The 67,431-nt window shown below is 41.2% G+C and overlaps 1 protein-coding gene and 1 long non-coding RNA gene across 3 annotated transcripts; one reads left to right on the top strand and one right to left on the bottom strand.

Annotated features, from left to right (window-relative positions):
- Nucleotides 1–36,190: 36,190 nt before the first annotated feature.
- On the bottom strand, nt 36,191–46,514 carry LOC133108527 (uncharacterized). Its single transcript, XR_009704665.1, has 2 exons — nt 46,370–46,514; nt 36,191–38,360 (listed from the first exon to the last, which is right to left on the bottom strand). It is a non-coding gene; the product is annotated as an uncharacterized LOC133108527 (long non-coding RNA).
- On the top strand, nt 45,729–63,252 carry znf830 (zinc finger protein 830). 2 transcript variants are annotated; one of them, XM_061218098.1, is made up of 11 exons: nt 45,729–45,836; nt 47,666–47,902; nt 48,297–48,396; nt 51,192–51,303; nt 53,852–53,879; nt 54,065–54,285; nt 55,108–55,201; nt 56,738–56,801; nt 59,184–59,264; nt 61,311–61,387; nt 62,515–63,252. In XM_061218098.1, the coding sequence occupies exons 2-11, from the start codon at nt 47,772–47,774 to the stop codon at nt 62,687–62,689; spliced, it is 1,083 nt and encodes a 360-aa protein (XP_061074082.1). In that variant the 5' UTR covers nt 45,729–45,836; nt 47,666–47,771; the 3' UTR covers nt 62,690–63,252. The 2 variants fall into 2 exon arrangements, with proteins under 2 accessions (XP_061074082.1, XP_061074074.1); XM_061218090.1 differs by having other exon boundaries at nt 53,849–53,879.
- Nucleotides 63,253–67,431: the final 4,179 nt, after the last annotated feature.

Genomic DNA, 67,431 nt, shown 5'->3' with positions numbered 1-67,431 from the left:
CAAGGCAAGTTAGTCTTATCTGCATTTGTGTTCACAACCCTGAGTATGCTGGAACATGCTTAAGTCAGGAACAACCCTTGTGTGGAAGCATGTGCTATCAATAAACTTTATGCCCCTCATTTACATTTATCACGCAGTGTGTGTGAGTGTATTAATGCACATCGATATGTATGTACAGTGTGGTGAAAAGTATTTTCCCCCATCCTGATTTCCTCTATTATTGCATATTTGTCTTACTGAATGGTTTCAGATCAATTAGACAAAATTTAATATCAGATAAAGGGAAACTGAGTAAACTCATTTTTTCATTATTATTTACTTAATGTTACGAAAAAAAAGTAATTGCTCCCTTAGTTATTCAATCAAACAATTAATCACATTTAATTGATAATTAGATTCATATTCTTGATTGGCCTGTTTAATCTAAGCCTCATATTGAACCTTATCATCAGAAGTACTGTAGTCACTACAAAGTTTCCACAAGCACACGATAAACATGGTCAAAGAAAATAAAAGCTGTTGTGGAAAGTGTCACAAGTCCATTTCTGAGGCTCTGGGACTTCGGAAATATCAGGACTGTAGAAAACATGAACCCAGTCGCAGTAATCCAACAGGCAGAGTTTGTTCAGAGTTTTTATTTTGTTGCGGCCAGTCAAACAGGCGAGAGTCAATTGCCAGCAAACAGATTCAACAGGGATAAGGCAGTTCATATATCAGGGATAATCCAAAACGTAATCATGGTCACAAGCGAAGGGTCGATGACAGGCAGGCTAAACAGACAAAAACGGAATCCAGAAACAAGTCGATGTATACAATCAGGTGTGCATGAAAACCAGGAAGTGAAAACAGATGAAATGAATGAATGGGGAGACAGACAGACTGTGGAAAGCACAGAGGGTAACAATAAATGGAAACACTAACAACTTAGAAAAACCTAGAAAATGAAAAAAACACGGAACCTGACATCCAAACCACAGTGAGAACCATTATCTGCAAATGGAGAACAGCTGGAACAATGTGGTGAATATAGCAGTGGCTGGTCTGCCAAAAACCTATCCAAGGGTCCAGCCGCAACTCCTCCATGAAGTCATAAAAGCTCTCAGAAAAGCATCCAAAGAACTACAGCCATGACTCTGCAATTAGAAAGAGACTGGGCAAAATGAGATACAAAAAAACAACTGGATGATCCCTAATACTTTTGAGATGACGTCCTATGTACAGATGAGTCAAAAATGTAACTTTTTGGATGTCCCATTATGTCTGGCCCAAGGAACAGTAATCATCATACCAACAAACATAGTGGTACCATGATGATGTGGGGATGCTTTGCTGCCTCAGGACCTGAACGACTTGCTATTGTTGAAGGAACTGCTCTGTACCAGAAAATTCTCAAGGAGAATGTCCGGTCATCTCTCCCTGAGCTGCAGCTAAAGAGTAATTTGGTTATGCATTATGCAGCAAGACAATGATCCAGAACACAAAAGCAAGTCTATAACTGAGTGGCTGAAAATAATCAAAATGTATGTTTTGGAGTGGCTTAGACAAAGTACTGACTTGAACCCAATAGAAATGTTGTGGAAGGACCTGAAACAAGCAGTTCATGCTCGAAAACCGACCAATTTGTCTGAATTAAAGCAGTTCTGCAAAGAAAAGTGGGCATCCATAACAACATGAAAGACTAATATGAAATTATCGTTAGCATTTGATTGAGGTTATTGCTGCAGGTGGTGCAATCAGTTATTAAGTTTAAGAGGGCAATTATTTTTCACATGGGTGATATGGGGGCGGCACGGATGGTGCAGTGGGTAGCACTGCTGCCTCACAGCAAGGAGGTCCTGGGTTCGAATCCCTGTCGGCTGGGGCCTCTCTGTGCGGAGTTTGCATGTTCTCCCCGTGTCTGCGTGGGTTTCCTCCGGGTACTCTGGTTTCCTCCCACAGTCCAAAGACATGCACGTTAGGCTGATTGGAGAGTCTAAATTGCCCATAGGTATGAGTGTGTGAGTGAATGGTGTGTGTGCCCTGCGATAGACTGGCGACCTGAACAGGGTGTATTCCTGCCTTTCGTCCCAATGTATGCTGGGATAGGCTCCAGCCCCCCTGCGACCCTGATCAGGATAAGCGGGTTCAGATAATGGATGGATGGATGGATGGATGGATGGATGGATGGGTGATATGGGGCGGCACGGATGGTGCAGTGGGTAGCACTGTCGCCTCACAGCAAGGAGGTCCTGGGTTCGAATCCCCGTCGGCCGAGGCCTCTCTGTGCGGAGTTTGCATGTTCTCCCCGTGTCGCGTGGGTTTCCTCCGGCTACTTCGGTTTCCTCCCACAGTCCAAAGACATGCAGGTTAGGCTGATTGGAGAGTCTAAATTGCCCATAGGTATGAGTGTGTGTGTGTGTGTGTGTGTGAGTGAATGGTGTGTGTGCCCTGCGATGGACTGGCGACCTGTCCAGGGTGTATTCCTGCCTTTCGACCAATGTATGCTGGGATAGGCTTCAGCTCCCCTGCTACCCTGTTCAGGATAAGCGGGTTAATATAATGGATGGATGGATGGATGGATGGATGGATGGATGGATGGGTGATATGGTATTTCATAACTTTTTTCATTAAATAAATAACATACAAGAAATTTAGATCGCTGAGCAATCAGGAAAAAAGCCTTCCCAATGCTCTGCAATTCCAATTTCAATATAAGTTCCATTTATATTGCAGACTATGACTCACCACAGGAGAACTTTGCCTTGTAAATATGTAGCTATGTTGGGACACTGAGATGGGTAAATTATGCTAGACTGTTAAATTGAAATCCATCTTGAAAGTATGTTCATGTCCAGATTAAATAACCGGGATATATGAACACATAAAGAGTTATCAGCAAAAACGTGTTTTCCAAGATGGCAAACCTACCAGACAAAAAGTAAGTAAAGGTCACAAAACATATACAGGAGTCTTATGCACCCTAGACTTTATTATATATATGTTTATTTTGTATGTGTGTTAGTATAAAAGAAGACATTTGAGATTAAATTTTACAGAGACATCTTTGTATTTCATTTTAAAAAGTAACATATTACTGTAAGCAATTTCCTAAAAAGTTGATCAAGGCTGTCTGAGGTGAGAAGCAAGGAGCCAAACAAAGTCTGCAGAAGTGTGGCAAGTTCTCCAACATCGAACAACCTCCCTGCTGATTGTCTTAGCCAAGGCTGTCCTTCAGTTCTTAGAGAAGTGATACAGTTTTAATGCTGAAGGATGGGCACAAAAAAAAACTATTCTGCCAAATTACTAAAATGTAATGTAAAATGTATAGTACAGTTATTTAGGACCTTTCATTGAATTATTTTTGAAAGAATCTTATCTGTACAGAATGTTATACAGGTGCCAAAGACTTTTGCACAGTACTGTAGATGTTGCACAACTTCAGTAAATGCACATCTCTGATGTGCAACGACTAGTTCCAGGGCTTTGCGGTTTCTGAGATTCCGCCTCCACAAAATTTGAGTGCCAATTTATGTCACACCTCTTTTTCAATTGGCCATATGACTATTACATTGACCTCTGACCTATATAGTTGTCATTTCAGTAAGGTGACATTTGAGTCAAGCTTCAAGTTGATACTTTGTTCGTCCCGATCTGATCTATGGTTTTATCAGCAAAAAATGTGTTTTTGTCCAGTATGGCGGCCATCTTGGAAAAGTAGGTCAAGGTCACAAAACAAATAAATGTTGCACAGATTTTGCAAGTAAACATACATCTCTGATATACAAGGACTAGTTCCAGGGCCTTGCGGTTTCTGAGACTCTGCTGCCACAAAATTAACTGAAGAGGAAAAAAATAAAAATAAAAATAAAATAAAAAATTTGAGAGTAGTTTTGGACGAGTTGGTAGACATGGAGTCTGATGAAACATATCATTCCTGTGGGAAATCAATGTAGAAAGAAACCCAACAACTGGTATAAGCCATCCTTGATATGAAGGGGAGTATCAATACATACAATGTAACCAATGCATGTTCCTACTTGTGGGATTTATATCAAAGACAAACTGAAAAGCATATGATCCACAAAAACTGTTCATTGGATTTTGAGTACACTGATCATGCACACATTGCATGTGAAAGCCCAGAAATGAGAAATATACCATAGACTGGGCCACGCCTTAGACCTGGGAAATGCGGACCTGTCTGACCGTAACATTGCAATAAGTTAAACCAAATGGAAATGAGCTGCTTGCACTTGACTGACATACACATGGTAACACTGGGAAGCCGTTTGCCATGTCTGTGGCTCGCAGATCACAGTTGCTGTCTCTCCCTTTCTGCACTTTCCCTTGTGCATTGGTAAAAAATTTCTTGGATTAAACTTTTCCTTCTCCAGCACGGTTTTCCCTCATATGCATTAAAATGATTCAGGAGAAACAACCCTTGAAGTGATCCATCCATATCTGCTGCATATCTGACAACAGTATAATGGTTTGAGGCTCATTTGATACCTTGGACCCTTGATGACTTAAGGCCATTTATTCAAGAAATGTATTCAGCATAATTTACAGCTGAATCTAGTCGCACCCCCCAAAATCCCATAGAGATCCATTCAAATGCAAAGAGTTTTAGTATCACTTATAGGACAACCTGAAAATAAGATATCCAGACTCTGATGTTGATAGGTCACGGACATCAGGAAGTCATGGCATGCAAAGGATATGCAACCAAGTATAAAAAAAGACAATTTAATCTATGATTATATTAATTTGTCCAATTCTTTTTGAGCCCCGAAAATTGGGGGGACAATGTATAAGAGGGCTGTAATTCCATTAATATTTACTTCCAACTATTGGTAGACAGCTAAAATAACAATAACTTTGTCAATTTATGGACCTGACTGTATGTATAACACTTTTGTCACATTTTCAATTTCCCACAACATATAATTGAACTTGGGACATCTTAACCTGGGGTAAGACCAGTGACCTGTATGGGGTAACCTGCACATGAAAAACATTGGGCCAGATTTGCTAAGCCTTTTGAAATGATTTTCAGGCACACATATTGAATCTGGAAGTGCAGTATTCGTGGCACCTAGGAGTCATCAAAAGGTGCGCTTCTCTCATTAATGCAGATGCATTTAAGGGTGGATTGCAGAAATAAAGGGCGGAGATATTATAAGTGTGGCTGATTATGCATTTGGTTGAATTGACTAAAGTTCACAAAATTAATGGGTGGTGATTTTGTGCATGAAATTTATCCACGTCTAAAGAGCAGGCAGAAACTGAGGCGCAAGCAAGGCAGAGGCACAGGTGTATGCTCCGAAGATGTATTTTTTTCATTTCAATCACTTCCCACTGGCTCGCATGAGGTTAATTTAATAAATTATTTAGCAAATATTTTCTGACAAACACCCAGCCTTAATTATTGTTTGGCTGCAATCATTAATGAATATTTATTATTAATAGTCTGTTCGACTACTTCGGCGGCACGGATGGTGCAGTGAGTACATTACATTACATTATTGGCATTTGGCAGACGCTCTTATCCAGAGCGACGTACAGTTGATTAGACTAAGCAGGAGACAATCCTCCCCTGGAGCAATGCAGGGTTTAAGGGCCTTGCTCAAGGGCCCAACGGCTGTGCGGATCTTATTGTAGCTACACTGGGATTAGAACCACCAACCTTGCGTGTCCCAGTCATTTACCTTAACCACTACGCACGCTACAGGCTGCCCCGGTAGCACTGCTGCCTCACAGCAAGGAGGTCCTGGGTTCAAATCCCTGTCGGCCGGGGCCTCTCTGTGTGGAGTTTGCATGTTCTCCCCGTGTCGCGCGGGTACTTCGGTTTCCTCCCACAGTCCAAAGACATGCAGGTTAGGCTGATTGGAGAGTCTAAATTGCCCATAGGTATGAGTGTATGAGTGTGTATGTGAATGGTGTGTGTGCCCTGCGATGGACTGGCGACCTGTCCAGGGTGTATTCCTGCCTTTTGCCCAATGTATGCTCGGATAGGCTCCAGCCCCCCTGCGACCCTGTTCTGGATAAGTGGGTTACGCTAATGAATGAGTGAATTAATGTTTGACTACTTCTTCCTCTGGGGGTTGAAATAGTATGATTCTTGTTGCAAAGATTATTTTAGAGCATCTTGCCTAGCTCTGTGTCTCTGTCTTGCACCTTGGTTTACACCGGCTCTATAGAGGCAGGGAAATATCATGTGCAATTTGAGGCTTGTTAATTGCGTGAACTTTAGTAAATTCACTGGAATAGATAATCAGCCACACTTATAATACCTCCGGCCTTTATTTGCACGATCCACCCTTAAATGCATATGCATTACGGACAGAAGGGCATGTTGCGATGACTCAAGTAAATGGTAAATGGTTGGAATTTATATAGCGCCTTTATCCAAAGTGCTTTACAGTTCATGCTCATTCATCTATTCATACACACACAAACGGTGATTGGCTGCCATGCAAGGCACCAACCAGCTCGTCAGGAACATTTGGGGGTCAGGTATCTTGCTCAGAGACACTTTGACACACCCGGGGCGGGATTGAACTGGCAACCCTTAGACTGCCAGACGACTACTCTTACCTCCTGAGCCAATGTCGCCCCAGTAGATTACATGCATACTGCGGTTCTAGCCCCGTGTGATACATACAACGCATGTTTCCTGGGCTGAATGTGTCATGTGTACCTGAAAAGGCATAGTAAATCTGGCCCATAGTATGTACTCTATGATTCTGTGGACACATGCCAATTTTGGCACGTCTCAGCCAGTAGGTGGCGCTATACAAAGCAAATAAGTATGGGGTATCCAACAGTGATTAACTTAACCTCAAGTAACAGCATCAGCAACCCTTTAGTTCCCTGATATTCCCTCTCTTATGTCAAGGGCCCGGACAGAAGGACCAATAGCAGACTCAATGATCAAGTGAAATGGCAGGCTTTAATGTGGAACAGTAAGATAAGGCAGGCAGGGGTCAAAGGCAGGCGAAACAGGTACAGTGTGGATAAACAAGTTTGTAGTCGTTATAACAGGCAAAGTCCAAAAATAGCAAGGCAGTCCAAACAGGCAGTGGTACAGAACTTAATAAACAAGTTTGTAGTCGTTATAACCGGCAGGTCTATAGGACAGGGAAAAAGAGGCTAGAACTACAGAGAACAAGTATAGAAGCAAGGAAACAAAAACAAAATAGCAAAGAGAGACAGACACAGTCTGTGGGGTCGGGGACTGGTGGAGAGCCAAGAGCGACAGGGTAATCCCTTTAAAGCGAACGTGTTCGCCACAAAACTCCAAGAGGTATACGAAACAGAAAATGTCTGGAGACAACTCCGACCAAAATAAAAGGAACAGCCCAAAAACCGGCTACCAGAAAATAAAGCAACCCTTGAAAACCAGGGAGAACAACCCAACAAAAAGGAGTGCTAAAAGTGAGCAACGCAAAACCCCGGACCTGGGACCAAATAAAATAACAACCTAGTATAAAAGACTCGGCGAGAAAACAAAGAACCTTGAGTCGCAGCTCAGGAAAAACACAAACCAAAAATACAGATACCGGGGACAACGTTTCTTTTTAAATGAGACAGAAAAAACCAGAACCTGCACGATACCTGAGTCTTACCGCGTGCATACCGGCTTGGTATCAGAGCGAACAGTGAACACCAAAGCGCCGACGGAATGCCAGCAAGCGCTTTAAATACCCACCGGAGGTAGGTTCCCCTGGCACTAATGAGGGCCAGGTGAAAATAATAATAAGCCCCTGGTGGCCACACCCGGTGCTACCTCCCAACCCTGACACAGTCAGGTTTTTGTGCAACACTGACAAAAGACAATGAGAAACAGGTGAGACAATTGACAGGAAGGAAATACATAAATGGTGGATGGCGGAGACACATAATAGGGAGGAAGGGAAAACAAAGATTGGAGCAAGAGCACAGAAAGAACATAGAAAACATGAAAAATGGGACCGAATGTGACAGAGTGGGTGGAATCAGGGGACGCTGGAGAAACATGGAACACAGGGGTGACAGGTGAGGCCCAGGCAACAAGAGTGGCTTAGGGAGCTTGGGTAGCTCTGAAGAGCCTGGAGTGGCTCGGGTACTTCAGGAGGGTCTGGAGTGGCTCAGTCACACTGGAGAGACTGAGGTGGCTCAGGGATGCTGGAGAGACAGAGGTAACTGGGAGGGGCCGGACGGACTAGGATGGCTCGGAGGCACCGGAGAGACTGAAGTAGCTCAGAGGTGATGGAGAGGTTGGGGTGACTCGGAGGTGCTAAAGAGCCTAGGGTAGCTTGGACACACAGAAGAGACCAGAATGGCTTGGAGGTGCTGGAGAGACTGAGGTAGTTTGGAGTCACTGGATTCCAAAAGCCCATGGGGCTTCAGGCGATGCATCAAGTTTGATATATATGACGCATGTTTCATGGGGTTCTCCCCGTGTCTGCGTGGGTTTCCTCCGGGTACTCCGGTTTCCTCCCACAGTCCAAAGACATGCACGTTAGGCTGATTGGAGAGTCTAAATTGCCCGTAGGTATGAGTGTGTGAGTGAATGGTGTGTGTGCCCTGAGATAGACTGGCGACCTGTCCAGGGTGTATTCCTGCCTTTCGCCCAATGTATGCTGGGATAGGCTCCAGCCCCCCTGCGACCCTGATCAGGATAAGCGGGTTCAGATAATGGATGGATGGATGGATGTTTCATGGGCAGAACGCATCATGTGTATTATAATCGTCAAAGAATATGCCTCCCTGTTCCCTGCCGTCGTCGTCCCGCGCCGCTGTGACTCATACACACGCAGTGCTCTTGTGCTACATATTGACTCCAACACACCATTTTCTGATATTACATTACATTACATTATTGGCTTTTGGCAGAAGCTCTTATCCAGAGCGACGTACAACAAAGTGCATACCCATAACCAGGGATAAGTTCGCTGAAAGACCCTAGAGGTAAGTACAATTTCAACTGCTACCTGTACAACAAAGATAAGGACAAGGGCCTTTTTTTTTTTTTTTTTTTTTTTTTTTTTTTTAACAAACAAACAAACAGAGCAAAAGTCACCAAAGTTAACTATCCAAACACTGCTTACCTAACCAACTAAAAATACCGATACACAAAGCAGTCACAGAGACAACAATTAAGGTTCACAGGGAGGTAGGGAGGGATGGGGAGAGGTGCTGCTTGAAGAGGTGTGTCTTCAGCTTGCGCTTGAACGTGGGGAGAGATTCTATAGTTCTGACCTCAACGGGGAGTTCGTTCCACCACCGTGGAGCCACGGTGATATAATGCATGTGGAGATAGAGGACACATAGCAAGACAATGCAGACGTCTTCACAACAAAGAAACAAAATGAGTTGTTTGTTTTGCATGAGGAATCAGTGGGCACATGGCAAGAAAATGTGTTTTGCTATGTTTGTCACCTACTCCAAACAACAAATTACAAGCAGGTGGAGAGTCTTGGCTTTAGCACTCCCAGGAATGACAATGCTACAATGTGCCACCTATATCTGGAGTAATTTAAAGCCACACCAAGGAATCTGCAATGTCCATTGGGTCCATGCTCAAGATTTTATTGCAGGGAACCCGGGTCCAACCAACAGTGCATACATAAACAAGTTCCAGCTATATATACAAAAACCACAAAGATACTGAATTCCTGAAATAACAGAACCCAGTTCTAGCAAATTATTATGAAGAAAGTGTCTGGGCATTGTTGGAGTTGACTTTCAAAGCCACTTAATGCTGTCTAACTCCATCCATCCATTATCTGAACCCGCTTATCCTGATCAGGGTCGCAGGGGGGCTGGAGCCTATCCCAGCATACATTGGGCGAAAGGCAGGAATACACCCTGGACAGGTCGCCAGTCTATCTCAGGGCACACACACCATTCACTCACACCCTCATACCTACGGGCAATTTAGACTCTCCAATCAGCCTAACGTGCATGTCTTTGGACTGTGGGAGGAAACCGGAGTACCCGGAGGAAACCCACGCAGACACGGGGAGAACATGCAAACTCCACACAGAGAGGCCCCGGCCGACGGGGATTCGAACCCAGGACCTCCTTGCTGTGAGGCGGCAGTGCTACCCACTGCACCATCCGTGCCGCCATTGCTGTCTAACTATTTAAATTAAATTTTTACATTTTAAATGACATTGTAAGGCATTCCTCTTCGCTCAAATCTCTTGCTGCTGACTATTGTTATAATTGTAGCTAGTATAGTTATTTAGCAGATGACACCCAGCTAGTAGTGGTGATTACAGGGAAAGCAGAGGCAATGCCAGGCAGTGTTCAGAGTAACACCAGTAGAATGAGGTGTTGATGGTTAAGATTCTCTGTGTGATAGGAGAGGAATCTAAGGCAGGACAGTGATATGATGCTTTATTGCAAATAAGCATCAAATGGGGTATTGTCAGAAATCAATCTTTGATGCCAATATGTCTGCTGGTCACACATTCCCTGGATCTTATCAGTATTAAAATAAGTTGGTACAATGGTAGAATAGCGGCCGGGAGTGAGAGATCAGGAGCTACTTGAGTGAACAGACATGCTAATTCAGACACAGCAGTAAGGTCAGACTGTGACGGCCTGACTGATAGGTGTCATAAATCTGTCTGCATCCTCCTATGATGTGTTTTGAACATTTCTATGAACATTTCATAGTAATGGGATAAAAAGTAATCACAGCACAGGGTTCAGTCTGGGTTCAGTCTGACTGCTAAATCCAGAATACATTTAATGTATTTCTGACAACTGCCATTCCTGTAAATAAATACAATTTTCATAAAGTTTTGGAGAACTTCCTGTTTTTCTTACACATTTTATTAAACGATTAGCTCAGCTATTAGGAGAAGATAATACCCTATAGCAACGCTGGTCCTGGAGAGCCGCAGGGTGCGCTGGCTTTTGTTTTCAACCTAAAACCCAAGAACCAGGTCCAGTGAGTTAACTGTGTGATCAACTGCTTTAATTGTTCAATTAACTGCTGAGTAACAACGAAAGCCAGCACACCCTGTGGCTCTCCAGAACCAGTGTTAGCCACCCCTGCTCTATAGCATCATATGTCCTGGATTTACCTGAAAAGGTGTATCCTGAGTACAAGCTTATAACAAATACTAAATACTAATAACAAATATATCAAACAAGGTTAATGGGATAACTGATTATGGTTAGTTGATGCTCTGCCAATCAGGATGTTAAATAATTGCATTTAAAAGAATAGGCCAATAACCAATTAATAGGCTGTTTTATTTGGTATACCTACACGTTTAATCTTAGCCTATTATCCGTATGGGATGTTGGCAGGGGATTAAAAAAATAAATTATTCATTGCCAATGGGCCACAGCTGTAGAGACCACGTAGCTTCCTATGATTTCACAGGACACTTCCGCGATGTCCACCCCGGCATGACATATAGTTTCGGTTTAGCCAATACTGTAACGGCGGGAGCAATACACTTTCACAGTATAAGAGCTACAATCGCATTATCTGGCCTCTTTGCCTCTTTGCCTCTTTATGCCCTCCTCCTTTGCCCTTTTTACCTCTTCACCCTCTTGTCTCTTTGGTCTGGCTCCTGCAACTGCTGTGCCCTGCTCCTGACACTTGGACAGAGCGCACCACTAGGCCTCAACTAGCTTACCTTGCGGTAACTTAAAGTGGCCTTTTGAAACTGGTTTATGCGAATCGCTACATCAGCTTACCACTAGGAACTACAGCAAATAAACTTTTCCACATGGAAAAAGGAGCAGTGGACATCTTTCAGAACCAAACGGATCAGATGACATCACGCAACACAGGGGAACACCCTGTTTGTGTACCTTCTCAGGGCATCAATTCACAGATCCATCACCACTTCTGCAAGGACAGCAGCTCAGCATTCCTGGAGCCAGCAATGTGGGTAGAATCAGTAAGACTAAATGAACATTCCAGGCATAGCCAGTGTTTAGTTCAGTTTTAACTGATATTGTGAATATGTACTTTTGTATTTGTCTTTATTTTATCATTTGAATGCATTCTATTATGCATACAGTCTTTTGCATATGTAAAGTTAAACTATGCAAGTAGTCTCTCTCGTCTCACAGCTAACACTCTAACACTCCCACCCAAAACTCTAGGTAACTACCCAAGCTAGCTACTTTTACCTTTCTTTTGTTCAAGGGACATGCGTGCTTAAGTGCAATTGCGCACATGCACACACACCTACTGTCGTGTCTAGGAAACGACAGAGTCAAAATCTTCAATTTGTCGAAAAACATCTTCGCGAGGGAAAAGACGACACCAGGCAGCAAGATCTTCAGGAAAATCAGACTTTATTAGCACACGTGCATAAAGCCGGATCAGCTCTCCAGAACTGAACCCCGACTGGCATTTGTAGACCCATTTTATACACAGTTACTCCACCTACAACTCCTCCTCAAACCTCATTCTGGCAAATCACCCACACTTTTCTTATCGTAACTCCTCCCAACGCTCCTCCCACAACGTCATTGTGGCAAATTGCCAACGGTCCTTATGCTCTGCCAACTCTGTACAAAGTTCAGGGCATTCTGCCAACTACGTGTCCTCACTTCACCCCGCACCTGCTCTTGGCAAACTACCAGACCTCAGAAAGTTCTGGATGCCCTCCCTCTAACACGTCATCCATACACGTCACTCTGTATCTTTCGCTTTTATAAGACAAACTAAGCAGCAGTAATCATTGAAAATATACAGACAAACTAAACATTTCATTAATATTCACTTCTAATATACTTTTCTAATATACAGACATACTAAACATTTGATTAATTATTCTCTTCTAAGGGAATAAATGTACGTAGCATTCTTTGCTCTCATTTCAACAGTTTTCACTGTGGTTTCTTGCGTTTTCATAAGCTCAGCTATAATTAATGTTCTAGGTCAAATAGATACACTCCTGGCATAAAACATCGAGAGTCCTGGAGAAATCAGCTGTACAGTCATATCCGTGTCCTTGACAGTTTGGTCTACACAGTTCAAGACGGGGCCCCCCCCGCCAGCTGGCTGGGCTCACTGTGTAATCCTAGCACAATTTAGCAGTTAATCAGTTTGAAACTATACAGGGTACATATCATACTTTAATACAGATATATTGATAAACTTTTAGCACACATCGTCGAGAGTTTTGGAGGAACCAGCCTGCTCACTAAGGCGGAGTCTGATTTTGACTTGTGATTGGTTATCATGCTTTTAGGAGGGAGATCTTTCGTTCTGTGAATTTTCCCCTACACTACCATACCTTATCCTACATAACTTCCTGTTAGCTCATCACCCCATTTATGTTCTGTGTTTGTATGTCTGTTTAATTCATTTATTTTATTAAACCCGGTGTCTGTTTTGGTGTCACATGAACATGAGAGCTGAGTCAAATCAGTCTTTCAAATAACTTCCAACCTTCAGGTTATCTGTATGCTTAATCGGTAATATTTGTTATTTTAATTATTAATTAAAATACTACATTTGTATTTTCAGATAACAGTAATTTTATGAGAGCAGTTATGCTGCTACATAACATTCATTGACGCCATACATGAGGATTATTAGCAAGTAACCCTCACAATTTGTGCTCCCCGTGTGAGGACTGAGACGTATACGTTTCAATTAGTCACCCTCACTATTTCGTAGAGTGTAAAATCCATACATTATGTGCCCCACACGAGGACCGTATACAGCTATGGTGATTACAATCATTCACAGTTGTGGCCATACCTAGGTTTATGGAAATAATTTTATTTCATTAATTCTTTTAAAAAATGTTTTACCCTTAGTCTTGCCTATTTGGCAGTTGTAGTACACACAGTGTGACCAGTGGTGTAAAAAATAGTCATGAGCACATTCTGAGTGCCACCTGGTGGACAGCACCTTAATATTCCCATCCTGGTACCAAAACAAATTAATTCAATAAATGGCGGCATGGTGGCATGTCAAAATGATGTTTCATTTCAATTTATTTATATATTTTTTCGTCACAATGACATATTAGCCATAAACCTTTATTTCTTAACCTTGTGTCTATTACATCATTCCGATCTCCAACTTGGTCACGGACAATATTACGTAGAGAAAAATAAATAATGCAATTATTTTTCTTTTTAATATAATGCCCAGAATTAACATTAATATACACTCACTGAGCACTTAATTAAGAACATTTTATTTTATTACACCTACTTATGCATGCGATTATCAGCCAATTGTGTGGCTGCAGTGTAATGCACACATGTAGACATGGGTCAGAAGCTTCAGTTAATGTTCACATCAACCATCGGAAATTGTTTTTACTGTGGAATGATTATTGGTGCTAGACAGGGTGGTTTGAGTATCTCAGAAACTGCTGATCTTCTGGGATTTTCATGCAGACTAGTCTCCAGAGTTCTGCAGACAGAAATGCCTTTTTAATGAGACACATCGGAGGAGAATGGCCAGACTGGTCAAAGCTGACAGGAAGGTGACAGTAATGCAAATAACCACACATTACAACAGTGGTATGCAGAACAGTATCTCTGAACACACAATGCATCATAACTGTAAGTGGATAGCCTACAGCAGTAGAAGTCTAAAAAAGAAGTCTAATAAATATCTAATAAAGTGATTGGTGAGTGTATGAGTGAAGATATTTTTATTTTGCTGTCAAAAATAAATGGAGCCCAATGGGGAAATTGGCTTTTTGAGCTGAATTATAAATATCAGCAACGGGTGCTACTGTCGTGAGCCATGGACCCCTTGCGGAGCTCAGACCTCACGTTCCCAAGAGCAGTACCTCACCAGGAGGTGTCTCGGGAACAAACTCTCTTTTCCTTTAAGTACTCCAAACGTCCTGGAGCCCTGGTAAGTTCTACTGAACTTCCAGCCCAGTCTCGAAGTGAAGGGTGTGATGCAAATCTGGTATACGATTTCCTGTATTCACTGTATTCCTCTAAAAGAACCTTTATCACATATGATTATAGTAAGATTATAGTGCCCTTTTTTGTGGCGCCTTAAGGGATCTACAAAGGACATCCAATTAATAGCCGAGTGTAAATCATCCCCCAACTCCTCTACAGTCAGTCCTTTGAATCTATCCAATAAATTATTTGTGCTATAATCAGGAAGGCCCTTAAAGCCTCTTAATCTTCTTTCGGTATTGACATCCCTTCCGTTTTCCTTATCTTTTTTCCATCTCCTCATACTCTTTGATCTTCCAATCATCTACATTGTTTTCCTCATCTTTTTGCTTTAGCCAGGCATTGTGGTCCTCCCCTGTAGGGTTGGGGTATTCCCCGACTGCTCGCTCAGCATGTTGAATCTCCTCCAAGGTCATGCTGGAACTCATTCTATGCATGGCCTCAGTCAGAACTTTAACCTTGCTCCTTAGTACTCTAAATCTAAGTACCCCGACTTCAGACTCCTCTGCTGACAAGTAGGGCTGCTCATTGTCTCTGAACCACATATTTTTCCTCTTACGGGCATTCTTGCTACCACCTCAATGGCGTGTGCGAGGGGTTAACAATGCATTCCTGCCTAACTCATCCTCCTGTCAATCTCTCATCAGGGGGGCCTAGGGCCGGGTCCTCGACACTACCAGTGGTTACTGAAGATACTGCAGTTTTGTAAGCCTTTGGTGCCTCAGGTGCCATTCAAAACTATGAAATTACCCTGGCGAAAATATACTCTTTTGGACCGTATTTTTGAGCTCACATTGAACTAATTTCTCTCCAGTGACAGATTAATTTTCTGAGCCACACAGAACTTCTTTTTGGGGTGTTTAGAGTTACTTGGCAAATTTGATCCACTGCTGTCAGAAGATATGGTGGCCAAGAGAGGGGTAATACCAGTTATTTATTGTTAACCATTTGTGGCTAGTTTATTTAGCTAATGGCTAAGTGCATTTGTAGTCAAAGCAAGTTTTTTTCCAATCATTTAACTCCAGATATCACACATGTTCACCAACTCGCACTAGTTATTCGATATGAGCATAATAAAAGTGAAGAGACAGACTTTTCAGAATTACTTTTTGTCAGATCAAAATCATCTATTGTAGAAAATTAGAAATCTATTATGGCCATGTACAAATGAGATATGCCCAAGAGACACATTCCCAAATGTTGACATTTGCCTTAGGATCTGCAAACTGCTCAGGGGAGAGGACATTTTCGTGAATTAAAAGAATTAAGTCACTTGTGGTCTACAATTAAAGAAGAGAAACTAAATGTGTTTCCATTGTTAGCGATTGAAAACCATTTCACTGGATTGTGAATTAATTGAAGACTTTACCCAATCCAAAGTCAGAAGAAGGTACATGTAAGTGTGAGTATAATATAATTTTTTTAACTGCTAAATTGTAAATAAGAAAAACTGGGTGTTTTTTTCACTGTTTCAAAAAATAAAAGGTATAGGGTGAATTCAGATAATTTGGGACATAAGGTAATTTAGGTTTTTCTCCTTAACTAATACATTCAGCATTTTCACCTGAACGACCTTGTTATGATCACATTACATTTATAATGTGACCTCATGCATGATACAGCATGTCTTATTATGATGTATATCAAAGTATGACATATTATTGAAACAAAATGAATAAAAACTTCTTAAAATGTGATCATTTTGTGAAATTACCTTCACATGTATGGTATTTTGGGACATATTTTGCACAAAGTAAATAATATAATATGATAAAATTTGAGTGCTAGTATTTAAGTGTCACTTGAATCTTGTGCAAGGACTTTTTTAAGTAAATCAATTTGAAATGTGATGCTCTACAAATTTGCTCATTGTTATGAAATTATTTGTGTGTGTGCATGTATGTGTGTGTGTGTGTGTGTGTGTGTTTTCTTAATAACATTTGCCCATTACAAGGAATGGGACAATTTAAGAATTGCATTTATTAAATGTTTTTCTTATTTATATGTATCACAATTTGGCCTATATACACTCAGCACTTTAGCACATTATTAGATATTTATTTAGACTTATTGGTCTTCTGCTGGTGTACCCTTATCTAATACACAACAGACTTGACATGCTGTGCATTCAGAGATGCTCTTCTGCATCCAAGTGCTGTAATCCATAGTTATTTGCGTTAGTCACCTTCTTGTCAGCTTCGACTAGTCTGGCCCTTCTCCTCTGACCAACGCGTTTTTTGCCCGCAGAACTGCTGCTCATTGGATGTTTTTTGTTTTTCCACACCATTCTCTGCAAACTCTACAGATTGTTTTGTGTGAAAATCCCAGGAGATCGCCCATTTCTGAGATACTCAACTACCTTGTCTGGCACTACCAATCATTCCACGGTCAAATGGATCACATTTCATCCCCATTCTGACATTTGGTCTAACAGCTGAACCTCTTGACCACATCTGCATGCTTTTTTGCATTTAATTGCTGCCACATGTTTGGCTGATTAAATATTTGCATTAACAAGCTGGTGTCAAGGTCTACCTAATAAAGGGGTCACTGAGTGTGTATTAATAGCTAAGAACATGAGGATTGTGAAAATGTGCAGTGTTGTAGGTATCTTACTAAAACTGGTGGTGAGGGCAGACTCAGACTTAATTTGCAAAAAGTGTCCCAAATTACCAAAATTCACCCTAATATAACAGAAGAGAATGTTGTGTTGCGGTAGGCTATTTTGTCAGACAGACAGTGACACTGTTTACATGGGTCAAAATATGCTCAAATGTGCAAGCATTTGATGGAGAGGATGGCCTGAAAATAAATGTTTGCCTAGTGTCATCCGGCCATTTAACCCAGCCATGTTTGTTTCTTGGAGGTGGAGAGAGTTTGTGGGCAGCTAAAAGCTAAAAAGCCATAGGGAAGGAATATAACAAGAAAGTAGATGATTCAATGCTACTACAGTTTGATGGAGAGCTACCTGAAAGGGTGTTTTAGATGTTAGTTGCAGGGTGAGGGCTTTTGAAACAGTTACACAAAGGTGTTTTTTCTTCGTCCCCGAGTTTCAACCAAGCCAGGGAAATCTAAGAAACATGTTGCTTTTTTCTTTGGCAAACAACATTAAACATTAAAAGAAAATCATGTGCCACAGGAGCGCATGGCTAAGGCATTGGACTTTCGTTCGATTTAGTTGCACACTGAGTATTTCGCACAGATCCAAGTACGGCCGGCGCATGAGGGAGTGGCATAATTGGGCCGCCGCTCCGAGGGTGGGGGCAGGGACTCGGCGGGGAGGCTCACTGGATATGAGTGCCCCTGATTGCCCTGGAATCACAGTCCACTCTTGCGCCCACCTTCTCTCGTTTAATAGTCAGAAGATAATTATATTCAGCCAACGCTGCTGCCTGAAAAGTGACAGCAGAAATGCAAATATTGTACATAATATTTTTGGAGATGTGCAAGAAATGTGTATTGAGTAGCTGCGCAAGGTCATTCTGCGCATGTCAAAATGTTGCATTCTGATTAAATGCTTTGCATGTAAATACATACCTTTAATCACCGGATCAATTTATTCAGCGTGCATGTAAATAGTTGATTTAGAATCTTCAATCAGAACAAATAATTCAGAATTAAGAAATATTCTGCGGCTATATATATGCTGCTATTCTATTTCACACGCTTAGTAGACAAGCAGCACTTGCCGGACTTCATTCCATTATAAGGGCTTTCCATTTCATTGAAACATGGCAGTGCCCAAAAAATTCACTTCCATGGTTTCAAAACACGTGCTCAAATTATTTCTCCAGTCTATGTTCCATTGGAGTGTTCTGGTAGTTCTATGTTTACCCAGTCTGATTAGCTGCCCTCTGGGGTGGAGGTACGCAGGATATGAAGGTTTACATGCAGTGCAGACTCTCAGTCAATATTTGAGGCACCTTTCACAGTTGTGCATGAGAGAACACAGGCATCATGGAAAGCTAAGAAAGAGCCTGAGGCAGAGTTTATTATATTATTCCAGGTAGTGGCAGAATAAAAAATGTATAAGTCTTCAGAAAGGTTATTCTTGTCTGAATAAATCGGGAATTTAAAGAAATCATTTTGCGTGATGGTATGACCTGGAACTGTGGGGCAACCTTCTCAAAGGGCATTTTAGATTTTTATAAGCAGTCAGTGGAGGCACAAGGTTGATGAATTGTTATCCTGAGCATTCTATTGGGGAAGCCAGTATCATTGGAAGAGCTATTACACACAACTCATTCAGAATGCTGCTGCTTGTCTGGAGCTTGTTTCACAGAAGTTGCAATGTGCAAACTGAGATCTGTGAGATTTATCCTGCTCTTTATGGAATGTTTCACACAGAAATCACAATTGCAGGCCACAAAGCGCATTCTTCTGGGAGATCAGTAAATCAGCAAACATTCATATCCCCCTCACTCCTTTTGGTTTTGTATCAAACCTTTGCGTTTGTGCACAACATTGCAATGCACCTCTGCTCTATCTGGGCTGGCTATGGGTGAGCCAAGGTTGCAAGAGGTATTAGGGGAGCAGAAAAATCATGCTTCTGGTTACATTAAATTGAAATTGCACACAAAATGTCAGTTGAACCTTTACTAATTTTATTGAAACTATTAGGTCTGCCCAGTTGGCCTAATATAGCCTAAGACTTTTCTCCACCACCACTCCCAACTAGTTGCTCCAAATGTTGCTGTTGTGTGTGCTCCCAGGGTATTTAACCACAGCATCTAATACTCTGTTCCATCACATGAAACTTATGTCAAGTGGTACGCTATTTGACACACAAAATTCCACGGCATTGTTCAACAACTGCAATAGAGCTGCAATGTTGCCAGTGGAAAAACTGTATGAAATCCTGTTATTTTATTGGACGGCCATTAAATAAAGAGTTGCCATAATTCAAAAAAATTTCTACATAATGTTAGCAGTTTGTTGAAGAGAAAAATAAAACAGTGAAATCCTTTAAATGTGTACGAACGTATTTTAGCAATAGCCAATTGCTAAATTCATTCATTCATTCATTATCCTAACCCGCTTATCCTGAACAGGGTCGCAGGGGGCTGGAGCCTATCCCAGCATACATTGGGCGAAAGGCAGGAATACACCCTGGACAGGTCGCCAGTCCATCGCAGGGCACACACACCATTCACTCGCACACTCATTTCTATGGGCAATTTAGACTCTCCAATCAGCCTAACCTGCATGGAGGAAACCCACGCAAACACGGGGAGAACATGCAAACTCACACAGAGAGTCGCCCCAGATTTATTGTTATATCGCTTAAATCTCTTAAAATGACGGATTTGGCACATTCACCAATTTCCTCTTATTTCAATTTTTCTTCTTAGGTAGAAACAACTGTGGTCCAGACCTGTCGTACGAGTCATGTAAACAAGAGCCCTGAAGTGGAAGTCAGCACAGCTCACCAGGCACACAGACCTCTGATCAACCTTTCAAACTTGGCATTACAGACCAAGTATGAATGAAGATTCAGCAACTGCATTATTTATTTCTCACATCAAGTTTTCAGAAACGTATTTTAGTGAACTGTTTAGGAGAAAAAAGAACAAGTTGATCAACAGTCCGCCATATTATTTTGTTTTTGCCAATCTATCATCTATCAGTTGTCCATTCTTGTTAATCCCATTGGCCGTCTAACTATCCGACGGAATCCACCTACAGTACGGTATATACTGTATTATAATGGACATCTTCATTTTGGATAGTTTTTCTGAAGTTAGTTGCTTTGTGGCACAGTCAGACTCCTTCCAATGAAAAAGGTACAAGAAATGTATAATAAGAATATAAAAATGTTCGTCCATGAGGCTCAATAATCTCGTCCTCGTCAGTTCTTGTGTAGATATTTGACGGCCCCTGTCAACAGTGTTGATATCCAGTGCAGTTTTACTTGCTGAAATATACAAATAAAAAATGTCGTGAGAAAGCCGGGAATTAGACTGCGGAAGCAGAGAATGGCAAATAGACTGCAGTGGGGAGCTCGGAACCGGAACAGCATGGAGAGGATAGAGGAGGATGCACTCTGTGAGGAGATAAAAGCTTTACAAGAGAGACTTTGCTACGAAAAGGCTCCCTGTTATTGCAAAATTAAAGGTTGCCATCTCAAACCGGTCAGACTGAACTTGGACGTAAGGTAGAAGTAAATTATGCACCAAAATACAAGCAAAGCAATATGTTTTGTGGGAAATGCTCAAGTCGTATTTCAATTGATTGATGAGTAGTAATGAAGACGTCACGTTGAGAGACAAAAATTTATATTGCGCATGAGTAAGAGAACTTAATAAAATGATTACAGACAAACCATCTTTAGCATTCCATGGTATTCATTCAGTGGACTGATGCTTGTAGACCAGAAAAAAAAACAGAGCATGCTCATGGGTCAAAAGAGTGTGAGGCAGCAATGGTGAGTAAAAGCTCTGATCCAGTAATAGTGGAACAGTTGCAAAGAATGAAAGCTCAGATTACTAGCATTATGGAGAAGGTGGTGAATCTACAAGTGACTGAGACAGCTTGGCCTAGAAGAGCATATGGGAGACCATCATCTTACAATGACAGTGGTCAGCCAATCTGTTTTATGGTCAGCCAAACTTCCTGGTCATATTGCCCATTACTGTCGCAGAATGTGAACCCTCAGGGGCAGCAGGTACAACAACACCCTCTTGTGAGCACGACTCATGGACAATGCCTTTTATACAAATTAAGATGGGGGGAGTTGAGGTCATTCATGGTACAGTGAATGCCAATGCTCAATTCAAAAGGTTAATTGCAGGTATCTGTACTGGATGTATGAATCAGTTTGCTCAGCTGGCAGAGGTTGTTTGTAGTAGTGCTGAGCCTGAGATTTGTATTTTGTTAAACCACTTTTTACCACTGTTCCTGAAAAACAAAATAGTGTGTTTTTTATTGAGCAGGGACACGCATCTATCATCTATCCATCAGCTTGTTCACAACCTTTCATTGTCAAATTTAGACTCAAAACAAGAAAAGCAGGTTAGGAGCCTTTTAACCCTCCTATTATATTTAGAGTTTATGACTGCTTTTATGTTCGACCTCAACAGTTTAAATAAACTGAAAAGTATTGCAAAATAAAAATATTGACACTTTGTCTCCAAAATGTATAGCCTTTTATCCATAAATATGAAAAATCTGTGAGAAACATCTCATTTTAGAGGTACAGGAAATAAAAGTTTGGCACCAGTATGGTAAAGTGCCACCAGAATCATCTGCAAATAAAGTCTTTTTTGACACGAAATCGGAATAGCGCCTTTTTCCTTACTTCAGCAACAGCGTTGCTTTTTGTCATTATGATTGTTTTATGTTTATTAAGTTTAGATTTTAATATTTTTTGCATTATAACTGTCCATAGCAGTATTTTTTTCCTCAATAGAGGAACTACACTGCTTGGCTTACTGTTGTGGACACCATCCCTTTTATGTGCAGACCTTAATTAACAAAGCCTGTGTTCATGTTGCAAGTTGATAACCACAATTACAGCATTACAGAAGGTGTAATATTTTACATCTGGTCATCCCATAGACCAGACCTCTCCACTACCGTTAGGCACCTGGCACTACCCCTCTCTGTGTGCCTGCATTTCTAGGTCCTGTCTTGTGTCTCTTCTGGCTCCCTGGTGGTGGAATGAGTGGAATTCCCACTGCAGGCAGGACAACAGAAACCCTGCCCATCTTCTGACAGAGACTGAAGACTCTCCTTCAGATTGCACTCAGATGGCTCACTGGAGATTCAGATGGCTCACTTGATACATTTTTAGACTTTCTCTTTCTTACTCTTGGTTTCCTTTTGGATCAATATAATAGGTTTAGCTTTTTAAAGATTGTCTATCTAGTTGTATATTCTTTTGCTACAGTATGAACTGTTGTTTGTTAGATTTACATTACACTCATGAATTATTCATTGAGCCTCTGTGCCTTCTTAGTGATTCCACATTTTCCTGAGCAAAGGCTGATGGTTTCTACTTCTGTATGTCACTCTGCATAGTCTATCAGCCGAGTGATTGTAATGTAATTATATCACACACAGTGGGCAAATTTTATTTAAATAATGGCAATTCACTTGGTTTTTCTTGTCTTTGCAAGAATTTCTAACAGACTATCATACAATCCTTTCACATTTTCTCTGTTGAAGCTAATGCATGAAACAGAATGGTATCTCGGAATGGTATTTTTGGCATGAATATTTGGAGTTGTGGGAAAGCTGGGAAAACTGGGAACCTCATAGGAAACAAGTTTGTATGTAAATAATTGTTGAACTGTATAAACAGTTACTGTGTATGTTGTATTGTAGGTATCAGTTCTATATGTAGTTATGTTGAAATATAAATGTTAATGTGGTAGCCTTATACATTTTCAGATGGATTCTTATGAATTAATACTGATCAGCTGCTCATGTCCAAAAATCAGGGTAGCTGACTCTAATCTGGGCAGATTGCCACTTCTCTCTTTTCAGGAAACCTGTATATCATCACAAACTGTAGCACATGCTCCCAGCATTTGCCACTGACTGTACAGATTTGGCCTTCTTCTCCTCACTGGATACTTGTACTTGTGTAATTCCACATTGTATTGATGTAGTATTTGTGAACCCAAAGCTCTGAACAATTGTCTATTTTTTCTTTTCAGTGAGATAGAACAAAGAGTGAGAAATTGACAGAGAATGGACCACAGCTGACAAAGTGCTGTGGCAGGGATTGAACCCCCAAGCACACAAGTCAATAGTATATAGCTTGAGCGTCAGCTGTCCTGTTGACTGAACCATACATCTCACCATATTGTCTAACTTTGTTCCACTGGCAGAATATACAATGACATGATGCTAACATCAGAGGGTCACTCAGAATGTATTACAACTAAACTAATTCTGTCATTAAAGCCATGATAAATCGATGTTTAAACATTGGCATATACCAACCATATCAGCATTTAGCTACAAAAACCTTTTAACGTGATACTATATTTGATTCATAAACATGAAAACAGAGTAACCAAAACACACATCAGACTCAAAAGAGTACTTTCATTTTCAGAGACTTTTGTGGATTAAACCAGAAGTGGAGGTAATAGCTTGCTCCTTTTTATCGGACCAGGGAGAGAACCTATCTGAGAATTTCATCACTGTAGCTTACTTTAAGCTTTCTGATTGAAGTCATATTTTTAAAAGCTGTAAGGAAGCTATCTAACCTACCTAATATGTCTTTATGTACCTTGACTCCTCTTTGTTATAACTGCAGATGTACAGTCAGTGTTATAGCACATTATTAGGTAGACCTGTACACCAGCTTGTTAATGCAAATATCTAATCAGCTAATCAGGTGGCAGCTACTAAATGCATAAAAGCATAGACATTGTCAAGAGGTTCAGCTGTTTTTCAGACCTAATGTCAGAATGGGGAAAAATGTGATCGAAATGACTTTGACCATGACCATGAATGATTGTTGCTGCCACACAAGGTGGTTTGAGTATCTCAGAAACTGCTGATCTCCTGGGATTTTCAAGCAAACAGTTTGCAGAGAATGGTGCGAAAAACTAAAAACATCCAGTGAGCAGCAGTTTTCCATGCAAAAACGAGGAGATTGGCCAGAGTGGTCACAGCTGACAGCAATGAAAATCACCACACATTACAACAGTGGTATGCAGAAGAGCATTTCTCAACACACGATGTGCCAAACCTCTAAGTGGATAGGCTGCAGCAATAAGTCTAAATAAGAAGTCTAATAAATACCCAGTAATGTTCTCACTGGGCCTCATTTATCAATATTTTCGGAAATCCGTGTGCAAATGTATGTGCGATCAGAAACGAACTAACAACTTTCACCAGATTCACAAAAGACGCATAGACACAGCTTTCTTTCATATCCACGTGTGTATGTCGATAAATACCAAGTAATAAAAATTTGTGATTAACATAAATTGACGCCCCTAAAACACCATATATAGATTTTCAGCTTTTTAAAGAGATAGTCGAAACAAGAAAAAAGCTTCTCTGAAGTGGAGATTGAAGTTCTGTTAATGGAAGTACAACCAGCCAAAAACATACACTGATCAGCCATAACATTAAAACCACCGGCTTAAACCAGTTTTTTTCACAATAAAAAACGCTTTAAACTGTATGAACTTGTCTATAAACACTTAATAGTCCATGCTTTTGTTATTTAAATATCTTGGTACTTACTGGTGTTCATGATCACATCTATCTTAACAAGTGCGCCAATTTTTATATTAAAAAAATAAAGACCCGCCATATTTAAAAATGAATGGGATCTAACATAAGTTTCACCACATGCAGTACCATGTAATTCCAATGGAGGAAGAAGGCTGAAACTGAGGTAGGATTAGATGCCATGCAGTACAAAATATAGCGGGTGGTCTTTTATTTCTTGTTAAATATGAAAAATTCTACAGGTCCCGGAGCATACACGTCATCGTGAACACCAGTACGTACCAAGATATTTAAATAACAAAACAGTGCACACACAACCCCACACACAACCCCACTCTCAATATGCTTCCATTTAATTTCAAAATTTAACTTTTGAATGCAATTCACTGTGCAAGTGTTATGGACAGGTGTAGCTATACCATTTAAAGCATTTTTAATAATGAAATACTGGTTTAAGTAGGTGGTTGGCTGATCGGTGTATTTTATTTCTGTAGTGTAAGCAGTGAATTGTCAGAGCTGTGGAAGATTAAAGCCTAGCAAAATAGCAAGTAACACGCGCTATGCAACAGGTTAAAAGAAAATTTGGGACTTTCCTTCCCACAGTTTCAGCTCCGCCAACCATAGAATTATGTGTACATATCAGTACTTCGCTATCAACTTTTCTTTAATGTATTTCTAAACCTGTCGCCATTAGTGTGGGCTGGAAGAACGCAATGGCACATCATAGGAGACGTCGTTATCTGAAATCTCACCGGTGGGTGACAGCAACACCCTATAACTACGTTCTCCCTGTCCTTGCAGACCTCAAACCTCAAACCAAGTGATTATGTGGCCATGCTTCAAATTTTCTATTAAAGCTGTAAATGTAATGTAAAGCAATAGCAACAAAGCCTAATGCTGGGTTCACATCATATAGTCCTTGGGCCAAACCCCAAAATTGGACGATTTGGTACCATCTGGGTGGGCAAATTCTAGATGTGATTTTTTTAGTCCTATACATCCCTAGATTATGTTTTGATATGATAGACCTTTTGGTTTGGCAGCTTATTAGTGGTTATCACCTCCTAAAGGTATGGACTGCTTTCGTTCAAAACCGGAGTTTTGCCAAAAAAAGTCCCCTGCCATATTTTGCTCCCCTTCGCATGATTCGCTTGTAGGTCGGGCTGTGGGGGTGCTAGAGACATGAGCCTGTGGTTATTGTTATGTGCCTGGGTCTCCTGAACATGTAGAGATAAACCCCGAGTCAGACCTTCCTAGGCCGAGCTATGGTCACTTTTCCGCACCTACCCCCTACCGGTGAATGCCAGGTATTGTGCGGTAGGTGCGGGAAAGTTACCATAGCTCAGCGTAGGAAGCTTAAAATATGTGTTAATTTGCATAACTTTCCAGAATAGAAATCTAATCTGTAAAAAAAAATCTAAAAGTAATCTAAGCAAGCCCCCCTGTACAAACCTTTAGAATATGGATAATAACACATACAATACATAAACCCTTTTTGAAGGTTTTGTTTATGTCCAGGTTTCAGTTCAGTGAGTGAGTCTAGTGGCTGGTGACCGCTAGGACCATAGGCAGATGCCTTGTTGGTAAGTAATTTGTTCAAAGTACTTAAAACAAATAAAGTGTGTGTTTACCCCCTCAAATGAATTAATTTATCTCCAGCCAGATCCATATTTAGAGGTAAGTTACCTTAGGTAACTTTAGCTAGCAAGCTAGTTTAGAGTTAGCGGTAATGTATAGCTAGCTACTTAGCTGGCTAGTTCATAACGGGGTCATTCCTATGTTCCCCGGGTCCTATGTTCCCGTTTCCCGAAAAAGGGTCCTATGTTCCCTGGTTTCCCGAAAAAGGGTCCTATGTTCCCCTGTTTCCTCGGGAAAGACTGCCATCCTAGGTTTGGGAAATTTGCACGCAGCTGAACTGCTGGATTTCCTAATCCTAGGATGGCAGGGGAAAGACTGCCGCTGTGGACTACCATGTATGTTGTGATAAAATCATCCAGTCTGATAAAGTTCTTGGTTGAGGAATGGAAAGGACCCAATCACAGAAATAAAATACAAGACAAGACCCTATATGTTACCTGTGAAGAAGTCTGCTTCAAAATCAGCAAGACCCAGTGGAAGGAGGTAACACAGCTCAAATCCTCTCAGGAAGAAGCTGACACCCGCATGCAATTGCATGCTCTCCATGCAGCAGAGTCTGGCTACAAGGCGGTGATCATCACGGCTGACGACACAGATGTTCTGGTGTTGACTCTGGGTTTGAGCAAGGACATCCCATGCAGAGTGTACCAAAAATGTGGCACACAGAACAGGACAAAATTCCTGGGCATCACAAAACTATGCCAATCGCTTGGCGATAGTGTTGCTGGTGCCTTGATTGGCATGCACGCATTCACTGGCTGTGACACTGTCAGCGCGTTTGCAGGACGTGGGAAATGGGCACCCTCAAACAGTTGAAATCAGACAGGACATACCAAGACGCCTTCCTTGAGCTCGGTCGTACTTGGGATGTCTCCGATGAGCTCTTCAAAAAGCTGCAGGAAGTCACATGCCGCATGTATGTACCCTCTACAAAAATCTGTCAACCTCCTTCGGTACCAATTTTTCTGCACCAGACGTGGAGAGGTCGAGTCCAGCCAGGTTCCACCTTGTGAGGATTGCCTATTTATGCATCCATTCGGGCCAACTATCAGGCTGCAATCTGGAGACGGTCTCTTCAAACCCAGCCATCTGTACCAAGCCCCAAGGACCACGGGTGGACCACAGATGATCAAGGGCAGCTGGAAATCCAGTGGATGCGCGGTTCCCCAGCACCAGATGCTGTCTTGCAGTTTCTCTCCTGCAAGTGTGTGAGGTCATGCAAACCACCACAGTGCACATGTATCAACAATGGCCTGAAGTGCACGAACCTGTGCAAACTACAAACCTGTGCCAACCAACACAGTGAGGAAGATCCTGCTGCACATCTGACAGACTCAGATGTGGATGATGATGCAGATGATGATCTGTGCTGAAATACACCCCCACCTCTGCTTCATCCTGTGGTAATGTATTCCTAGTGTTTCATATTGTGATCTTGGTCTGTGGTTGCTCTCCTGCCTTACTGTGTATTCTACTCTGTCCACAGGATCTTCACCTCCCTTCGTCTGCTGTGCACCAAATATGGATGTTAATAAATGTGCACCAAATGTGGATGTTAATAAATGTGCACCAAATGTGCACCAAATGTGGATGTTAATAAATGTTTCTACCACAAAAATAATCTCATCATGTATTGCTTTTGTCCCTATTACTTAATGAAGCATTGTGTAGCAATAGCAATCGATTGGTTTATAATATATTATGTGAGAAATTCAATGGGATTGGACTTTTCAAGTAATCTATTGTTAGCCTATTCCTGCAAATATCAGGACAGAAGAAAAATCTATATCACTTTTAATACAGTAAAAAGTACAAATAGTTTCTGGCATCCAACAGGTCAAGATGTGAATGAAGAGGTAACAGTGACACCTATAGTGGCCTGGAGGCTACAAGTAACAATTGATAAGTTATACAGTAGGGGCCTGTCTTATACACAATATAATAGTACTACTTAAAGAGATGCTAGTGTGAGTGACTGACACTGGAAAAACTTCATTAAGAAGATGTTGGTGTGCTGAAGAAGGGAGTCATGAGGCAAATGAGATAGTGGTTTTATTAACCAAAAATAACCAACAAAAATCAGGAAACATAAATTTGCAGCCCTGGGATGCTACAAATATAATTTAAATCAAAACCACTTCCACAGCCTCACAGGACGCTGTACTCTCTCTCACCAAGGTCAGAATGACCAGCTTATATACATCTTCCTCAGCCCTACATTTGTTGGACTGAACCATTATCCCAGGTACAGGGTAGGCGTAGCTTCCTACGCTGAGCTATGGTAACTTTCCCGCACCTACCGCACAATACCTCCGGAAAACCGCAAAAGCTCGGCCTAGAAAGGTCTGATCGACTCGGGGTTGATCTCTAGCACCTCCACAGCCCGACCTACAAGCGAATCATGCGAAGGGGAGCAAAATATGGCAGGGGACTTTTTTTTGGCAAAACTCCGGTTTTGAACGAAAGCAGTCCATACCTTTAGGAGGTGATAACCACTAATAAGCTGCCAAACCAAAAGGTCTATCATATCAAAACATAATCTAGGGATGTATAGGACTAAAAAAATCACATCTAGTATTTGCCCACCCAGATGGTACTGAAAAATGGTTTGGCCCAAGGACTAATATTAGAATGAACAAATTAGCTCCTTCTGACTGGGAAAAACATTTCACATCAACCTCTGACATTAAACGCGAGGCAAAAAACAAAACTCGTAAACAAATCAGCAACATGTCATGCCACCGTTATAGTTTGTGGTTTTGTAGGCGTAGTAGACTATGTCATGCCCCATACGTGTTTTATGGAATTTATATTCAAGTCCACTTGAGCATTAATTAATCAGGATTACCGGAATGAAATCACCCATTTTAATGTTGAATCCTGTTGCATTTTTATATGATATGAATAATTATAATATCCAATCGGCATATTTAAATAATTTAGCCACTCCAAACAAATTAATTTTTTTGAGCAGTGTATAATATTTAAGGGAACAGTTAATCATTACAGTGTCACACCAAGTCAGTTAAACTTCAAGGATATCAATCTGTCCATCTAGGAAGCACAAGTGATTTTGAATCAATTTCACTTGCTTTGGTGCAAATGAAAGTGACAACAGGTGCAATGGAGATGCAGAAGCAAGACAAGCCCCAAAAAGGTAATGGTTTTGCATGTGGTGGCCACAGACAATCGCTCTCTCCTTATCCTTCTTGCCTGATTCTTCTCTAGTTTTGTGTTCTGCTAGTTTCCTTGTCACTACTGGTAGCATGAGGTGGTACCTGCAGCCCAATCAGGTTGCACAGGTAGTCCAGCTCCTCCTGGATGGCACATCCATACGTGTGGTCGCAAGAAGTTTTGCTGTGTCTCCCAGCACACTCTCAAGAGCATGGAGGAGATACCAGGAGACCGGGTGTTACACAAGGAGAGCTGCACAGGGCTGAGCAGCACCATGCAGCTCGATTGGCATTTGCGAGAGACCACCAAAATTTGCAGGTCCACCACTGGTGCCCTGTTCTCTTCACAGATGAGAGCAGGTTCACACTGAGCACATGGGACAGGCGTGAAAGAGTCTGGAGACGCCGCGGTGAATGTTATGCTGCCTGAAACATCATCCAGCATGACCGGTTTGGTGGTGGGTCTGGGGAGGCATATCCTTGGAGGGTCACACAGACCTCCATGTCATAGCCAATGGTACCCTGACTGCTGTTAGGTAACGGGATGTAATCCTCAGACTGATTGTCAGACCTTGCTGGTGCAGTGGGCCCTGGGTTCCTCCTGGTGCAGGACAATGCCCAGCCTCATGTGGCCAGAGTGTGTAGGCAGTTCCTGGATGAGGAAGGCATTGATGCCATTGAATGGCCCTTATGTTCCTCTGACCTAAATCCAATTGAGCACCGATGGGTTATGTATCTGTGCATCTGACGCCGCCAAGTACCGCCACAGACTGATGCCTGATCCAGGTCTGGGAGGTGCCAGGGCACCACCTGCCAACTCATCAGGAGCATGCCCAGACGTTGTCGGGAGGCCATGCACACTACTGAGTCAACTGAGTCACATGAGCTGCCGTGATAAAATTCACACAAGTTGGATCAGCCTGTGATTTAAATTTTTTGTGATTTTGAATCCAGCCCTCAATGGGTTGATGATTTTGGTTTCCTTTGACTGTCATTTTGTTCTCAACAAATTATACAATCTACATCAGTATGAATATTAAACTCTTAATTAGCAGTTAGGAAACAACACAAATTAATCATAAGTGTCTAAAGTTTATGTAGATACTAGCAAAACAAAAATTTAATAGATGCTTATAAGGTTTATTGCTTGATAATGATGAACAAGCCAGTTTCTACCTGGACAAAAGTCTTGTCACAAATCAAATTATAATCAATACATTTTATCTTTCTGAAAAAGGAAATAAAATACCAAATGAAAAATCTAGTCTAGTCATCAAGAAATTAATATCTCGTATGGGTTCCTTTGGCCTGCAGAACAGTTGCCATCCGGTTTAGCAGAGAGTCGTAGAGCTTGTTGATGAAGTCGTCAGGGATGGCATGGAAGGCCACCTTGCAGGCATCCCAAAGCTCCTCCAAGTTCTTTGGCTTGGTCCTCCAAGATTCCTCCTTCATTCTTCCCCAGATATGCTCAATAATATTCATATCTGGAGACTGTGCTGGCCATCCCTGAAGGACCTTGATCTTCTTCCCCCTGAGAAACTTCATAGTGGAACCTGAGGTATGGCAAGGAGCTCCATCCTGTTGAAAAATCTGACCCCTCTTGTAGTTGGGAATGTACTGGGAGGCAAGAATCTGTTGATATTTGGCACTATCAATGTTACCATCCACCTTACAGATCTCCCTGGCACCTCCGTATTGGATGTAACCCCAAAAACAGGTGTTGCTGGTGTCCACTCCTCCTGGAGCTGTGAGGTGGTTGACATGGGGCTGGCTTTTGACAGTCGGACCAGCAAGCTGTCGTTTCGAGCAGTTGTCTTGCGCGGTCTGCCCGACCTGGGTCTTTCATGGACGTTGCCAGTCTCTTGGTAGCGCTTGCGAATCCTCTCCACCTGCCGTTTAGACACATTGAAGATGTCTGCAACTTCAGCAGGAGATTCTTGATGATCAGCACTTTGGTTTTGGGTTTGAGCTTGGGCATGTTGACAGAAGCAATGTTGAGCATGAACTTGATGGCTTAAAGTGTCAAATTTCTGCTTTTATAGCTCAAAGTTACCTACAGCTGACTAATCAAGCCCCTTGTTTGTTTCTTCCTTATTCACTGTGGCCTAGAAATTGGAGTTGGCCATTGCGACAAGACTTTTGTCCGGCCAAAACTGGCCTGTTGATCATTATCAAGCTGTAACATTTAGTAATAATTTTGAAATGTCATTTTGCTAGCTTCTAATAAACTTTAGACACTTATGATTAATTTGTGTTGTTTCCTAACTTTATTAGCTAATTAAGAGTTGGGTAATTAGCAATTGTCACTTTTGTCCACTCATGCAACAAAACTTTTGGCCGGGACTGTATATACATACAGTACTGTGCAGAAGTCTTAGGCACCCAAGACTTTATTATATATGTTTATTTTTTGTCTGTGTTAAAAGAACGCATTTGATATTTCCAAATATTCATTGTCCAAAAGATTAAATTTTACAAAGACATTTTTGTATTTAATTTGAAAAAGGAACATATTACTGTAGGCGGCATGGATGGTGCAGTGGGTAGCACTGCCGCCTCACAGCAAGGAGGTCCTGGGTTCGAATCCCCGTTGGCCGGGGCCTCTCTGTGTGGAGTTTGCATGTTCTCCCAGTGTTTGTGTGGGTTTCCTCCGGGTACTCCGGTTTCCTCCCACAGTCTAAAGACATGCAGGTTAGGCTGATTGGAGAGTCTAAATTGCCCTTAGGTATGAGTGTGTGAGTGAATGGTGTGTATGCCCTGTGATGGACTGGCGACCTGTCCAGGGTGTATTCCTGCCTTTCGCCCAATGTATGCTGGGATAGGCTCCAGCCCCCCTGCGACCCTGTTCAGGATAAGTGGGTTAAGATAATGGATGGATGGATGGACATATTACTGTAAGCAATTGATTACTTTTTACATAAAAACTTGATCAAGGCTGTCTGAGATCAGAAGCAAGGAGCCAAGCAAAGTCTGCAGAATGCTTGGAACAACCTCCCTGCTGATTGTCTTATAGAACTGCAGGACAGCGTTGGCTATCTCAGAGAAGTGATGTAGTTTTAATGCCGAAGGGTGGTCACAAAAAATATTTATTTGATTCAGTTTTGAACTATTCTGGCCAATTACTAAAATGTAATGTAAAATGTATAGTACGTTTATTAAGGAGCTTTCATTGAATCATTTTTGAAAGAATCTTATCTGTACAGAATGTTATACCTTACACTATGCCCAAGACTTTTGCACAGTACTGTATATATTATATATATATATACAAAATCTAGCTTTAAAAAATGTAAATGTTAATAGTTTATTTTTTATCAATTAACAAAATGCATGAACAGAAGAAGTGAATGAACAGAAGAAAAATCCAAATCAAATCAATATTTGGTGTGACCACCCTTTGCCTTCAAAACAGCATGAATTTTCTAGGTATACTTGCACACAGTTTTTGAAGGAACTAGGCAGGTAGGTTGTTCCAAACATCTTGGAGAACTAGCCACAGTTCTTCTGTGGATTTAGGCAGCCTCAAATGCTTCTGTCTCTTCATGTAATCCCAGACAGACTCAAGTTGAGATCAGGGCTCTGTGGGGGCCATACTATCACTTCCAGGACTCCTTGTTATTCTTTATGCTGAAGATAGTTCTTAATGACATTGGCTGCATGTTTGGAGTCACTGTCCTGCTGCAAATTTGGGGCCAATCAGATGCCTCCCTGATGGTATTGCATGATAAATAAGTATCTGCCTGTACTTCTCAGCATTGAGGAGACCATTAATTCTGACCAAATCCCCTACTCCCTTTCCAGAAATGCAGCCCCAAACTTGCAAAGAACCTCCACCATGCTTCACTGTTGCCTGCAGACACTCATCCTTGTACTGCTCTCCAGCCCTTCGGCGAACAAACTGCCTTCTGCTACAGCCAAATATTTCACATTGTTACTCATCAGTCCAGAGAACCTGCTGCCATTTTTCTGCACCCCAGTTCCTGTGTTTTAGTAAGTAAGCATGATGTGTCTTTTATCTGCTGCACTAAGTTTCCTTGGCTGACCACTGCATCTACGGTCCTCAACATTGCCCGTTTCTTTGTGCTTCTTCAACAGAGCTTGGACAGCACATCTGGAAACCCCCACCTGCCGTGAAATGTCTGCTTGGGAGAGACCTTGCTGATGCAGTACCTTGTGTCTTGTTGCTGTGCTCAGTCTTGCCATGGTGTATGACTTCTGCCATTAAACTTCTTCAGCAACCTCACCTTGGAAGCAGAGTTTGGCTGTTCCTCACCCAGTTTTAAACCTCCTACACAGCTGTTTCTGTTTCATATTAAATTGATGATCATTAGCTCCTGTTTGGTATAATTGGTTAATCACACTCCTGACTATATGCCTACAAAATCCCTGACTTTGTGCAAGTGTACCGAGAAGAATTTATGCTGATTTGAAGGCAAAGGGTGGCCACACCAAATGTTGATTTGATTTTGATTTTTCTTCTGTTCACTCACTTTGCATTTTGTTAATTGATAAAAAAATTTTTTTTACATTTCTATTTTTGAAAGCATTCTTACTTTACAGCATTTTTCACACCTGCCTAAAACTTTTGCACAGTACTGTATATATATATATAATTAATGGAATAATAAAATAACAAAACACGCTTTACAACCATGCTCTTTCATTTCCGTGCACAATATGAACAGCTGAGACCACTTGTGAAGTTTGATCAGCTCCTACGAGAAAATTACATCCGAAAACTTTGATAAATCCCACATTATTTGTGGAAATGAATTTCCGATGGATTTATGGTGAATTCTGTTCAGGTTTGATAAATGAGGCCCACTGAGTGTATAAAAAACACAAGTTAACTCCAAAAACAGCATGTTTACTGATGTAGATTTTTCTCTTTTTACCAGAGATATGGAGAATATAGTGCTGAGTGAGGCATTCTATTAATAGAGTCACTAAAGTGAAACTGACCCAGCAGCTGGAATCAGCCATAATCCTATGTTTGGTCAAGTTCCCTAAAGCAGATGTTGCATTGTACTCTTAAGTGAATGCATTTTAAAACCACAGGACTTCTGGTCACACAGACCAGAGTAGTTCCGAGAAAAGGAAAATGCAAAATAATCGAAAGCCCCACAAATCAAAACTATTCACAGACACAGTTGGAAAATAACCTAATTTCTATATTTGTTGCTATTGTAGATGACAAGTTGAAAATGAAATGGAATATCAGGAAACACTCCTGTCCAGACAATTTGTTTTGCAGCCCTGCTTTGGACAGGGGGAATGTATGAGCTGTCACTGCTTTTGAAGTCCTAATTAATATAATTGGTGTTCTAAACCATGAAAATAAATCAGCAAATAATTTGGGATGAATAATCAAGGATAATTCAAACACCACTGAACAGCTGAAAGGATCACTACGCTTTGTATACAGTGAGATTTGCCATATCAAAAAGGAAAAATATGTTTTAACAGGAGGCTTGAGGTAAAATTTTTATACAACCTTAAAAGTAATTTCCTGTATACTGGGGCCTTAAAAATACACACAAGAATGCCTTCAGACAATGATGGTTAAGAAACAAACATCAAAATGTTTTAATTAATTTTAAATGAATTTGGAAAATGCCCATAGACCGTATATTTTTTGACCCGGAAGACTTGAAAATACTAAGGAACCTGAAGCCAATGACGACATGATTTCTGAGACTTAGGGTGCATCTCATTACTCAATATAATGTGCACTCCAATACTGTACTATCACAATTCTCTACTCCATACCCCGTAAACTGATCTTTGTGGACTCCATCCCTCCCTATAACAAGGGTACAATGATGTAAGCTACAGCGGAAGTCTTTCCACATTTCTGGGTGACTTCATCATGCTCATGCCCACATACTATGAAAGCCTACCCCACAAAATCTGGCATTATCCAGATCCAGAAATTAATGCAATTATGCAAGATATTCACCCAAATCTTTGTGTCGTTACTATCATGCATTGCATAGGCAATTTACCAGGTTCTGAAAAAAGATTACATAACGGTAAGTGGGGCAGGGAGGGTCAAATGGGGAGGCTGGGGGTAGGGCCAATGAGGAGGAGTGGACAGCCACAATGTAATAATGTATCTAAATATTAAACAACACAATAAGGGTTAGTTCATAGAATCAATAATGTGCCCCTGCTATAGGTTAAAGCAGGGGCATTTTATAATTCACGAAGGAGGGCTGTGCACAGTAAAGAAGGAACAGCCACAACCCAATAAGATAAGAAATGGAGCCCAATGGGGAAAATGAACTAAACACAAGTAAGAATCAAATATGGGCATTTTAATTAAGACATAATGATCAAACACAATATATTAGGGGTTTGACCACATTTGGTCCTAGCTGTAGGGTAAAGCAAGGGTTATATTACTACATACAGTATTATGTGAAGGCATGGTGATGAACAAAGAGTCTGGTTTTCAATCATATTGTACTTGCATTTAGTGCAAATAAATATATATGCACATCTGCACCCAGCACACTTGAGTGCATGGGGGTTCAAGGGCTGAAAATGACTGAAAACAGGCAAACGGACTGCCCTTAACCACTGTCATTAACACTGTCTAATTCGTAGCTAAATTGCAAGGTAGCCTACGAGAACAAAGCTGAGAGATAAAGTTGCTACTACCAGTCCCCTGACAATGGCTGGTAAGCCGCAGATTGCTGGGGATATACAGTACAAAAATACAATACAAAAATTAGAATATTAGAAGAAAAAAAATTAGAATGGAAAAGTTCATTATTTTCAGTAATTGAATTCAAAAAGTGAAACATTTATATATTCTAGATTCATTACACATTAAGTGGAATATTTCAAGCCTTTTTTTGTTTTAATCTTGATGATTATGGCTTACAGCTCATGAAAATCTCAAATCCAGTATCTCAAAATAATAGAATATTACATAAGACCAATTATTTATAATACAGAAATGTCGACCTTCTGAAAAGTATGTTCATTTATGCACTCAATACTTGGTCGGGGCTCATTTGCACAAATTACTGCCTCAATGTGGCGTGGCATGGAGGCAATCAACCTGTGGCTCTGCTGAGGTGTTATGGAAGCCCGGGTTCAACTCGTCTGTATTGTTGGGTCTGGTGTCTCTCATCTTCCTCTTGACAATACACGATAGATTCTCTATGGGGTTCAGGTCAGGCAAGTAGGCTGGCCAATCAAGCACAGTAATACCATGGTCAGCAAACCAGTTACTAGTAGTTTTGGCACTGTGGGCAGGTGCCAAGTCCTGCTGGAAAAATAAATCAGCATCTCCATAAAGCTTGTCAGCATTGACTCTGGATTCCATAAAACACAGTGGACCAACACCAGCAGGTGACATGGCATCCCAAATCATCACTGACTGTGGAAACTTCACACTGGACTTCAAGCAACTTTCTGTGCCTTTCCACTCTTCCTCTAGACTCTGGGACCTTGATTTCCAAATGAAATGCAAACTTTACTTTCATCTGAAAAGAGGACTTTGGACCACTGAGCAACAGTCCAGTTCTTTTTCTCCTTAGCCCAGCTAAGACACTTCTGACGTTGTCTCCGGTTCAGGAGTGGCTTTACGCTAGGAATGCAACACTTATAGCCCATTTCCTGGACAAGTCTGTGCGTGGTGGCTCTTTATGCACTGACTCCAGCCTCAATCCACTCCTTGTGAAGCTCCCCCAAGTTCTTGAATTGGCTTTGCTTGACAATCCTCTGAAGGCTACGGTCATCCCTGTTGCTTGTGCACCTTTTCCTACCACACTTTTCCCTTCCAGTCAACTTTCCATGAATATGCTTTGATACAGCACTCTGCGAACAGCCAGCCCTTTCAGCAATGACCTTCTGTGGCTTACCCTCCTTGTGGAAGATGTCAATGAGTGTCTTCTGGACTACAAGTCGGCAGTCTTCCCCATGATTGCCTGACCAAGTATTGAGTGCATAAATTAACATACTTTTTCTGTATTATAAATGCTTTTTTTGATTGGTCTTATATAATATTATAATATTTTGAGATACTGGATACTTTTACAAGATTAAAACAAATAAAATAACTTTCCCCGATATTCACATTTTTTGAGAAGCACCTGTATATGCAGAGGAGGTGCATTGCCCTCACGGTAGCATGGTGACAGGCCAGCTCCAGCTGCTGCTCTAAATCAAGTGCAATGTCCAGGTGCTGAATTCTACTTTATTTTCTATGTTCTTACAAAATGTTGTGATGCGGTCATCAGGGACTTCAGACTTTATTGCTTGATTTTTGGCTTTCAAATAATTCCCTATTTCATAAAAAATTGTGCTCTCTGATTCGGCCTGCTTACACTTCCCTCTAGCTGAAGGGGCTGAAGGGGCCTTTAACAGTTATTTTCTCTTTCTCTTTCTCTATCCTCCTCCTCATCCTCCTTCTCCTCCACTTCTTCACTCCCTCTCATCTTCTGCTGCATCTTCCTGTGAACACAACAGACACACACAATAACACTCCAATTATAGTAGGATTATTATTATTATTATTATGATAATAACATAACATTTTATTCTATTTTTCCACAGAAGAGTAGAAACTGGTTGCAAAAGGGTACCAGGAACAATGGAACGTCCCCAGCTGTATCAGGGCTCTAGCCTCCGCCCCCCCCACCTCACACTGGCTCAACCCTTTACAATTATAAGCACAGTTTTTCGGTTGTGCTGATCGGTTTCTCTACGTTAATGTTGGGTGCAACGGGTGGGTGTCAGATGGTAGGGTTTTTATTGGGTGCTCTCTACAGAAGTCCTTGGAGAAGAGGACAGCACGCATCCCAGGACCAGCACCACTGGCAGGAACGGAGCAGCTGGCACCATATGCCATCGTGGCAGATGAAGCCTTCCCCCTCAAGGACTATATTTTGAAGCCCTACTCCAACCTACGCCTACCACCTTTAACAGTGGATGAGATCACCCTGGCCTGCTGTGTAATCCACAATTACCTGCACGATGAGTGTGGGGACGCAAACATTCAACCCCTCCACAAGGAAGAAGAGCCCACCTAAAGTAACCCTGGCCTTCCCCAAGCTGTCCTACCTCATTCAACCAACCCCACCCAGCAAACCATGATCAACAGAGGAAACCCCTGCCAATAGAAAAGAAATATGGGCAAATGATTACCGAAGGCATAGCACTGCTTATCAAAATCAAAGAAGAGTATTATTGTCCATTTCCATGATTTTTTCTATCTCTAACGTTAGTTATCTGTTTTGGGATTCCTTGACACATAGTCCCACCATGTAGGGGCAAATTCACCCAACAGCTACTTGCCAAGGTCAACTGAGGTAACGTTAAAACTTTGTTCTAAAAATGTTCTAAAACTGTGTCTTCTTGGCAGTTTGGTGGAGACTGGGCTTAAAGGACAGCTTGAAAATCTTTTGGGTGAGGATTATGCATGTCTATAGAATAAATTAACATGCGCTTTTGTTGTCCCTCCTGTCTATTTACCAGTGCGGCTAACATTAAATTAATGAGATAACTCATTCATGCTTGTATAGTACCAAGAGCTTTTCCAAAATAATACAACTATTGCACTAATTCACCAAAGTCTACATGAAGTTGAACAACGTGTTCTGTAATTTAAACAGCTGCGGTTATCACTTCTTCCACATGAACATATGGTACCGTCAACATATGAACGCCACAAAAGTCATACTAAAATGGAAAGTTACCATTGTTCCACCATCACTGTATTTTTCAACAATGTAAAAGAATCTTGAAACTTCAAGGTCAGCAAGCCAAATATTCTTTGTCAGAGTTGTTTTCTTTGGATACTAGTTCCGAGAAAATATTTCCTTCTTTGAGTTTTAATGCAGTTGAGGAGTGATTATTGAACAGCTGGCCTGGGAGATGGTCACATGTATGGTTTGAAATAAGTCCCTTTTATCCAAGTCACAAGTAAGTCTGAAACAAGTCCCATGTCTTTTTTTCTTGGGCAAGGTTATGTCAAGTCAAGTCAAGGCAATTACATTTTTGTCTTACCTGCAGTATCGGGTCTTTATAAAGAGAAAAGAAAGACAAGGTATTAGTACCTGTCCAATAATTAAATTGTTGGCTAGTCTATCTAACCTGTTAAAAAAGTAAATACATGTAATTAGTATTATAAATATATGTGAAATAAATGTAATCAAGTTGTAATCAACAAATAATAAAGACAAATACAAAAGTACATATTCACAATATCAGTTAAAACTAAACACTGGCTATGCCTGGAATGTTCATTCATAAAAGCTTTTTTAATTTCTTCTCTATCATCACTTTTAAACAGTGAAATTCTGACAGCCAGACTACAACATCAAACCACAGCACCTTGCGTGTTCAAAATGACTTTAAGGGACACAATTCTTTTTTAAATGATGTGTACTGTGTATGTGTGCATGTGGGTCTGTATGCAAGGCTCAAGCTGAGGTAGGCTAACAGTTTTGTGTAGCCAACTACCAAATCTCTCCGGCCAACAGCCTGCTTGTGAAATTAGACAAATGATAACTGATGGAACCATGAGTAGACCCACTAGATTACGTCAGGCTTTATTGACAAGCGGCAGATCCAGAAGGTGATCCATAAACAGGCAATGGTCATAATCCTGGCAGAAAGGAACATGCGTGGCAGTTTCATGTAGCAACACTCGTATTCGGAAAAAAAAGCCAATATTCCTTACGAGTACTCATGTGAAACAAATACTCGGATAGCATTCAATTTCTTAAGAAACCTGATATTAAGCTGTGGAGGATAAAACGCTTATTAATGCTGTTCAATAATACATCAACTGATGTATTATCTTGGCTACTAAGCAGATGGCTTTTGTGCAGTATCATCCGTACTGGAAAGCACAATTAAACAAATGTTATATTTATTGACCAGCTCCCAAAAATAAATGTTAGTTTTATTTTCCTCAGATTAATAAACTAAGCTTTAGTTTAGCAGGGTACTAGGCAGCCTCAACTAATGCTGTCTAAAAGAGGGGCAAGAATTATTTGCCCAATTACACTTTGGTTGCGGTTTACACAATATACTTAATGTGAAAAGGTGAAATGATAAATCAATTCCATAAGTGGACTGGATGATATTCTGAGGGAGCCACACGCAAGTGACTTGTTTATGCTGTGAACTGATACAGTTCAATGCTGCGAACGAATGATGAACTGAGTAACATATGAGACTCATGCGCATACTTTCCAGAAGTACAAGTGAATGGATGACTGAGCCAAACAAACAAATGTTTTGAAGGAAAAAGATCCGGCTTACCAAAATTAATGAACGTTCCCATCACTAACATGATGATCTGATTGGATCATACTGTGTATATGTAGCAAACCAGAAATAGTTGAAGCCGAAGGGTGTAATGTTGAAGATTTTAATATTTTATATTTAATACAGTATTTAAACTGAAAACATAAAATGAACACAAACAAGTAATTGAAGTCATCATGTCTCAAGTGAAGTCACAAGTCTAACTTCCAAGTCCAAGTCGAGTGTTTTGGGATGTATAATGCTATTGCTGTTTGGCTGTTTTGGGCTGGGTACGGCTGTGTTTTTGTGTTTCCCTATACAGGTGGAGGCCGTCCCGTGTTGCTGGTGGTGTCGACATTCGTGCCTTCATCATACAGTGGCAGGAGTTGGCCGGGCTTGACGTGCCGGGACGGCTTGTACCCAACCTATTGCTAGGAAATGTCTGGCCCCATGTGGCGTGGGGCTGTAATCCTTTGCCTGGAAGAATTTAAGCGTGGGAAGGGGACTAACAGACCAACTCCACCGACTGCTTGGGCCAATCACCCACCCAGCCATAAAAATGATTACAGAAACCGAAACCAGAATAAACAAATCCCACTCGAATCAAGCATGCCACCCTACCAGTAGGAGACGAATGAGTTCCTTGGGCCAAACCCTGATGGAAGCCCAAGGGAGGAAGTCCAAGACCAGGTTCAAGTCCAAGACCAGAATAGGATGCTGGAATGTGAGAACAGCATCCAAGCAGGAAAGTTAGCACAACTAGCAAAGGAGATGAGAAGATATAATGTCAGTGTAATAGGAGTTAGCGAGTGTAGATGGAACACCTTTGGGGGAAGTCACCACAGCCACAGGAGAGAGGTTTCTGTATTCGGGGAAGGAGAACGAAGAGGATCCACACATGCAGGGTGTGGGCCTAATTCTCTCTAAAGATGCAGCAAGAAGCCTCCTTGATTGGGAACCAGTTTCAGAACGGATAATCACTACCAGGTTTTTATCCAAGGGTCGAAACATCACCATCATTCAGTGCTATGCACTGACAAACTCAGCTGAAGAAAAGGAGAAGTTCTACCAACAACTGCAAGCACAAGTGCAGAAGACCCCAAGGAGAGACATCCAGATAGTCATGGGAGATATGAATGGCAAGGTTGGAAGGGACAACGGGCACTGGAAGAACACCATGGGAACAGAAGGTCTCGGAGAAATGAACGAGAATGGAACTCTCTTTGCGGACTTCTGCACTTTTAATGAACTAACCATCGGAGGGACTTTATTCCCACACAAGCCCACACACAAAGCTACGTGGATCTCTCCTGATCTAAACACAGAGAACCAGATCGACCACATAGCAGTAACAAGAAAATGGAGAAAACTACTCTTAGATGTTAGGGTAAAGAGGGGAGCAGACATCGACTCTGACCACCAACTTCTGATAGGAGAGTTTAGACTCAAACTAGCTGTAAGGACAAGGGAAGAAAGTAGGGCACAGAGAAGATTTAACATCAGAAAACTAAGGGATCATCAGGTTAGGCAGGAAGCAGGGCTTACACTTAAAAACCAATTCCAAACACTAGCAGAAACAGGAAATGTTGAGGAACAGTGGGGAAGCTGCAAGAAGGCCCTTATTGATACTTGTGAACAGGTTTTGGGCTATAGGAAAGGTGAAAGAAAAGACTGGATTGCAGATGACACCTGGCAAGACATAGAGGAAAAACAAGTGCAATAGGGAACCAGATATGACAAAGAAAGAAAAATGGAGGCAAGAATACTTACAAAAGAGCAGGGTAGTGAAGAAGAAGACGAGAAGGGACAAGAGGAGATATGTGGACAACCTAGCATGTGAGGCAGAAGTAGCAGCCGGACAGAGGAACATGAAAGATCTTTACAGAATCGCAAGACAACTAGCGGGGAAGAACAGAACCATTAGCCGACCAGTGAAGAATAAACAGGGACAACTCATCACACAGGAAGCCCAGCAGCTGGACCGCTGGAGGGAACACTTCCAAGAGCTCCTAAATAGACCTCCCCCAGAAACAACACCAGGTTCTATACCATCTCCTCAACAAGATCTGGGATACAGAGGTAATCCCAATAGAGTGGAAAACAGGCTTAATGGTCACCATTCCTAAAAGAGGAAACCTCAGTGAATGCAGCAACTGGAGAGGCATAATGCTCCTGTCCATCCCTAGCAAGGTTCTCTGCAGGATTATCCTAGATAGGATACAAGCAGCCTTAGACGAACAGCTGAGAAAAGAGCAAGCAGGTTTTAGGAAGGATAAGTCATGCACAGACCATATTGCTACTTTGAGAATTATCATCGAGCAGTGTGTTGAGTGGCAAAACTCCCTGTACATAAACTTTGTGGACTTTGAAAAAGCCTTTGATAGCCTGGATAGGGAAGTACTTTGGAATCTCCTAGGTCACTATGGCCTTCCCTCTAAGATCATCAATCTAATAAAGAACATGTACCAAGATTTCAATGGCCAGGTGATCTGCAAAGGCAAACTGTCAGACACCTTTGCCATCACAACAGGGGTGCGGCAGGGTTGTCTTCTTTCTCCTTTGATTTTCCTCATTGCCATTGACTGGATCATGCGAAGAACAACTGAAAAGCAATGGACAGGAATCCAGTGGACCTTGTTTATCCAGCTCGAGGACCTGGATTTCGCAGACGACCTGGCACTAGTCTCTGAAAACCACATACACATGCAACAGAAGACAGATAGGTTACAGACTAACAGTGACCAGCTTGGACTCAATATCAACACCGGAAAAACCAAGACCATGAGGTTAAATCCGAAAACACATGATCCAATTACACTCAGGGGAGAGGCCATAGAGGACGTGGAGCACTTCACCTACCTAGGGAGTAACATCAGCAGGGATGGAGGAGCAGATAGAGACATAGAGGCACGCATTAGCAAAGCACAGGTAGCATTCAAGATACTCAGGCCAATCTGGTTGTCCAAGCAACTCTCCAACAACACCAAGCTACGGATCTTCAATACCAATGTGAAGACTGTCCTGCTCTAAGGCTCTGAAACGTGGAAGACTACCGAGGGCCTCACAAGCAAGATCCAGGTGTTTGTCAACAAATGCCGGTGCTACATCCTCAAGCTGTGGTGGCCCATCAAACCCACAAATGAAGAGCTGTGGAGGATGACAAACCAGGACAGCATAGCTTCCACCATCAAAAGGAGAAAGTGGAACTGGATAGGGCATACCCTTAGGAAGGCCCCAAATAACATCACCAGACAGGCCTTGGACTACAACCCGCAGGGGAAGAGGAAAGCCGGTAGGCCGAGAAACACCTGGAGACGTTCCACACTCCAAGACCTGAAGAACATCGGAGTGAGCTGGCAAGAAGCTAAGGCCCTGGCCCAGAAGAGAGTGAGATGGAGAGCTCTGGTGGACGCCCTATGCCCCTCAACGGGGTAAAGAGGATTAAGTAAGTATACAGGTGGAGGGGAGCATGCATTCCGTTGCTGAGCAACACACTTGGACGAAGAGGATGCAGCATCTCGTCACGTTGGAGATAGGACCAGATGCAGCCATTGCTAAGAATGCCAGCGGTCGTCGCGGAGCAACACATGCCAAGAAGAATGCAACTATATAGGAGCTGCACGCTGTCAGAGCGTGAGACAACATCAATTCACCTGCAGCTGGAAGCTACGCCCCTTTGACCTCTGCTACCATCAAGTTATCTGTGACTTTAAGAAGATCTTTGAGAGACCGGACATTGGAGAAGTTTCACCCCGTTGTAGAACAGCTTAAACTGTGAGACTTCCGTATCACAGACTTTTAATTAGAGGAGGACATTTTTAGTATAGGACTCTATTTAGCTTTTTAATTAATAAACAATCTTCTTCTTTTTTTATAACGCTGCGTACTGGTTACTTCTTTCTGAAGAGTTTGTGATCAACTCTCTTATTGAAACATCGGTGGGTACCGGGTCGTAACATCGAGTCTCAAGTCATTTATTTTCTGTCAAGTGAAGTTGCAAGTTATCAAAACAGTGACTTGAGTCGACTCACAAAGTCACAATGATTCGAGTCCACATCTCTGGTTCAAACTCGTTGTGCGCATGTGCCCTTGTTAAAAACTCTGAAGATTCAAGTACAGGTTACTGATTGAAATACAATGTACATGCAATAATGACAAAACCTAAAATTATTCATTATGTAAGCAAGTAAAATCAACAGGTTAATATGAATTATTAAATTCAATTAAAAAAAATTTATTGGATTCAAAAACCAGGAGAAAGTCTAAACAGACAGAGGTACAAAAACAAAAATCCAAAACAGAGTCCAAAACCAGGCAGAGATATCAAAAACCAGAAAATCCTAAATACAGGGCACAGAAAAAAGAGACAGAAAAACAGGGTCAGAGAATAAAGCTAGAACCAGGGTAAAGGAATATAAGGGCAAAACTGGGAGATACAAACTAGCAACGAGAAACTGAAACGGACAGGTTTAAATACAATACTAATTGACAGACCACGAGAAACAGGTGAGAGACATGGCAGAAATAACAGGAAGGAAGTACATATAAGGAGTGGGAGGCGGAGACACGAAATGGAACACAGGTGAAACAAATGAATGAGAGGGAATGAATGGGGAGACAGACTACAGAAAGCACAAAAGGCGAATGGGGAGACAGACTACGGAAAGCATAAAGGTTTGACAAAACGCGAAAACGCTGGGGACTTATACATAAAACAGAAAACACAGATGGCCAAAAGGGCACAGATGTGACAGACTAGACTAACTTGGTCAACTTTGAAACAACCCATTTTTACATTTTAGCTAGATGTGCAACGTGGTGCTTTAGTAAATTTCACCACAGAAAGATTATGAAATTTTGCTGAAAAAAACCTAACAACATTATAACAAACAAAATAACAAACATTGCTTCTTCTGGATTTGTTTTCAAGAGGTGAAAAATGAAATAATATTCACCAAATTAGGTAATGCTTTTAGGATCAGTAGAGCCTATTTTCTTGTCTTTTGTGTCTTTTGTGTGGCTGCCTCAACACCAATTCAAAATTCGGGACGAATGGGTTCAGGATTGTTCTGTAATACATATTCTAGCATTGTGGATTAGTGGATGTAATTAATCTTCATGGTAAATTTCCTGAGTAACATATTAACTTCCACTGCTCACTTTTAAAGCAAGGTGTACAGCGTTGTATATATTTCTAGGCTACTTACGCATTTATTCAGTCCGCTATTGGCTGCCGGGCTTTTTCTTACGGTTTGCCATGTTTCATTTTTTACATAGGCTATTATATACTTTGCTTCATTGTAAGCTTCCATTAGTCCATTTTTCACTGGGTGTAAAAACACTGCATGCGTCTTCTCCATTTCAGCATCAGAAAATCTATGATCAAACACGCATTTATATGAATTACATCAGGCTTCACTTAGTTGCACCTCCTCAACCTGGCTTGGCCAACATGAAATGTATACAGCTGACTAGGTCAAGCCTTGCTTTTTCTGTTATGCTGGATTTATGAATTCTACTTTTGTGAAATAGCCCCCAGGTGGGTTATATTGGCTACATACATTTAATCCTCCAAGACACCTAAGGTTTGGCAGGTTAAGATACTGTTACTGTCGCGGCAGTAACAAGCCCGTCTAAATTGAGAAATCCCCTTATGATGATTATAATCGGTCCTGGCTTTATCCCAAAACACCAACAATCTAATCGGGCTAACCAAGTTAGCGACATATGTGAAATAGGGCCATGTGCCATGCTTTTTCTTTATGTTGCTATCACCATCTGCCGACGAACATTTTCCCTCCGTTCATGGATATGCTCCTCCCTCGCGGCTCGTCAGTTGCTTCTTGCTGGGAGCTCCGTCAAGCTAGCAACAATAACAGAACTTCCAGTTTAAACTTCCTGTTATTTCTCATCAAAATAAAAGCTGCGGAGTAACGTTAAATAATTAGAACATAGTTACCAGATTTTCTGTGCTTTCTTAGAGAATTAACATTGTATATACTTTCAGTTGCCAACTGGCTCATTTGCATAGCTGATTACTTTAAAACTATTAATTGTTACCAAATGAAAGGGGGTGTACATTTAATCTATAGACCTATATCTTTAATATTGTTCAGTCTTTTCTTGAAATCATGTTCCCAGCCATTGTTGCTGTATTTCCAGTGTGGGGCGGCCATACATTGCTGGGAAGACGATTTCACAGAAAGGACTGTATTGTGTTACAGTTTTACCGCTTTCATTTGGCAACCATTTTTAATTATTGCAGTAATTGTGTATAATAATAAGCTGGTCGTGAACTTACAGTGTATGTTTTGGCCACATGTGAAATGCAGCAACAAGTGCTGGCAAACAGGTTTTATAGAAATGAGTGTGATCTTATATTCTCTGCAATTACATCACAATCATATTCAACTGTATTCGTTTAAAAACGAAAAACAAGAAAATTACAGTTCAGAAATGTTTTTATTTACTGCACTTTTATTTTGATTAATGATAACCGGAAGTCAGCTTCACGGAGTGCTGGGAGGTGTCCCGGCTGTATGAAAAGGAGCGGACCCAGTTTATCAGAACACCGGTAGTACTCCCCACAAGTTTTGTATATCCGTCACGATGGCTACCTCCAGGACTGGTAAAGCAAAGGGAAAGAAAGTGGTCAGTCAAGAGGAATTACGACGGTTAATGAGAGCGAAACAAGGAGAAACTGCTGTCCAGAAGAAACGCATCGAGTCACCATTTGCAAAATATCCTTGTTTTATTTGGAGCTGCTCCAGGACGACTGCTTGTGTTGTAACCTTATTCAAGATGCGGCCCCGATTAAACTAGTGTGTTTTTGTTTTGGTAACACTAGACATTTAGTAGTGAATCCAGTCAAAATACGCAAACCTGGGGTCTCATTTAGGGTTATAAAACACTCGTATACCGAAATCTCAAGGTGTGTGTGTACTGTTAGCAAAGCAATGCGTGAGAGAAGCACAGCACTATCAAATTAGACACTTCTTTGAAACCAGCGTGTGATGTATACATTCTTTAAGCTAGATGGCGAGTACTTTAGTTCTCAGGTGAATTTTAGTTAGTTAGTGAGTCTTACTGTGTGGAGTACTTTTATGTGCATTTTCCTGAACTGAATTTTTCTACGTATAACAGTCTTGGACACCTAACATGTGTGCTGTGCAGTGTACATGTCAAATCTGAAATACTATGGCAGGCTCATGTCCTCGGAAAGCAGCACAAACAGGTCAGTTCTCCCATTTGATTGATGATGATTTGTGTTGCATCACAAACAGGAATGATAGCATTAATCGTTGTCACTTTTCAGAAATGAAAATCACATTATGCTTTAAACTTCAATATGTCACATTGTGTTTTTGTCTGTGCATAGCAGTCTAAACTCAAAAATGCTCCCAGACAGCACACCAATAAACACTTTAATCATTGGAGTGGGGGAATGCCAACATTTCAGATTGTTCATGAATTCTTATATTCAGGAGATAAAGAAATAACTTTGTTTCGGAGTTGTAGAGTTTATTGTCTGGCAACTTATGAAATGGGACGCTGCAGGGACTGATATCACACCAAGCCCTCTACATGTAAACTCATAAATTGCATCAAAACCCGTTTGATCAAATCAAACATATAATTGGTCTCATTCATGAAACGTTAGTAAATCTATGTTCAGATTTGCACATAAACGTCCACGCTACTAAAAACCTACTCCAGATTCATGAACGCCGCGGGAAACTCAGATCTGATCGTCAACTTGTGTGTATGATCATGAATGCCAATCCATCGTAAAGTGAAAGCGCGCTCCCAGTAATCAGCAGTTAGCATAAATCCCCGCCCATGAATAGACAATGATTACCATATAAGAGACGTAGACGCATCCAATCGACCTGTCAGTCATCATGGCGCAAGAGAGAAAGAAAAAAAACTTTTCCGAAGCGGAGATCGAAATCATTTTGGGTGAAGTGGAGTCAAGAAAAAATATTTTCTTTTCTTCTATCAGTAGTGGTGTTGTGACAGGGACAGGCAAAGCGAAGGCCTGGAAGGAGGTGACAGATTCTGTTAATGTTGCCTCTATAGACAATAGAACCATATCCGAGGTGAAACGTAAATGGTTTGACATGAAACTGGAGGCAAAGAAACGTATAAGCGCACACAAAAAATATGCATCAGCCACAGGAGGAGGAAGCTCACAGCCACAAATATCACCTGCTGACGAGCGCATCACTGGCATTATTGGGGAGACCTCTCTGTCAGGAATTATACCTGACGGAGACACCGACATGCCTCCACTGGAGAAAACATCAAACCGAGATGGTAAGGTGATAATTGTTGTATCATAATACATTCTGAAAACCATCACTGATAGCTTAGTGGTTAGTATAGTTTAACCTAGGTCGTACAATCCCACCAAACAAAGAGAACATTTGTGGGGGTTTCTCTTCGGATTGAATGAAGTGGAAACGGGAAACCAGTAATGTTATATGGTGCGTAATGGATATCAGTGTCGGAATGTAGAGCTATTTAACATTCATTTCAAGAAAGGATATGGATAACATATAGCCCACTGCAGTTTTGTATTTTATTTTGTATTTCTTTCAAATGAAAAAAGAGCCACACATAAAATGAAAAAAAACAAACGTCTCATATTTCTAGCTGGCGTGTGCCATTGTATTGGCAGGCTATATTCTTACCAATGAGCCAGCCGTTCCTCACAGCTCCATCCTCCAAACGCATGCCAACTGCGCTATTACGCAGGATAAATGCATCATGCGTCCCACCAGGCCACAAACAACGTTTAACAGCACACACTTTGCATCACAGATCAGTTGCACATTAACGGAATGAAAGTTTTTCCAGTTTATGTAAGCAAATGCATCACCAGATAGAACCTTGATGCATACGTGTGTGCAGTCTATGGCACCGATGACACCTGGCATGTTTGCAATTGCACTGAATCCCTGCATCACTTCTACCTGCCGTTGTGCATCATAGGGAAATTTGATGTACTCTGGCACTAGTTTTAAAATACCATTGAGCACAGCAGGGAGGATGTGCAGGGATGGCATGGCTGCGTCTTGTTGGCCTTGGTCAGATTAGGCTCCAAAATGTTGCATAAATGCAACAGAATTGGTCTTGGTAGTCGGAAACGACTAATCAACCATTCATCACTCTCAGCCAACATATCTGCCCGATCCCTGAAATACCTCTCTCTCCAGTGTCTTAATTGCGCCAAATCATGCAAGAGCGCAAGGTCAGCCATTGTTACCATTAACTAAGACTGAAGGCCTTTTATATTGTGGGAAGTTTAATTAGAATTCCACCACCTGAGTGACCCAGATATGGTAATTGTTTACATCCTTTTTGTGATTTTAGCCTATTATTGGCCTATATTCTTATATATATATATATTTATTGTTTTTTATTATCATTCAACATGTAGAAATAATGTGTAATCTATTGAGTCGATTTACATAGATAAGTCACAATCATGAACCTAATCTGGATCTTAAACCTGCTAATTGCCAACTAATTTAACTAAATGTGTTATATTTTTAATTGTTTGTCATGTTCATATCACGTGTTTCAAAGGCATCTGCGTATTGTTTACATAACAGAGCGCAATATGAAGTAAAATTTCCAATAGTGACAAGCATTATTTATGTGCATTCTTGAATTTACACAAGCACTACGCGTGGTCAGCAGCAGGTGTAGATTTTGTTAGTAGCTACGAAAAGATCGGAGCTACTAAAATATTGATGAATGCCAAAAACCCGTAAATTTCCCTCTACTCACATTTTACACACAAATTCGTTCTGCACGTTTCATGAATGAGACCCAATGTGTTTAGAGCGCATTGTGGGATTCACGTTGCTTAGTTGAAATATAAAGTTCAAGGGTTCAATGTACGCAGCATCCTTCAGCTGATACAATAAATTAAACCATGAATGCCCTCAGATTACAGGGTTCATTTAACAGTGTAACAACCTTGTACTAAGCTTTTTTGATGTTTGATTATATTTCTTCCAGAAAATTACTGAACTGAAAGGAGCTAAACAAATCCCACAACAGACTTCCAAAGGACCACTGCTCAAAAGAAAAACATCAGATTCTGAAAAAACACACCTGAAAAAAATAAAAGGTAACAGGATTTGTAATTACGTGAAGCACCAGGGTGCGTTTGTGAGTCTGTTTCTTTCCATTACATTAACAGATAAGTGTAATTTTGTGTTTTACATTTAATTCCTGCTAAGGATGCACTTTGCATGCTGGGCGCCATATTGTTACTGTATGCATTTTATTAGGGGCCCAGGCATTATAGATGCATAGTCATTTCATTGTTAGGGCCCAAGCACCGTAGGGTGCGAAGGACCCTATTGTTATTGGAAGGATTATTATTATTGCCATGGCAAAAAACTCTTGAAATTTTGCACACACATCAGTAGTGGTGGCCGTCAGGATCTATCAGATGCTCAGACCTGGGTGTGGCCGAGGGACTCCACAGCGCCCCCTATTGCGCTGACCCCCCCCCCCCCCCCCCCCCCATCGCATTGCTGTCTATTGTGGGCAGGCACTTTGAGCTACATGAACCTAATTTGGTATGCATGTGTGGCTCCTCAATTCAAACACATTTCTCATTCGCATTGATGCAAATATGTGAACAGGAAGTCAGCCATTTTGAATTTTGTGCGTTTTCACATGTACTACACTTTTAAGTACTCCTCCTAGGCGGTTCATCGCATTCACACCAAATGTGGTAAGAATGGTCTCAAGATAGTCATGATTCTAAATTGCCAGGATATGTTTGGTATCTCAAACTGTATGGTCATGGCTAGGCGTACAATTTTTATGTCACGCCGCGCCGACAGGAAGTGGCCATAATTTTGTGGTTTACATAGTCTGATCTGGCTGATATTTTACAAATATGTTCAGTGTTGGAGTCTAATCACATCCATATGCCAAGAATGGCTCAATGTTATAGCGCCACCATCTGGCAACAGGAAGTGAGGTCTTTACCATATTTGTATGCGTTCCTGCTAGGGCATTCATCACATTCACACCAAATGTTGTCAGCATGATCTTAGGATAGTCCTGACACTAAATTATGAATGGCATTTTGATATCTCAAACGGGATGGAAATGGGGAGGCGTAAAATACACATCTTACGCGCAAAAACAGGAAGGGGGTGACATTTCGTTCCACATCGCCTGATCTCGCTGATATTTTAGAAACGTGTTCCCTGTTGGAGTGAAATCTCATCCATATACACATCCATCTGGGCGTGGCTACACAGCGCCCCCTATAGTTATTTTCTTATATTGTGGACATATACTTTCACGTAACTGCACCAAATCTGGGAGACATGTGGGTCTCCTCAAGACACACACATTTCTCATTTGCATCCCATAACTTTTCCGAACAGGAAGTTAGCCATTTTGGATTTTGTGTGTTTCACGTACCAAACTTTGAAACACTTTTCCTAGGGGGTTCATCACATTCACACCAAATGTGGTGAGAATGGTCTCAGGATAATCCTGATGCTAAATTGAAAGGATATTTCTGATATGTCAAACGGTACGGCTATGGCGAGGCGTACAAATTGAGGTCTCGCCGCGGCAACAGGAAGTGGTCGTAATTTCATTCTAGATGGTCTGATCTGGTTGATATTACACAGATATGTTCGTTGTGGGAGTGTAATCACATCCATATCCCAAAAATGACTCAATGTTATAGCGCCACCATCTGGCAACAGGAAGTGGCCTTAATTTTACTCGACATCTTCCGATGTGGCCGAAAATTTAGAATTATGTTTATTGTTGGAGTGTAATTAAATCCATATTGCAAAAACGACTCAATGGTATAGGGCCACCATCTGGAAACTATAACATTGAATTGACCTTCATTTCACTCAACATCTTCCGATGTGGCTGAAAATTTTGAAATAGGTTTATTATTGGAGTGTAATCACATTCAAAAACTATAGACGGCTCAATATTATAGCACCACCATCTGGCAACAGGAAGTGAGTCTTATATCATTGACGCATTCCAATAGCAGCACCAACATCTTCATTGATCAAAGGGGAATTCCTGTGCACACTATACGTTGCCAAGGAAGGTGATTATTTCCAAAGTGTGTACATATTGTTAAACATGTCATTGGCACAACTATGCCACCAAGGCGGTTGCGCCCATGGTGCTTGGGCCCGTTCATTGCTGCTTGCAGCTATATTTCCTTTTTGTTTTTCCACCACTTTGGGCTATAGGTTCCTCCCTCTCAAGGAGCGCAAATGCCACTGTGTTCCAAAAAGTCCACCATTGGTTTTCCCACCATTTTGAATAATTACTGTAACATATTGCTTAAATTAAATAATCTCATGAACTCAGACAATTGTGGCAGCATGTCAATATATATAAAGGTATGTAACTCTTGAAAGGTAGTGTGTTCAAATTCATCAAAACAATGTCTAATCCAGTTAGATTAGATGGATCGTGTTAATGGACCGGGGGAATAAATTGGAACAGTGAATAAATTGATTGTCAGAAAGATTTGGATTGTACACTAGTTTTGTCACCTTTTGTGGGCCTTGAGTTTGTCATGCTGTGGGCCATATAAACCACAGTTAATATTAAATCCAATACGCCATGGACTAACCCCTCATCACTTTGCCTTTCTTTTCTTAAAGCAGACACAGATGTGGATTCCTGTTCCCTGGGGTGAGTAACTAATGTCCTAAGTGATTGAGTGAAAACAAATTCTCAATAAAATGGGAATCTATAAATATGTTTTTCAATTAGTATATGTGAAAAAAACAAGAAAAAATATATCCCTGGAGAACATGGATAAGAATTACTGCTGTGTAGGGAAACAGTGTAATGCCTTGTTTGACTGTGTGTTCCAGTGTTCCTGTTGATGGACAGAAGACTGCTGGCTCCTCCCGATCTGGCCTTATTCTGCTTGGAAACTATGATGAAGATGATGACGACAGTGATGAAAACAATGAAGATGATGATATGGACACAGATGAAGATGTGAAGGGCCAAATTAACAAAGCAGCTAGGAGCTCTGCAGTTCAAAAGAGTTCAGAGTTGCCCTCTCCAACAGTCGCTGGACTGCCAGCAGGTAAAACTTGAAAAAAAGAAAACTATAAAATCATTAAAGTTATTGAAGCTGTTAAGTGCAAGCTGTTTCTTGGCAATGCAGTTGTGTGTCTCCATTCATCGGTCATATTTATACTATAACTGTTTTTAGTATACAATTGTGTTGCTTGCCACATGCAATTGTCTGCACAAAGCTGAATCCGCTTTCTACACTGATGGGTGTTGCACAAAGAAACAGTTTGTCAACTAAGAAACTAGAAATGCAAGTGAAATTTATTTGATAATAATGGTAAAATTTAATTGGTAAAATACTCTTAAAGGGATAGTCCAACTGTTAGACGTGTTACTTGTTTTAAACACTCGAGATGCAAGTGTAAATAACTTTAAAAAGTTTAAGTTTTCGGAGATTGATGAATTTCCTTGACTAATTGGCAAAACATTGCTTCTGTCTGCAGCCATATAGAGGTAGCACAGTTAGCATTCAGCCTGTAGATATTGATTCATATTTTTGTACTGGACACACAGGCATGAATTTGGCATCGGTCTCATCGTCTTAACTATAGGTAAGGAAAAAGTTGGGACTGGTCCCTTTAAGTCTATTACATTACATTATTGGCATTAGTTATTTAGCTGATGCTTTTATCCAAACTTACATACAGTTGATTAGACTAAGCAAGGGACAAGGGGCCCTGCTCAGGGGCCTAACAGCGGCACAAATCTTATCGAGGCTACACCGGGGCTTGAATCACCATCTTGCGGGTCCCAGTCATGCACCTTCGCCACTAGGCTACATGCTACCCCAAAGGTAAACTGAATAATACTTCCCTCTAATGTTGTTTCACAGACTTCTTTGACAGTGGCCTCGCCTCTGGACGTTCCATTTCGCACTCGGGATCTGTTCTCAAGGCCGGTGATGAGCCAGAGAAGCCTGTGGTGAGGTGAGGCTCTGTGTAGATAGTCTAGGAATGCTTTACTTTCTAGAGTATTTTTTAAGTGAGGATGGTAAAGTGATTTAACATACAGTGCCATGAAAATGAATTTGTAAAATGAAAATATATGAATATGAAAAATGTTGTCTAAAACGAAGTAGTAAACACAAAGCACATGTTTATTTATTTATGAAAAGTTCAATCAAACTCATATCACCGTTGTGAAAATGTAATTTTGATTGAGAAAAAATGGGTGGAATTACTTTTTCACATGGCTGATATTAACATTAATTAAATGAAATTATTAAAAATGTTTTGTGTCTACTCAGTTTCCCTTTATCTAATATTTCATTCTGAAACCATTCATTGTGATAAATAATAGAGGAAATCAAGAAGAAGGGGGGGGGGGGGGGGAATTAACTGATTTTCCATTCATTTCAGTGTTTGTCACATCACATCAGTTGTTGTAGTATATTTCCTCAGGAGTGTGGGAGAATAGAATGGGAGGTCTCTAGCCCTTTGAAAAAGGAAATTGGGATTCTACTTGTTGTTCATTCAGGGAAAAGATACTGCTCAGTTGTTGGGTTTTCTTCCTTAAATATCTGGCCGAGATCGAATTTGTCTAGAAATCTGTATATTTCTTTACCCAAGCGGTCATGAATTAAACCTTCAGTGCCCTAACATTTACATTACATTACATGAATGGCATTTGGCAGACGCTCTTATCCAGAGCGAAGTACAGTTGATTAGACTAAGCAGATAATCCTCCCTTGGAGCAATGCTGGGTTAAGGACTTTGCTCAAGGGCCCAACGGCTGTGCAGACCACCGACCTTGCGGGTCCCAGTCATGTACCTTAACCACTACGCTACAGGCCGTACACATTTTTTAGCCTCAGACTCCCAATTTCATATGAATTGTAAATGTATTTAATTTCTTTGCACATGCTTATTATTCCATAGAAATTGAATTGTTCTATTCATAATGAGAATTAAATGCTATATTTGTCCGTTTAAACATTTTTTAAAAGTAAGTATACATTTTTATCTTGTGGCTTGAGAAACACAATTTGAGTGATGATTGGGGCGGCTTGTAGCGTAGTGGTTAAGGTACATGACTGGGAGCCACAACGTCAGTGGTTCGAATCCCGGTCGAGCCACAATAAAATGATCCGCACAGCCGTTGGGCCCTTGAGCAAGGCCCTTAACCCCACATTGCTCCCCGGGCGCTGCACTGTGGCTGCCCACTGCTCCTAAGTAACTAGGATGGGTCAAATGCAGAGGACAAATGAACCCACAGGGTTCAATAAAGTATATCTTATCTTATCTTATTATCTTATCTTATTCAGAAGAGAATAATCATCGATGGCCAGGCAAATGTAATCTTAATACAGTTTGGATTTAAAGCTTGGTTGTTATCTGACAAAACCTTTAAATTAAACCACATTACTAGCTAACCTTTGTAACTTAATGGCTTATTGTTGCTAGTGACTGTCATGCTGCGTGTGAAAGCGGGTTGTGAAAAGTCTTCTTCACACTTTGCCGCAGGAAAGACAACACAGCAGAAGCTTTACCGGAAGGTTTTTTTGATGATCCAGTCACAGATGCAAAGGTACGTTCTGATTTTGGTGAAATCAAAAAAAAAAAAAAAATATATATATATATATATATATATATATATATATATATGATTACTGAGGTTAAAATGCTAACCATGTGGAAAAAGCCTGGACTTTTCAATGGAACCAACCAAAATCAGACATTTAACATAAAATAGATTTAACCAAAATCAAGGTTTTTTTAAATTATTGGCACCCCTAGTTTAGTACTTGGTACATCCACCTCTGGCAAGGATAACAGCATGAAGTCATGCTGTATATGACCATAATGTTCCATTTTTGTCTCATTTGGTCATTTAAAGTGTAACTGAACAGGTGGTGTGGTCAAATGAGGCCAGATTGAACGTTTCAGCCAGATGCAGCATCAGCATGTTTGGCATTGAAACATATTAGGAAAGGGGATACGATGTGCGTCATACCCACAGTGAAATTTGGTGGAGGGTCAGTGATGTTTTGGGGCTAGGGCACTAGTTAAAGGCCCGGACACACCAAACCGACGGTCGGACGTCGGTGGTGCCCTGTCGGCCGAGTCTCGTTTTGGAGGGCTCCGAGCCCCCGGAGCCGTCGATGAGAGAGAGCTCTGATTGGCTGTCCAGCTAGCGAATCAGTGCACGAGAAGAGAAACGGAAGTGACGAAAGCAAGCCATTCCAAAGTTACTATCACTACCAGACATAATTTTCGATTAGTATTACTAAATAGCGAGAGAACAAGGAAATTGCTGCAAACTGTTTGTTGTGAGCGAGACAATGGCTGCTTCTAGGTCCAACGCAATGCAAACGCATTCCCCGGTCTTCCGGTTTCCATTTTTTGAAAGAGAAATACAGACTACCGCCACCTGCTGGTGTGGAGAGACATTACCTCTCACGCAGGCGCAGAACGTACGTGCAACTCGGCCGTCGGCGGACCGTCGTTGCGGTGTGTTCGGTACAGCCATCATTAACGACGCGTATCGACGCAAGGCGATCTTTGTCGGCGCTCCGCGGCCGACCGTCGGTTTGGTGTGTCCGGGCCTTAAAATCAATGTTATAATGGATTCCGCCAAGTATCAGGCAATTTTTGCTGACAATCTGTTTGCCCCACACACAAGGCTTGAGACTTGGGTGTAGGTGGACCCAAAGCATACCTCACAATCCACACAGAAATGGTTCAGTGAAAAAACTAAATTTCTGCAATGGCCATCTTGGGTGCCAGACCTCAATCCAGTCAAACCTACAGGCTGAACTGAAGAGGGCAGTGATAAGTGCAAACCCAAGAATGTGAATGATCTTGCAAGGATCTGCATAGAGGAATAGTCCAAAATCCCTAAAATGTGTTCCTTAACCTTTTCACGCATTACAGGAAAATCCACTTCTGTTATCCTTGCCAGAAGTGGATGCACCAAATACTAAACCAGGGGTGCCAATATGTTCAGCATTTTGAGTTCATTTCTGTAATCATATAGTTTTTGTTTTTTTTAAGTATTGCCAGTCAGGGGTGCCAATAATTATGGAGCCCACTGTAGCTTTATAGCTACCATCTGTGTTTAGCATATCCCCAAATCGAATCAGATTTTTGTATTTGCTTCTGGAGAAACAATATATGCTATCGATCTTAAACAAATTTAAAAATTGATTTGATCACTTTGGTTTAGGTAGTGTCCTCTGACCTGTCACTCCCAAAATTAATTTATTTGTGTGCTTGTAAAAAAGCTGCATGGTATAGCTAGTGTTAGCTAATCTGGAGTTTGCAGTAGTGGGCATAGCTAGCCTGCTACAGAACTACCTGTGTTAATCCTTCTTGGTTCCTTATATAACTGCAAAAGTTCAAAGATGAACTGTACCAGACCTGGGCCATTAAGTAAATAAATGCAGTTATCAGGATATGGCTATTACAAATGATATTTAATTATAATATTTAGTAAGTAATTATTTTGTTAAACTGAGCTCAGAAGAAGTCTTCAGTGCATGTTTACTTTCATTTTCATTCAAGGTGATTTTTCTTTGCAAAAATAAAAAGTAAAATACAAATCTGATGAAACTATGCAATGAGACTGATTCAGGCCCTTCCTGATGTCATAACTGGACCCAGTAGCTCAGAGTCTGGTAATAAACTCCACTCATGTAATCCCTACATTGGAATAGATGGAAATTGTTGATACAGGTAGATATTGCAGTATAACTGATTTCTCTACTCTTGTTGATTCTTAATGCATATCATAATAACGTCATACTGTGCAGTTTAATCTGAAGCCATTCACAGATTTATCCGTACTGTCACTTTAAATAATTGAAAATGTTTGTTCTAAATTTTAAACACTTTGAAAAAAGCTTTATTTTAAACACTAGCTTGCAAGTTTGTAATATTCTGTCCACGTTGTTCTCCCTTTTCTTTAAAGGTGCGAAAGGTTGATGCACCAAAGGACCAGATGGACAAGGAATGGGATGAGTTTCAGAAGGAGCTTCGTCAGGTTAACAGCGTAAGCCAAACTTCCTCACTTTGAAAACCAATTTGGAAAGCAAGGTAGGGAACCAAAAATAAAAACACTTGTAAAGTCATGTAATACAGTGATTGGCCACTATGTTGGGCCCAGTACAGCCTCAGCACAAAGACTTACCAGTGCATGTATGTCTTTTTGGGGAAATGTGGATTAAGTAAAAGGCGTTTAAAACTGCATAATTCATAAATTATGTTTAAATGTCCGGCACTCTGAAAACAAGTGTGTCAACAGTTAAAACACCTTGCTTAACCAACATGTTATATAGATTTGATTTAAAAATATCAATTATTTGATCGGCAGAGCAACCTGTTGGTATCACAATTGATCAAAATGTACAACTTACATCCTGGTTAAAATTAAAAATTGTATTAAGTTAAAATCGATATGTGTGAAGACGTGGTTCATCTACCTTGAAACAATTAAAGTAGATACCAAACCACAGCTTATTTCCTCACAAAATATCCAAACTCAATGCTCAAAAACCAGAATACAGGCAAATATTCTAAAAGACCATGAATGGCATAATGCCGAACCAAGGTGCTGGACTTGGATGGCAACTTCCAACTCAAAAACTAAAGTAACAATCAATGGTGTTTTGCAAATTTACACCACCCCCATTGAGACACACACACACACACACACACACACACACACACACACATTTTCACACATTTGCACCTCAGATGGCCAATCCCCCAGTTCCTGCTCCTGTTCTTATCTGCAGACCAGTATGAGCTGGCCCTTTAAAGTTTCCTATTGCCAAAGGTGAATTGGGAAATAGTTCCCTGATGAAATGCAGTGGGAATTTGACACCAGTGTGCCACGAGTCTGTTTACTCATGCTTAGTTGATGGAAGTGGAAAGTCTTGTGTGTGTGTGTGTGTGTGCATATAGTACAGTAGAACCTCACTGAACTGAGAGGACATGTAATTAAGAGATGAATAGCAATACATTCTAGAGCAGGGGTTCCCAAATGTTTTTAACATGCAACCATAAATTAATGTTCACAAATTACGCAACCCAAACTCCCAGCATGCGTGCACGTATGTACAGACACCTCTGTTGAAAGTTTCATAATTAACTGTAAATCACAGAATAATGGTACATTAGTCTGTTTTAATGAGACACATGAGCTTGCCACTACCAAGATTTTTTAAATATGGAGGGTTGCTGGATATTGCTCATCTGATTTCTGTCAACATCCACAGTGGAGCGATAATACATTTCAAAACAGAATCTTGCTCTGGTAGCTCACCTCCTATGGGGTTTTCAGGGCTCTCTTGGAGATACAGGTTTTGCTGGAAAAGGCAGTTGGTTTCCCTGCAAATTGCTTGTGCATTGTCTCAGGGTGCTGTTGTAATTTGTTTACTTATGCCTTACAGTGCTATGCAGTGAAAGTATTATCAGGATTTTCACTTTTCTTCCTAACTTTCAAATATACTGGTAAACCCATGTTCAATATGCATTTCATTATATTCATTCCTTTGTCACTTTTCTGCTATCAGAATCCAGATCTGTACCTGAAGCCAAAGTAGGCCTGGCCTATACAGTCCCAAAAAATGTTTCCATTTTGTCAAAATTATTTAGATTTCGGTAACTATTGAAGGTAAAAACTATCATCTTCACAAGCGCACAGGAGGTGCCTGTTACAGCAGAATGCATTAGGCCTACTGTTAAACCCCCCCCCCAAAAAAAACATATAAAAACAGACAACCCCATCCTCAAATCAGTCCCACAGTTTGGCAATCCCTGTATTAGCGGAAATTACATCTGCAAATCTAATTGACAATACATGGCCCACATTTAGGCATGTGCCTTATGATGATTGTGTTGAACAATTCAAGCCCATGGTTTTATCTGCCAATTAATGTTCTGGCAGTATTATTAATTGTTATATGTTTCAACTTCAGGCATGCCCCTTACAACCCCATAAATCCATATGATGAGTGCAACTTGTGGTTTAATCCTTACATGCATCACCTTGACATATCCATTTTTTTTTTTTTTTTTTTTTGCTTCACCGCAGGCATCTGAAGCCATTGTTGCCGTGGATGATGAAGAAGGGCGTCTGGAGCGGCAGATTGATGAAATTGATGAACAGATGTGAGTAATCCAGAATACACCTAAACACCATGTTTTTGTTTTCAGGCAGAATCAAATATTTTTCCCATTGCATGTATAGGAATGTGTTTGAATGCCATAGCATGCTATCGCATAACATTTTCTGAAACGGTCTCAAAATTATAATGCATTTTGAAAGCATCTGCTTTCAACCTTTCCAAAAAAATAGTTGAATTAGGGCTGCTCACTCAGTGTGCACCTCGGTCTGGGATCGATTCCAACCTGTGCCATTGCTCACTGGCCAGGAGCCCCCCAGAACTGGCCCATATTTGGCTTTGTGTCGCTCTGGGATATGGGAGGAATACACTCGGTAGGGACACATTGCTGAAGCGACTTCTGCAACTCCTGTCTGGACACCCCCTGGCCTGCTCTCTGCACAAGCGTATTGGGATAACGGTGACGTTGCTGTTCGTATTGATCAGAACAAGCTCACAGTTAAGTGTGAAACTTGCAGGTAGCAATTCAGGCTATTGTATTAACGTCTTCCGTGACAATGAAACTAATGAATGGGGAACTAAAATTTTAAAGATGGGACCATGTTTACATCGGAATTCAAATCTGATTGGTTGCCGCAAGGCCAGGCGCTTGGAGACAACTTTTTAACGAGCTTGAGTCACCCCGTCCCTGCTATACTATTGTTTTGAGCACCTCTTAAAGGTACAATAGATTGTTACAAGACCATTGTAAATCCCGTCATTGAAAACGGCTCACTGACATGTTGACAGTCTGCCTGTGTTTATAGTCCTTAAATTTGGGTTTCAAAATATGCAGTTGACGCTTTTTTATTAAAATATTTTTCAGCTGTACAATAATTAAAGCTCATTGGTTGAAAATTGGTTCTAATTGCCACAGCGATTCAATGTCAGCGCGTTCACAGAAAAGGGGTGGGATAAACAGCGTTGTGGTTTAAGCCTGTTTGTTGCTGCAATTCCTCTTGACCTTTAGAAGTCTGAAATGACCTATTGTACCTTTGAAACCCTACTCAATTTGTTCAACTTTCTCAACCAAAGCCCCTTGGAATTTGGGTGGAACCACTTCACATTGGCCTTGGGACTGAAAGAATTAAAGGGAAGTGTAGGAATTTTGACAATGACTTCCTGTATTCATAGCGAATGTTACCGGAGGGTGGAAGTTTTGAGGGAGAAGCGGGATGTGGTGAAGGACCTCCTGCAGAAGAGGACGGAGGATTCTGAGCAGCAGGAAGGGGAGAGTAGTGAGGACGATGAAGACGAGCTGCTGCAGCTGCTGTCCAGAGACTGGAGGGCGAAAGGAGTGCTGTCCTAAAAGAACCACAGCTCAGTCCAGACTTTACCTGCAGAAATAATGTGATTTATGTCCAAAATAAAACTGTACAGTTTTCTAAGTGTGACTATTACCAGGATCCCTGTCTCACTCTTCTCTCCCCCAAACACCATGTAACAAACTGACTATTCCAAAGCACCCCCTCCCCCACTTTTTTTGGAGTATGCTATAGATGGGCAATATTACCTAAGTATTTCAGAATTATCTCTGCATGCCATGAAGAGTGAATTTCAATGCTCAGATAATTAATACTTTCATTGTCTTTACTGTGGCATCTGGCCTGTAGGAAAATAGGTTACATTGTCTTCATTGCTTAAATTGTTGTTTGATATGAAAAATCCAGAGTCCAGAAAATGGCAGTCAAACCAGCATTGTTTGATCTAAGTTTAAGGTAGAAAAGATTATGGAATACTTTTGGGAAGCACTGTACATATTTTTAAAATATGTAACCCTGGGGTGTTCCTCAGGGCTCTCTTGCATTCCCCTGCAGGGAGTTCTTGCCTTGTCATTCTGTCAGAATGGAAAAAATATATACACTTAATGAGCACTTTTAGTGGACCCATTTTTTTTACTTATTGGTCTTCTGCTGCTGTATCCTATCCACTTAGAGGTTTGTGCTGTGCATTCAGAGACTTCTCCATACCGCAATTGTAACGTGTGGTTATTTGCGTTATTGTCACCTTCCTGTCAGCTTCAACCAGTCTGGCCATTCTCCTCTGACCTCTCTCATTAACAGCGTGTTTTTGCCCGCCGAACTGCTGCTTACTGGATGTTTTTTGTTTTTTTGCACCATTCTCTGCAAACTCCAGAGAAAACCCCCAGGAGATCAGCAGTTACTCAAACCACCTATCTGACACCAACAATCATTCCAAAGTCACTTCCATCACATTTCTTCCCCACTCTGACATTTGGTCTGAACAGCAGCTGAGCCTCTTGACCATGTCTGCATGCATTTTATGCATTTAGTTGCTGACATGTTTAGCTGATTAAATATTTGCATTAACAAGCTTGTGTACAGGTCAAAATTGCTCACTGAGTGTATATTTAAACACAAACCCTGGGGAGGGGTGCAAAACAAAAAGGAAGGGGGGTGGGTAAACTCAAACTGGAGTAACTTTCTTAAACAAATTAACCATGGTCTGCATGAGTGAATGAAAGCTAAACCGGCCACCATCATGTACTAAAAGTTATTTGTGAAGCCAAATAAAATTCTCAGCATTTTAGAACATGCCGGGCTGCCTTTTAGGGCATTGCACACAAAATGTATTACTGGTGGTAATGTGATTGTGAGTTATGTGTATATCAAATATAACAGGGTTTACATTCATAGAAAAGTGTTGAACGCAGTATTAATTTAATATAGGATTTTCTGAAGCCTAAACCCAGGCTTGGTGTGATTTAATGATTTATGTATTTTATCCTGCATTTTTGCCATTTTTGTCAGTCACAAAACCGAAAAAACCCAGTGTGTGCCCTCACCATCTCCCATCTCCCCCCCCCAAATTTTAGTTTTTTGTTTTAAGTACATGAGGTATGAGTGTCCCAAGGAGCTCATAAGCTTGCAAGTACAAGAGGATTTACCTACAACTACTGTAGGTAAATCTCAGTAGGGTTTTAAAGTCTAGAATGCATCAATATCAACTACAGTCAAGGCCGTAAGGCAGTTACTTCCTCAGTACCACGTGCCACCTGGGGGCCCAGGGCTGGCATTTCCCCTTTCTCTTTCCTTCTGTTACTCTGTAAAGTGTTTTTGTTGAAAAGTTAAAATTTTATTAAGGAGTAGACAGTTCTGAAATAAAGGGGAATTAACATGCCATGCCAGTTGTATTGCTGCATGTTTTTCTAAAGAGTGCCAGTGTATGGATCATTCTTAATACGCACCACAAATCATGTGACCTTCACTGATCTGGTATGCTGGAGGATGACCATAGAACATCAATAGAACTGGAGAGGGTGAGAGGGGTTAGGCAGTGAAGCACCCACAGCTATGACTGCTGAACTCAAAATAGGTTTTTGCCCATTGACTTCAATTTAAAAACTCAAGCTGATTTAACAACCACCGGTCACATTTTCAGTGATAACTTTGATTATGTGTAGTTATAAAATGTTGATTGTTTTGGTCCAGAAGCTTTGGGAAAATGCAGAATTTCTTTTTTTTTTTTTTTTTACAATATAAAGCCTATGAAGCCCCGTCTCCAGTCTCTTGTATATAAGGTCTGTAAGAATATGATGAATATATTATTTCTAAGTGATAGATAGCCTATCTAACTGCTGCAGTTCAGCTGACAAGCAAATACTAATGCAGTTGGGCTAGTTTACTAGTTTGGCCAAGTATAAAGCTAAGCTTAAATATTTGATTCTCATGTATTGAAGACATATCAATCTGACACATCACTGTGGATGGCGCAATGATGCCGCCTGCTGCTTGGCCAGTGCTAGCCGATGGGGGTGCAGGTGGATTGGTCCATGTGCAGTTCTCATCTCTGGCCGTGTAGATAATGACAAACTCGTTAAGGAGGGCACGGAGCTGTTGCCACTGGTCTGCGTCGAGGCCTAGAGGCTACGCTGCCACAGGTCCCGCAGCGCTTGCAGTCTCAGACGAGGGGGTGGCCAGTGGTGGTGCTGTACTCCGATCGCTTCCAGCAGCAGGTGTGCTCAATGGTGGCGGTCGGGGTACCGGCAATGAGGGGCCGAGAAAGGCCTTGGTCTTTACGGCCTTGAAAAAGGCTCTGCTATTCATGGCCTTGAGAAAGGCTTTGTTTGAGGGCCACGCTCTGGTTCTGCTGAGGGGGTCGCCCGGCAGCTTGCCTCTCACGGCCTTGAGAAAGGACAGAAGTCATAGTGGGTTTGCCTGCCACCCACTCTGATGCACAGCGGCTTCCGTCCCTTCATTTCAGCCCGCTCACTGGTCACCGTCCTCAGTGGAAATGATACCATTCTTTCCTTCCCGATACCAATTCGGATACCTGAATTTGTGTATCGGCCGATACCGAGTGCCGATCACGATACCTGTACAAAAAAAACAAACAAACAAAACATTGATATATACAGGTGCATCTGAAAAAAGAATATCGTGGAAAAGTTTATTTTTTCCCTAACTGAATTCAAAAAGTTTCATATATTCTAGATTCATTACACATAAAGTGAAATATTTCAAGCCTTTTTTTTTTGTTTGTTTTAATCTTGATGATTATGGCTTACAGCTCATGAAAAACAAAAATCCAGTGTCTCAAAATATTAGAATATTACATAAGACCAATCAAAAAAAAGATTTTTAACACTGGCTTTTGATTGTTCATTACTGGCTGTTTGATAAAGAACATTGGGATGATTGAAAGTGGGAGGAGGTGGAGGTGGGAGGAATTGGAGGAGTTATCCTGTTGGTTTATTCTGGCTAGCCATAATAAGTTCCTCCTGGCTTGGCATAAACTCCTGTATCCTCTCCCTCACTCATTCTCACCACTGGGATTTTATAAAAACACAACTGCCTACTCTTGTCACCATCGGATTTGTTATAACAACGATAAATTGTACACGCTGTGACCCGTTTGAAGAATAAGGTGAACAGAAAAATGTATAATTTTACATGTTTCCAATTCTACTCCACACAGTGGCTGGGGGTCTCGTGTTACTGAGTAGTTAGTATCCGTACTATATGGTACAAATCCATACAAATTCTGATAACTACAGTAGCCTACTGTAGCATTCAATTTCTTGCAGTGTTTTTCTTAGCACTCTGAAATGGCTGTAGATTGTTTGCAAGTTTGGAATGTAAACCGCAATAATAAGCCTGGTGGTGAATGCACATTTATTTTAAACGGAGCTTACCATTTAAGCTAAAAAAAAAAAAAGATTGGTTCGCAATTCTTTGTAAACATTTACAACTTAGTTCCCTTTTGCCTTGGTGAAGTCATTTGCTTGATGTGCCTTCAAATGCTTTATAAGATTGCTTGTATTGAATTGGCAACACTAGTACCACTCCTCAAAACTAAAGCCTTGCACTGTACACATCACCATTTTATTGGTGGGATTTTCCAGTGTAAAATATTGCCAAATTGCTGACATTTTGATAGCTCTGACTAACGTTAGCACCGCACATGATGTTGTTTGCCCGAGTAGTGTAAATTAGGTATATCACATGATAAATTACGTTGTATGCATAAACTCACATACTTGCCGATACCCAATCCAGCATTTTGGGCTGTATCGGTGGCATTTCTGCTACTGGTATCAGTATCAGAAAAACTCTAGTTCTCAGGCCCATCGTCGAGGTGGTCCAGCCAGAGGGGAGTGTGCCGGTGGTGTTTGGGAGTATGCCAGGCCAGGGGATGGAGATGGTGGACCCCGTGTCCAGTAGGGCTTGGCAGGGGTGCCGTCAAATTGGCAGTGGAGGTAGATTGGCCCTGCCGGCCCACTTGGGCCCAACTGTTCAGAGCCTGGGAAGAGGTTAATCTTGGCCTCATCAGTCTATAAAACGTTGTTCCAGAACATTTGTGGCTCATCTCTCTTTGAGATTAAACTGAATTAAGGAAATTATCTTGTGAATTATTCATATGAGTCTATGCCTTCTACCTCATCAGACCTAAGCAAACCAACCACCAGCAAGACCGCCTGGAGCCCCACTGCCCTGTCTGCCTCCCCTCCTGTGTTTAGTGCCTCAGCCCCCCAGCCCCCACCTTTCGTGTGTTCTTACTTCACAAATATGTTCTTAAGAATCACAACAC

Source organism: Conger conger, chromosome 1, assembly GCF_963514075.1.
Source record: "Conger conger chromosome 1, fConCon1.1, whole genome shotgun sequence".
Lineage (NCBI taxonomy): Eukaryota > Metazoa > Chordata > Actinopteri > Anguilliformes > Congridae > Conger > Conger conger.
Note: the sequence above shows the minus strand (reverse complement) of the source record. Positions and strands in the feature narration are given on the sequence as shown.

What these genes read in the sequence shown, in the direction of transcription:
- znf830 (XM_061218090.1), top strand. Translation starts at nt 47,772, where the DNA reads ATGGCTACCTCCAGGACTGGTAAAGCAAAGGGAAAGAAAGTGGTCAGT. An exon ending in ATCGAGTCACCATTTGCAAA is followed by an intron (nt 47,903 to 48,296) that starts ATATCCTTGTTT and finishes GAATTTTTCTAC; the next exon opens with GTATAACAGTCTTGGACACC. An exon ending in CCAGAGAAGCCTGTGGTGAG is followed by an intron (nt 55,202 to 56,737) that starts GTGAGGCTCTGT and finishes ACTTTGCCGCAG; the next exon opens with GAAAGACAACACAGCAGAAG.